Raw genomic sequence first — 72,089 nt, 5'->3', positions numbered from 1 at the left:
TTGAGGTTGAATCCTGACAAGACAGAAGTACTATTTCTGGGGGACAAGTGGTAGGCAGGTGTGGAGGATTCTCTGGTCCTGAATGGGGTAACTGTGCCCCTGAAGGACCAGGTATGCAGCCTGGGAGTCATTTTGGACTCACAGCTGTCCATGGAGGCACAGGTCAATTCTGTGCCCAAGGCAGCTGTCTACCAGCTCCATCTGGTACAATGGCTGAGACCCTATGAGCCTGCACACGGTTGCACCAATGTGGTACATGCTTTGGTTATCTCCCGCTTAGACTACTGCAATGTGCTCTACATGGGGCTACCTTTAAAGGTGACTTGGAAACTACAACTAATCCAGAATGCAGCTGCCAGACTGGTGACTGGGAGGGGCTGCCGAGATCATATAACACCGGTCCTAAGAGATCTACATTGGCTCCCAGTATGTTTCTGAGCGCAATTCAAAGTGTTGGCGCTGACCTTTAAATACAAACCATGACATATGTTTTGTCAAAACTGCATGGCTTCCTTAGATCCTGCAACCATCTGTGTAAGGGCACCAGTAAATAACCCAACATATAGACATATAGATCTTTAACTTGCACATTTCCACATAGATCAACTTTTGTAAATTTAAACTGAACCATGTATTCCTTTAAGAAAAAGACAATGTGTAAGAAGGAGGTGGAGGAGAGTGGGTGGTTAGTTATTTCTTTACTGCAGATTGACAGGCTGGCAGATTGAGAAAGAGAAAAAGGGCTTTTGTTCAGTTTCATATATAGTACAATACAGGCAGCTGACATTTTTCCCCCTCTGACACCCACAACCTAGATAATCACACTGCATATTTTAGTTACTGTATGCAATGCAGCAAGAGAAACTTTAAGAGAAAGCATAAACACATGAGAAAAGCTGTACACTTGATACTGATCAGCCAAGTAGTCAAACTATTAAACGATGAAACCAGCATTCATAAAAGACCAGTGGATCTTCTCTAAGGGTTCCAAAGAAGATACCCATCTAGAATGAGTATGAAAAAAGTGCTTGTGTGCATATAACATTACCTTTAATTTTTATTGTTATTTTCAAAAATATTGTGGCAACTTAAAAACAGGCAGATTTATTGTGACATAAACCTCTGTAGGCTAGAGGACACTTTGTCAATACACATCTTGTGTTTTCTACAGTTGGCAGCTACATGCATTAGAACATAAATATATACAGCACCTGCTCATTGGAATGCCCTACACATTAATATTAGGCAAGTACCTTTACTATACTGCTTTCGGCATCCGCTAAAAAACCTTTTTGTTATGGTAAGCCTACCCAGGCATAGAATTTTTGGTATATAATTTGATTATGTGGAATTGTTTTGAAATTGCTGGTTTTATTTACATTTAAAAGATTTGAATTAACTTGCTTTTCATGTTTCTTTTTAACAGTAATTTTTAATTTCTGTTTTAGATTGCTCTAAAGAAAGAAATGAAACAAGTTCTTTGTAAAGCACAGAGGAAGGCCTTTTGTCAGGTCATTTCAGAGAAGAATCCCTGTTATCTCCTGGCAGGGCTGGGGAAGTCCCTTGTCTGAAACCCTGTACAGCTCCTGTCAGTCAGTGTTGACAACCCTCAGCTTGATGAGCTAATAATGGCTTCCTATTTTTCCAAGTCTCAGATTGTTTCTGAGGTTCCTGAAGCACAGCGAACACCATCAAGTTCAAAGATAGGGTCTTATATAGTAGATTAGTATATATCTACCAGTTTTAGTGGGATGCGGGTGGCGCTATGGGTAAATCCTCAGCGCCTAGGGCTTGCCGATCGCAGGGTCGGCGGTTCGAATCTCCGCGGCGGGGTGAGCTCCCATCTGCGGTCCCAGCTCCTGCCCACCTAGCAGTTCGAAAGCACCCCTAAAGTGCAAGTAGATAAATAGGTACCGCTTTCTAGCGGGAAGGTAAACGGCATTTCCGTGTGCTGCGCTGGTGCTGGCTCGCCAGAGCAGCTTCGTCACTCTGGCCACGTGACCCGTAAGTGACTCCAGACAGCGCTGGCCCCCGGCCTCTTAAGTGAGATGGGCGCACAACCCTAGAGTCGGACATGACTGGCCTGTACGGGCAGAGGTACCTTTACCTTTACCAGTTTTCAGGTGTAAAGTTATAACTTTCCTATACTGCTGCTCTGTGTTTTATTTGCAGTTTTGTCCTCTGGAATTTCACGTTTGCTTACATTTTCTTTTAAAGAGCAAGGAGTACTCCAGAGAGCTCTTTTACATTGCTAATAAGCCATGAACACACTCGAGAAAGAAATGAGAGGGCTTTGTATACTTATTTGGAATACAAGCTGTAATTTAAGGGAATGCCTATTACTGGAAAATAATTAGGCTGGTCCCGTTGAGGCACTAGACATCCCCCTCCAGTGTGTGTTTACACTTTTTTAATGTCAGCTTTAGTCATCATCCTCTTGCTTGGCTGCTGCAGAAAATCAAGCAGAGCAAGGCTGAGTCTAGGCCTGCAGATTGTCCAAGTCTCAGCCCTGTGCTTACTTGAAGAACAATTCTCCCTCTCTCCTTGCTTCCATAGGGAGGCCTGGCTTCAATATGATACTCTGCAGATGGATCTTTGGACTCCAGCTCATCACTCATAACCACTGTAAATAGATGTCACTGTGCAGAGCTCATTTATAAAGGCGGATCTATGGCTTTGCTCCTAAAATCTGTACGTCAGGTTTATCCTGAGTAATGCTTTAGTTACTGGGGAATATCTTTAAGAATTACCCAGTGCTGTCAAGGGACCTACTTTTCTTTGGCCCTTATCTTTCTCTAGAAATCAGGGGACCACTTAATCACGATGAGCTATACGTTGCCTGTAATGGCCTCTTTGATTTACGTCCCGGTCCCTGCTCCTTATTTTGAACCCTCCAGCATTATTAGCTGGCAGAAGCAGGAAAAGACCCCGTGAAATGGGGAGACTTTGTGCTGAATTAGCTCTATAGCGGTGTGAATTATTCATGGCTCTGGGATGGCTCTACAGCTAAAGGACTGGTGAACCCCATGGCAATTGACAGTGATCGATCAGGAAGATGGGTAGCCACAATTAATCGGCCAAAGGTAGGTTGATGCACGCCTGGCTACTAGAAGTGGGTCCTGGAGGCAATACAGGATAAGGAGCTGGTGGAATGATGACTTCTGGGTAAATGAGATGAACTGGCAGGCAGACATTGAGTAAGGACAAAAACCAACAACAATCTTGGTGTGTTCATTTAGTAATAAACCACTTAAAATCACTGAGAGGTTTCCCCTCCCTTTTAGTGATTTGGGTATGATTGGGCATTACATAGATCTTTTTGTGCACATATGCAGATTTGTATTCTATTCTGTTCTGCTTGGTCCAGAGTGGCTAATGGTACTATTGAATGGCATATATAGATCCATGACTCTTACAGAGATGTTTGATGGGATTTGCTTGTCCTGCAGGTCTTTTCTTGGTAATTTGAGGCTGCAATTTCCTTGGTCAGTGCGTCCACGCAGCTTGAGAGTACATGACTGAGAGGTGAGACTGCCAAATCCAATGTTCCAGCAAAAAGATCCAGTTGTGCAAAACGTCTGGCAGGAACAGAGAAACTCCCAGTTTGACCTTATCATTCTGGTTACCTGTAGCTTGACTTTGCCAGAATGCAATCCACTTTTTTCTCTTTCCATATTTACACATGGATAACACAAAGTCCTCTTGAGGGTTGTGTTTATGTATGATACCCTTAATTTCTAAAACGAAAACTGCTGAGTGTGGGTTTTTGTGGGGTGTGTCTATAAACAAGGACTGATAAAAAAGAAAGCTGTAATCTGTACATTGGTCCAGAAGACTCAAGCCTTCCTGCCTCCTAGCAGTCTCATGTGACTTTAGGCGATTCCCTGCATTACCCTTTACTTAATATGGTTACTTAGTGTCTCATAGAAAGGAATCTCTCTGAATTATAAACCACAGTGAAGTTCCACCTGGAAGTCCTTCTCTGACAGTGGCTCCCACTGTTGGCTGATGCCCACTGGGACTGGGAGGATGGAAAACAATGAGGAACGTTCTTTCACCTCTGGTGGACCTGCCCTAGAGTGAAGGCTTTCTGGGAAATGATATATAATGAGTTGAAAAAGGTATTTAAGTATACCTTCCTTAAGAAACCAGAGGCCTTTCTTTTAGGCATTGTCGGCCAGGGGGTGTTAAAGAAGGACCGAACATTTTTTATGTATGCAACAACAGCAACAAGGATACTTGTCGCCAAACACTGGAAAACCCAAGATTTGCCCACACTGGAAGAGTGGCAGATGCAACTGATAGACTATATGGAGCTAGCAGAAATGACTGGCAGAATCCGAGACCTGGGAGAAGAGGCTGTGGAGGAGGACTGGAAGAAATATAAGGACTATTTACAAAAATATTGTAAATTGTAGGAATGTTAAGAAAGATGTAAGATTATAAATAATATGGCACCATTAAGTTAGTTGAAAGGAATACGAAGATAAGTGAAAATACAAGAAAAGATAAATTTTGGATAAATATTATGCTAAAATTAAGCTTCTAAGGTTTGGGTAAAAATATCTAAAATTAGGGACACAATATTGGAAAATTATAAAATAAGAATTGAAACAAGGTGATAAATTGCTGGGTAAAGTTTGATAAACTTGGAATGCAGGAACGAGAGATGTGAGGAAGTCCAAAGAAGCGAAGAAAATATGGCTACTGTAAAGTTATATGTTATTTTGTCTGTTTTTTTTCTATTGTATCAAGAAAATCTTTAGTAAATATCTTTTTTAAAAAAAGACAATGAAACAGACAGTAAGCAGAGCCAATGACAGCCAGAACTAATTCTAGTTTTGCCCTATCTTCCTCCCCAGCAGAGTTCTATGCAAGAGCAACACTAAAGAAGCTGGCAGGCAATTCCAGCCATTGGACTGGTTGTCAATACGAAAGCAGACACGGAGGCTGGCTAAGGGCAGGCTGATGATGGTGGGGTCTTAAACAACTATTGCCCAGTGGCAAATATCTTTTTTGTGTGTGCGCAAGGTGCTTGAGAAGTTGAGCTTTAGGTATGCTCAGAGGAACTGATTGTTTGCATCCATTCCAGTCCAGCTTCAGGTATGGCCATGACATTGAAACTGCCTTGGTTGTTGTCCTGGTTGATAACATTTGCCAGAAGAGATAGGGGGAGCATAAGCCTGCTCGTTCTCCTTGATACCTCGGCAGCTTTCAATACTGGTGACGGGAGACGGATACAATGTTTACTGGTTTCCTGTTCCTTTGTTCCAGCTGCTCTCTGCTTTCACAGAGAGAGCATGTATATTTATTTTCTGTCTGCATAGTTAGAAATAAAACTCTTTGCAATGTACCTCATATTTATTGTCCTTCCCTGCTGCTGGATACTCTGCATAATGAGGGAATGTGCCTGGAGCCTTATCAGAGGCTCAGGTTGTTAATCATCGTCAGAGGCGATTCTGAAGGACTCGACCGAAGGATGAGCTTTTCCAGCTTGGTCGTAGCGTAGGCTCCGACAGGGGTCAGCAAACTTTTTCAGCAGGGGGCAGGTCCACTGTCCCTCAGACCTTGTGGGGGATGGACTATATTTTGAAGGGGGAAAAAAGAACAAATTCCTATGCCCCACAAATAACCCAGAGATGAATTTTAAATAAAAGCACACATTCTACTCATGTAAAAACATGCTGATTCCCGGACAGACTGCAGGCCGGATTTAGAAGGCGATTGGGCCAGATCCGGCCCCCGGGCCTTAGTTTGCCTACCCATGATCTGGAGTAAAGTATCATCAATAGGCAGAGAACACCCAGCTTTGACCTGGGAGAGGTGATTGAGGGGTTAGTGCTTGGAGGTGGTGAAACGAAGAGGTGTTATAACACACAACTCGTGTGCCTCAGTCTCACATCCAGGAGGTGGGGAGATGGCTTCTCATGGTGGGTTTGCACTCCTCTGGAAGGAGAAGGTTCACAGCTTGGGGGTTGCTTCTGGATTCAGCACGGTCAGGTGGTCTCTGTGGCTAGGAATGCCTTTCTCTAGCTACAACTGGTTCACTAGCTATGCCCCTTTTTGGAAAGAGATGAGCAGGCCATTGTAGTCCATGCTCTGGTAACTTCCAGATTGGATCATTGCAATGCACCATGCTTAGGGCCAGTGCTTTTTCCCTAGGCAAACAGGTGCCTGTACTCACCAAGAAGTTGTTACAGTAAGTGTAGCACCTTTTAACAACAACAAAAAAGAGGTGCTGGCACCCTGAAAAAAAGCACTACTTTGGGCTACTCTTGAATATGACTCAGAAACTTCAATTGTTCCAAAATGTAGCAGCCAGATTGCTGGTCAGGGTTCCATTTAGCCTCTGTTTTAAAACAGCTGCATTTGTTCATTTCTGGGGCTGATTCAAAGTCTGCACATTAGGGTTTAAATATCTAAGTGACTGAGGCCCCAAATATCTGATACTCCTTCTATGTGGCCCCCTCCAGATATCATGAGACTCTAATTCCCACAAGCCCCAGCCAACATAGCCAGATGTTATGGATGATGGGATTTGTAGTCCAGCAACATCTGAAGGTTCACAGGTCTCTCCATCCTTGCTTTCCATGGAGAAAATGGGGAATAAATGAAGAACGTCCCTGTTGTGTTTCAGCAGGAGGCAAATGGCATATAGGAACCTTCTCCTGCCTCCCCCATGCTTTTAATGACACAAAGTTATCCCACATGGCCTTTTCATTGGCATCGCAGCCTTTGTTTCCAGTGGAAAAATACGATTACGCCATCACAGTCTGTCATTAGGGCTGAGCGTGTGTCAGGTTGCACTTAACCTTGATGCCCTCTTGAGTATACGTATTTTTAAAAAATCACTTTCAAGCATATGCTAATGGAAACGGCTCCTGGAGCTGAGTACAGTGTACAGTGTAAGTTCCTCCTGCTCACGAGTTCATAAAACCTAACTGAAATATTATTTGTATATACTTCTTCTGCTAATTTTGCTGCTAATGTCAAGCTGATGCATGCTTAACATTTCATGTATTGGGTGTTCATGATGGGTTATTTATTTAATGCCAGCAACTAATCCTCTTAAGTACAAATGAATGCACACTTAACTGCATGTGAAGGATGTGCCTGCGTATATAGTGGTTTTATTATGGCATGAGGTCAAGCCGATAATCTCCTGTTTTCCTCCCTGAATTAAAGCAGAACTGAATTTTCTTGTGCCCTTTGGGCAAACCGGGGGTGGGACTGCACAATTTCTGGAGTCTTAAAAAGCAGACTAGGGAGGAAAAATAGATGAGCTGGAGGAGACAGTACAAAGCAGAAGGAAACATTTAGAAAAAAACAACAGCGGAGGTGAGCTTTTCGTGTATAAAAGCCAAAGCAAGAAGACTGATGCACCTCAGCACTCTCAGTCAATCTACAAGAATGTTAATGTGACCTTTGCAACCTTTCCATTAGGTCATTTTTGCCTTCATGCAATAGAAGCCCAGCACTGCAATAGATAGCCTGCAACACACACACACACATAGCACAAAGAAAACCATAGATGCTGGCTGTGGTACATGTCACAGCCCTCATTATAGAGCCTTTTCATCCGGGTGGGTGGAGAGGAGAGGAGGACACACTCATTGCCTCAGGGACCGTCTCTCCCTGTATGTATGAGCCAACCCAGACCCTGCAACCTTAATCTGAGCCCTTCTTCATGTGCTTCCTATGTGAGAGGTCTGGAAGCCAGCAACACGAGAGTGGGCCTTTTATGGCTCCCCATTTGTGGAATGCTCTCACCAGGGAGACTCACTTGGCGCCTTCATTACATATCTTTAGGTGCCAGGCAAAAACTTTGCTCTTCTCCCAGGCAAATTAAACCATCTACGGCCTTTTAAACTGGGGGCGGGTTTGGCTTGTTGTTGTTTGTTGCTATACATGTTGCTATGTTATGTATTTTTGTGCTTTTATATTGTAAATTGCCCTGTGCTCTTTGGATGAAGGGTGCTCTAGGAATTTAATTAATTAATTAATTAATTAATTAATAATTGCAGTTGAGGTGGATGAAGAAGAGCAGGCAGAGAGAGAGAGAGATGGCAAAAAGCTGAAGAGGACTATGTAGGTCAACAATGTGTGCAGAATGTTCTTGTAGGAGGAATTTTCTTATGGCTGCAGCAGGATTTGTCATGTGCCACACCCGCTCTTGATAATACACCCACTCTTTCAGCAGGGCTGCTGTGAAAAAGCACATCCAGCAATATTTCCATCTCCAGACAAAAATTAAAAGAAAATGTTAGCATCTTATTTGAAATTCCAGAGTGCTTCCTGCATCCAGATCATGTTCAGTGAAGAATGGGGCATGTGATAAAAGGAGCTTCGTTTTTTGAAATGTTTGGCTCAAGCAGCCAAAAAGGCATTCTCTCTTTCGCCCGCTGACTCCAATTTATAATTCAAACTCAATTTAGGCAGAAGACATGTCATTCTTTTACAGCAGGCTTCCTCAAACTTGGCTGCCAGATGTTTTTGGCCCACAACTCCCATGATCCCTAGCTAGCAGGACCAGTGGTCAGGGATGATGGGAATTGTAGTCTCAAAACATCTGGAGGGCCGAGTTTGAGGAAGCCTGTTTTACAGGGACACACTGCCCAACTACTTTAGTAACTTAGAGCCAGCACAACTTCACCCTTGCGTTTGTGGAGCTTATGGATCCCAAAGGCTTGTACCATTCCATGCCAGGGCACACTTCACGCGGCTCCTAGTGGAAGAATGGATCGTGTTGTTAGAGCTGAATAGGGGGCACTTGTTCATCCTACCATAAAAGGAAACATGGGCATTTCAACATGCTCTGCTGCATATGGGGATGAGGGACAATCCAGGCATACTAGTGGATACCCATTTTCACTGTGGACACCACACATGCACTGTTTCAGAGTCCAGTCCTGATCAACTCAAATCCAAACTTCAAGCTAGGTGGAGACACACAGATGCTGCTGACCTGCATTTGCTCTGCCATGAAGTTGTGGAGTTTATGGGCAGGGGGAAGCAGTGGCGTAGCGTGGTTTGCCAGTGCCTGGGGCCGTGTGGAGGGTAGGTGGGTGGGTGGGAAATGGGCAGAGCATGCATGCACTGCCTAATGGTGTCTGCAGAAGAGTCGTTCCATTGTCTGGAGAGGTCACCTCCTGGTTTGCATGGAGAAGCCATTTTCAACAGAGACCAGCGACGGAAGCACGCAGCACTGGGTGCTGAAATTCTGCACCCAGGAAAACTGCCCCTGTGGTCTCCTCATGCTACGCCACTGAGGGAAGCAAGATGTGACATCCTCACATTTCCCCGAACTCTGCAAGCAGCAACCAATAAAGTAAAGCAGAGGAATACTCAGAACTGGTGTCAATACCTGACATCTTTATACAGTTGTTGGGTAGGCCACAGACTCTGGCAGCTGATCTGACCAAGTCCCTAAATGTGCCAACAGATTCTGATTTATTCTGGAATCAGGCAACAATGGGGTGCTTTTCTGTGTGGTCAATACACATGGATGGCACAATATAAATAATAATAACAATTATAATAGTAGTAGTAGCAGTAGTAATAATAATAATAAAAGTTACCCATCCCTAGTGTGCAAACATATTGAGAATCACTTTTCAGCAAGAAAACCAGGGAATGAAGAAATAGCCAGTTCTACCTGGGATGCTGTATAAACTACTTTCCCCATTATAAATATCAGCAGTAAATAAATTGCTGCTACAGACACACCCTTTCAGGAATGGGCAACCTGTGGCTCTCTACATGCTGTTTGACACAATTTTCATTATCCCTGACTCTTGGCTGTGCTGGGTTTGGTGGCAGCTGAAGTCCAGCACCATCTGAAGGAGCACAGGCTCCTCACCTCTGCTCTGTCCTTTGCCTATTAGGTTATTAAATGCCTACCTATATTTTATTCTAGAAAGAGTCCATTTGTTACAGATCTGTCTATCTCTCAACCAAGTATCTTTGCACAGGACTCGGGATTCTTTTAACTGAACAAGAGGATGGTCAGAAATGAAAATAGCCTTCTCCAGGAATTTTTGTTGGCATCCATCTATCTCAAAAGACAATGGAGTGCGCCTCTGGGGACAAAGTCAAACCAGGAATTGTGGGCGCATATATATGAGAGCATCAACCTTGAATGTATAGCAGTGAGGAGCATTCAGCTCTGAAACTAGGTCTTGGAAGTCAGCAGTGATGGAAGGCAGGAAGTGCAGAAAGGAAAGGGAGGATTCTGCTGGGTGCCCAATTCACACCATTGTGTTTTCTTCCCTCTTTACAATGGTGTGAGCTGGAACAGGTTGCAGTGGCCCTCATTTTGGATTTCCTGCTTTTTGTTGCTGCTGGTGTTGTGTTGCATCCTTAACACTGTCTTTGTTTGGAAAAAGTCAGTTTTCAGTCTAAAATAGGCAAGAAAAGAGGGTGTGCTGTGCCAGAAGCACATGCCCAGACTCTTTGGCTGGTTCCCACAGCTCAAGCGCTGGGGCTGCCGAGAGCAGAAAAGGCACTCATGCTATTAAGATGCAAAATGTGCACAGGAGACCCTCACTCTGTCTTAGAAATGCCTTGCCCTAATTGTCAAAGACCAAAAACGGTGGCTTCCATACAGACACTGCATGTTAATTGCTCTTTTGGCTGGAGGATTAGCGGTTTTAACTGGGCAGCAAGAGAAGGAAACCTGGAATGGGTCACATCCACACCGTATATTTTGCACATCTTTAAAGCACATGGTTTCCCTCTTGGGAACTGTACTTTATCTGCCACTGAGCTACAATTCCCAATACCCTGAGCAAACAACAGTTCCCAGGATTCTTCGGGTCACGTCAACCCGCTACAAATCCACCTAAGAATATCATGGAGGACTTTGTCAAAAGTCTTACTGAAATTAAGATACACTATGTCCACAGCATTCCCCTGATCCACCAAGCTTGTTACTCTATAAAATAAGAAATTAGCTTAGTCAGGCATGAATTGTTTTTGAGAAACCCATGCTGGGTCTTTGTAATCACAGCATCCTTTTCTAAGTGCTCATTGACTGTTAATTATCTGTTCTAGGACCTTTCCTAGTACTGATGTCAAGCTGACTGGCTAGTAGCTACCTGGGTCTCCCCCCCCCCCCCCATTTTTGAAGATAGGGAAAACATTTGCCCACCTCCAATCCACAGGGACCTCACCTGTTCTCCAAGAATTCTCAAAGATTTTAGACAGAGGTTCTAAGTTCCTCCCTTGGGTGTAGCTTATCAGGCCCTGGAGATTTGAATTTATTTAATGTAGCTAGGTATTCCCTTACTATCTCTTTTCCTATATTGGGCAGCAGCTCCCTCCTTGCATCATTTATTCTGTTATCACCAGGTTGGGCATTGCTTTCCCTTTGGGTGAAGACAGAGGCAAAATAGGTATTGAGCAGCTTCACCTTTTTCCCCCTGCCACCCAACAGCATTTCTCTGTCTTCTCCACATGAAGGACCTACCACTTGCTTGTTCTTCCTCTTGCTCCAAACATAGCCAAATAAACACACACACACACACACAGAGAGAGAGAGAGAGAGAGAGAGAGAGAGAGAACCTCTGTTGCAAGCTTGAACACTTTCACTCCTAGCTTGTTCACACGAGCAGGGCCTCATCATTCTCAGATTTGTTCCTGTTTGTTTCTGCACTTTGGGGGTTGCCAGGACAGGGATGTCTCTATCCTATGCAAAGCTGTTCACACCTTGGCTAAAGACAAATTAGGAACTGCTTAAAGGGCTCCAGTTGGTGTGAAGTTGGAATAAAAAACAATGTGCAGAACAGCAGTAGTTTGTACCAAGATACATACGCATTTGGGATAGCATTGTGTGACCACAGATTAAAAGCTCAGCACTGGAAATGCAGTTAATGGGAGTGTAAACAAAGCCACTGTCTCTCAATCTTACCCTACAGGGTTCTTGGGAAGATAAAAATAGGAAGGAGAAGAACCCTGTGTGTTACTTGGACCTCCTTGGAGGAGCGCTGGTATGTAAACATTTATCAATTAATAAAACTCAAAACTATTTGACTTCATAAATGAAAGGCAAGGCAAAGGAATTAATAATCTGAACTGGGCCTCACCCCTCACCTTTCAACACCAAAATGCATAGGCACACAACTGTATTCAATTTGCATCAGTATAAAGTTTCTCTCTTAAAACCAATCATACTCTTATTATTTTGTAAATAACGTTTTAATTTAAATATTGTCAGGATTAGCAAAACGACTGCTTTTCTCCTTTCCCCCCCTCATGGCAGTTTGCTAACAGAAATGCAGCCCCCCCTCCCCAAACTGGGATTAACAAGGAGGACAATGACAACAAACAAACAAACCCCTACGTCCTCTTTCACTGGCATTTTACAGACGGAGAGCTGGCTGCCCTCCAGGATCTGACACAATGTCTGGAGTCCCCAGAGCAGCTGGAATTCATTTTCTCCCTTCAAATCTATGCAATTTCATATGAAATTGCAGTTTGGCTGCATAGCCAAGTACTTCTGGGAGTGTACAGTGCAAGAACACACACACACACAGACACACACACACACACACACACACACACACCCTGCTGTTTCTTCCTCACTCCACACTTGCTGAGCAAGGAAGTTCCGACTGCCAGTCACCTCCCCCCACCCCAAACAACTGTACAAAATGGAATCATTCATGACTGTATAGAAACGGGCTGTGCCCAGAAATGTGTGCAAGTATAACCGAGAACACTGTGTCTCCATTACAAAACAAAAGATTGCCGAGATGGTGAATGTTCACAAATACTCCCAAGTCCTAGTAGTTTGCCCCCTGCTTTGGGGGCGCTTTTTTTTCTTCCTTTTTCTTAATAAAACCACCCTGTGCCGTTTGTCAAGCAGCCTTTTGGCTGAGCTTCAAAAATGCCTTTGAGGTTCTGCTCCCCGTCGAGTCCTTCCGTGCAAGGATTGCCATTCTCGAAACATTACATTGCAGTTAGGTGGCACATGGCTTCAAGGCTGGATTCTTCTTCCCGCTTCCTCCTTTTGAGTTTCAAATTAGGTTCAAGTTGGAATGGATTGAGAGAAAGATAGGAGAGACAGTCACAAAATCACACACTGCAGTTTGTGGGAGGTGGTTGCTCGGTCCCCACGCCACTTGGTCTTCCTCTTCTTCTTCTGACTTTTCTCTGGGACCTGTTGCCTGGACAGGAAAGAAAAGAAACAGGCTTTCAGGACAGAAGGATTTCTTTCACACAAAGTAACATGTGTTTGGATCTGCGCCATTGGCATAGCAATTGGGTGTGGGGATCAGTGAATTGTAAGTTTCTTTGAGTTTACAGTTCATCAAAAAGACTCATTGGTCCTAATGATGATGATGATGATGATAAGAAGAAGAAGAAGAAGAAGTGGTGAATGTAGAAAAAGATAAGCAACTCACACATCCCTCCTGCTTCCCTGATCTCTCTTGAAGAAGGGTACATACAGATCATATATTTAAAGAATACTTCCAACTCTCCAGCCTAAGAATCCTGGGAATGGTAGTTTGCTAAAGATGCTGGGAGCTGTAGTTCTGTGAGATGTAAACTACAGCTCCCAGGGATTCTTTGTTTGAAGGGCAGAATGTCCCTTGAATGCACTTTAGATGTATGGTGTGGTCACAGCAGAAGCTTTCCCCCCTCTTTAAAAAAAATGGTAGACAGGGTTTCGCTACGCATACCTGTATGTGTGTGTACATTGAGTTAGGTCTTGAGCTTTCTGGGCTGGAGTCAATTAACAGGGTGTGCAAACAGTAGGGCTCCCACTAGTCCAATAGCACTTTCCTCCTCCTCCAAATCCACTCTGAAGGGTCAGGAGTGTGGGTAATTGCAGTCAAACATAACTATGCGTAAGTGCAGTTAACATAGAGGAGCCTCTTCCTAGACACAACTACTAGGTCATGCCCCCTTACCTCCATGAAGGAGGAAGTAAAGCTGCTTCTCTTCCTTTACTCTCTTTCTCTCTCTGTGCCATGTAATCAGTCAACATTCAGACCACATGTTTGAATCTATAGTGTGTATTTTGCACCCAAGAGCAATCTACCAATGTTCTTCTTGCTGCAGCATGGAACAATGCTTGAATCAGACCCTTGGATTTAGTAAGTAAAGTTTTTAAACTTACTTAACAAGGTGTGGTGTGTTCATTGCTAAAGTGGTAGAGAGAGGGGGCAAGCATTTTAAGGAAGACTAAGTGGGATATGCAAAAGGGTTTGATGACCTATATTCCACACTATGTCGAGGGTTAATTCTAATAGTGTTTTTAACTATGCTGGGGGCTCTGGGGCCCTCTGTTTTGAATCTAGATGCCCAGCCGATTCTTTTTGTTAATTACCCACACGTGGGTCAGATCTATTTTCCACCTCCACAAGGAGAACCCCCAGAACTGCACAGCGGGGGGGATCTTTCCATCTGGCAAGCAGAAATACTTGAGCTGATGGAATGATCATAAGAGTGCGATGCTGAATTCTTTCCTCTGTCTCCAGCATTCCGAGGCCCTTGGAGCGAAGCAGACTTCCCTCCCTAACAGCTGGTACAGAGTTGTGCCCTGAAGGGAGAGCAGATTTTAATCATTATGCTAAGTACTCTACTAATTAGAGCCTGACTGAACTGGGGACCTTGCTGTGGCTAAATTCGCTCGGTGTAAAAAGTGGGCATGGCTTGCTCTGTGCACTTGGTCTCTTGAAAAAGAAAAATTGTCATAGCATCTGCTTAATCTTTTGTATTTGAGCACCACCTTCTGACCCCAGCTATTTCGCTCTCCTTCTCCCAAGGAACAGAGATGGATTTCCTAGAGTGAAAAAAAGAAGAGGATGGTGGATCAATCTCTTCTTCCCCTTCACTGTTTCTCCACTAGATCGCACAACCTTCTGAAGTGGCTTTGGATTTTTATTTTTATTTTAAAGTTGGTAGAAAGAGGCACATGACCTGTATGCAATAGTGACTGATGTCCAACAGAGGAGCTACCCTCTCAACAGCTTACTTGAACAGAACTCGGGTGGGGCAGAGCAGTGGTTTGGGTGGGGCTGCATGGACATACCAACAGAGCCAATCTGGGATTCGTGGCCTGCAGCTCTCCATTCAGGTAAGCTGCAGCTATGCTGGGGTCAGGAGTTATGGGGTTGCCATAGTTATGTTGCACCACCCTTCCTGCTATTCTTTCAAAACCTGTTGTGAGCAGAGGTGTCAGAAACATGCAAGATACCAAGGAGAACAGGAACTCGCTCACACTACTTTCATTTCCCTCAAAAACTATTTTCTGTCTCTAGTCTTGAACTTTGACAGCCGAGAAAATTCATGTCATAGAAAAGGTGTGTTCTTAAAATAAAGGAGCTGGTAGTTTCATCTAGTGGCTGCAAGCCCACAGCATCTAATGTGGTGAGTTGAGAGATGGGCTCCTCTACCCAGCCTTGGTCTCAAGAACAAGAGACTTTGGCCCCAGGATGGGGAACCTGCAAGTCACTGAATGTTGCTCTCCTCATCCTTGAACATTGGGCTGGAGTTGATGGAAGTTCAACAGCCTCTGGAGGGCTACAGGTTTCTTTGCTTCACCCATTCCAAGGATGCCCTCTGTCGCTGATCTGTAGCCCCCTCCATTTCCAGCTCAAGGTAGACCTTTGCCATTTCCTCCCATAGGACTTGGTACAAATCAGTGAATGCAGAAAGGTGCCAACGTAAGTATTTTCTGTATAGAATTTTGTTGAAAGGGCAGAACAAAATGTCACTATGGTGTGGCATGGCTGTGGCTCTGGTTCTGAAGTGTGTGTCATGTCGTTTAGGTGTAACACCAAGAGCAGCAGCATTTCTCAAGCTTTTCCCTTCCACTGAATCCTCCTTCTCTCTCACATCCCTTCTCTGCCAGCCAGGAAAAGCCGGAAGAGTCTTGCAATGACTGAAAAGCTTGTATGCTGGAGAAGCAGAGTCTATGCTGCCTCCTCTGTGCAAAACTGGGGCTGGTGGGCATATAAAGCCTCCATTCTAGCAGAGCTTCCTAGAGAACACAACTGCAAGGCAAGGCTGGGTTCTCTTTCCTGGCTGAATGGGTCAGTGTGGCATAATGGACATATACAAATGCCAGATGTCCCATTCCAGTTAAAGGTCTACAGTTAATGAAGACGGGAAGGCAGCACAGAAATCCATTTTGAGATGGATTAATGAAGGGATGCCCAACAGGTCGATCACAGTCTACTGGTAGATCCCCATGAGGTTTTGGTTGGTCGTGGTTGATCGCCGGGTCCCTTTCCTTAGCGTAAAATAGAATTCTGCAGAAGTGAAGACGGAGTTTACTCAGCGAGGCTGTTTGTTTCCCCAGCGATCTGTTGGTGAGTGGCTGTCCCCCTTTCTCCCTAAAAAAAGCTCAACATCTTTGCCCTGAACCCTCCAAAAGGGGGTAGATCACTGCCAGTTTTTAATTCTGTAGTAGATCACCGTCTCTTGGGAGTTTGCCACCCCTGGATTAATGGATAGGAAGACAGCTGAGGGAAAGGATCTTACTTTATAGCTAATGCTACATGGATGGATGGGGAATGGGTCATGCACAACATAGGGTGCAAAGTGACTTGGCCAGCTCAGAGCTGAGGACACTGCAAAACATAGCATTAAAAAGAAAAGGTTGCCCTTTTAAACTGCTCTGCTGGGCAGCTAGGGAGACTGCCAGCTTCAGGGATATTCAAAGAAAGAGAGAGGCTTACAAATCAGCATTGCTTCACAGAAAGCAAAGAAATAAACAAAGAACAGCAGCTCTCCTTATTACGTAAGTTTGCAACCGACCTTTCTATTTAAAACATACTTATTAGGAAGCATGTCCTATTGGACCTAATGGAACTTACTTCTTTGTCAACGTGTTTTCCCCTCACTGGATAAAATCAGCTACCTGTCTTTAAGGACACAGCAGAGCATGTTAGTGACAGGTGCCACATCATCCCTATGAAATTCCAATTGAATGTGCAGAATTTCTTATGAGTCACAATGAAAATGAGGAAGATAATATTTATAGCATTTTATTTTCAGTGCAGAATGGAATTAATGGTCACTCACATTCTGATTCCATGAATCTGCACAACGTCATTCACATATGGGCTGGGAGGCTCCCAGTCCTTTTTTGCAGAAATATTGGCTGTATACACACTATACCTTTAAAGCTCATTTGAAGCACATTCTCTCTCCCCCCCCCCCCCCACGAATTATGGGCCCTGTAGTTTACTGAGTTGCAACTCCAAGCAAACCAGAATGACAAGAATTCTTCGAGGCGGGGAGGACATGTGCTTTGAATAGTGTGTACGCAACCCTTATGATGCCCAAGTTAAGCAAGTTTATGTTGTGCTGCTATAAAAATGGTTTGGCTTGTAACTGGTTAACTGCATGAGAAGAAAAGAATTGCAGTTTACTCTCAAGGCCTGAGAAATAAAATGTATAGGTGATCTTGGGTTGCCAGTGTGCAAAGAAACTGTCTGACACATAGTCACCTCTTTAGTAACTGTGTCTTGTGAGTTTGGTGTGTGTGTGTGTGTGTGTGTGTGTGTGTGTAAGAGAACCCTAACCAGAAGGAAGACTTTTAGGTTAAAGCCCTCTGGAAAGCCTGTGAACAAAAGGGGTATTAGTAAAAACAAACAAATGGAAAAAGGACAAAGAAATAGATTTCTTTAGAAGTAACTCCTATTTTGAAGATAATTTCAAAGTATCGTTAAACACCTAACTTGCAGACAAGCCTGTTATATGACATTCTAAACAAGTTTTAATAAATTGTTTGAATTTTAAATTAAAATTTAAAATTCTGGAGGGTAGGACTCCAACCAATGGCTTCAAGTTGCAAGAAAGGAGATTCAGACTAAACATTCGGAAAAACTTTCTGATGGTAAGAGCTGTTCAGCAGTGGAACAGACTCCCACGAGAGGTGGTGGACTCTCCTTCCTTGGAGGTTTTTAAGCAGAGGTTGGATGGCCACCTGTTAGGGATGCTTTAGCTGAGATTCCTGCATTGCAGGGGGTTGGACTAGATGACCATTGGGGTCCCTCCCAACTCTAAAATTCTATGATTCTAAGTCTCCCAGTCTGTTAGGGTGCTCCCAGACTGTTACTAATTTTGGGTAGGATTCAAGCACACAGCAGAAATTCCTGTTGCAAAGTTATAGTTGACTGAGAAGTCTTGTGCAACACGCCTGCTTCCCCAGAATGTCAGACTTTTGGCAATAAAGAAAGTGTCGGGAAAACGGAGTGGAAATTGTGGGATAATACTTGCTTTGACGCAATGTCACCTAATCTCCCTGCTAGCAAATCAAGCTGATTGCTCAATAAGCAGGTCCTCTGGAAGTGCCCTCAGCTACTGTGTGTGGGTGTGCAGTGATATGTGAACAGGGGAGTATTTAGAATTTATTTAATGGTGGCAGCAGAATTCAAAGGAATAAGGTAAGCAGGTACCATCATTGTATAAGGGTTAAGTAGTGTGGATTCTACCTGTAAAAATACAAAGGTGGAATGGTAAAACAGGAAGGCTTTCAGTTCTGTATCAGACACATTAACACACACAGCATTGTGGCAAAATGGGGCAGAACTGTCACAGGTATTTTCATACAAGGGAATCAAAAGCGATGCTTGCTTCGGGTTTACTATATGAATGTAAATCTGGCATTCTCACTCACAAGTTAGGAATGGATGAATCTGTCCATTTCGGTCTCTCTTGGTTTACCATTATTCCAGTCTTAGATTCAATCTTAATTTCTTCAGCAGTTTGCCATTTTTTTTAAAGATCCTCATGAAAATGCATCATAGATCCATTCTCCACCAGATCAACTCCAACAGCAGTGATGCCCTAGAACTAAGGCCCGAGGACCGGATCAGGCCCAATTGCCTTCAGGATCTGGCTTGCAGACTGTCCGTGGGGATTCTGTTTGGGCTGCGCCATTCCCCCCCTGCGCCATTCGCCCCCCTCCCTCACACACACCACGGTGGCGCCTCCTCCCTCCCTCCTCCTGGCTTTTCCCCACCCTGCCTAGAGGAGGAAGGGAGCTGGGTTGAGCTGGCTGGGCACCATTTTAAGCAGCCCCTCTGCAGAGCCAGCCCTTGCGCGCCACTCAACTTCCAGCCGCCGCCCTGGTGCTCCTGTGGGCAGTCCAGAGCTCTCCCCGCTGGCTGTGTGGCGGTGATCTGGCCTCCGCTGCTGGCGGGAAAGCTCTGGACTGTGGGAAGGCCTCTGGAGACCATCCCGCAGTTCAGAACTCACTCCGCTGCTGCTGCGGCTGCTGCAATTCGGCCTCCGCTGCTAGCGGGAGGGCTCCCATCCCACCCCCAAAGTGCGGAAGAGGTGCCAGCAGCAGGAGACCCCCCCATCCAAACAATGACGATCATCAGTGCAGGTAAGAAAAAATAATAATTTTAATTTCTATCAACTACAATACTGTTTGGCCTGCCGTGTGCTCTTGCATGGAATGTGTCCTTTTAAAATGCACCTGTGGGTTATTTGTGGGGCCTGCCTAGTGTGCATAGTAATTCATTCATTCCCACCCCCCCAATATAGTCCAGCCCCCCACAAAGTCTGAGGGACAGTGGACTGGCCCCCTGCTGAAAATTTTGCCGACCCCTAGAAGGCAATTAGCAAATGGAAAACCAGAGCAACCAGATGCTTCGCCATCTTTATGATGAAGATTCTTTGGGCAGAACCAGATGTTGCCCAATTTGCCACAGTGCCGTGAGTGCGCCTGTCCTTGACGCAAGATTTAAACCACGGGGGCTGCACCAGCTCAGCTCCGAGGGATTCTTCTCAGTGCCAGCTTTACTAATGAGGAAAATGATTTGAAAACAACATGGCACAATTCCAGCTTGCATCTGTCCTCCCAAAGCGACTTCTCCTCACCACCCACTCCCTATTTCTGCTGCCAAAGGAGATGATCTAGGATGAGTGGGTAGTGGCACCTGCTTTCCTGAGAAACAGGCATAAATCAGCAAAAGATATGACTGCAAGGAAGAAGGAAGCGCCACGTATTTCTCCTTTTCTCTACACTGCTTGGAAAAATGGCCATGATAATGGCAGCGTTTCTGCAGGCCTATATCCTCAGCTCAACTAAGGCAGGGGGAGGGGAGAGGCATCACACAAGAGGCATCTCTTGTACATGAAATCTAGTAAAAGTGACCATTTCCATGGAAGCACATTTTCCAGGTGGAGTTATTTTTCAGCAGATTCATACTCATGCCAGTTCAGTGGGGCTTATACTCAGGTAAGCATTATAGTATTGCAGTTTTAGTAGGCAGGTTGTGTAGAAATTCAGCAAACAAACCCCCTTGAAGAAAATCTGCAGCCAAACTGGAAATATAATCCCAGTTTAGACAGGACAGATTGATGGTTCATCCATTCCACCACAGTGGGTTCTCAACTTGAACTGGCAGTGCTTTTTCCACTCGATGGGCAAGTAAAACAACGCGGCAGCTAAATAAATGGACAAAGACATCCAGTGCTTTTGGACTTTTGCCAAAATAAGATATAGAGGAAAACCAGACACTGTAATTCAAGTAAGAGTAATGGAAACTTCCAAGCTAAGTGGCAAAGTTGAGAAGAGAGGCACGTTAAGGCCATATTTTAGACTTTTGTTTACATAAAAGCCAACTGGACTTTCCTAATTTTCTATGTGGCAGAATATGGGTTCATGTTACATTGGGCCACTGTTGCATATGAGATTCATATGAGATTTAAAGGAGGTATTTCCAGTTATGAGGAGTCTCTTCTATTCCAGAGAACATTCTCAGGGGCTGTACTACGTAGCTGGTTTCTCATTCCCCCAGCTAAGCACCCATACCCAGTCCGAGGGCTTTCAGGCTAGACTGGAGCTAAGCACCTCTCGTCTTAGAAATGGATAATTACCCTGAGCTAGTGGTTCTAAGCAGGGTTCTCAGAAAACCTGGAGCTCATTTGAAACTTCTCTAGGGTTTCAGCATAAGAGAGTCCTCTTCCTTGAAAGGCACCTTGCCCACCATTACTGATCAGGGTGCAGCTGTAGAAGAATGTTCCAGGAGCAAAGTAAGTTTGATTGGAGGCTTAAGATGATTGGATAATACCCAATGAACACTAAGCATGGATCTTAGGACCTGCCCCAAATTACCTAGCAAAGAATTTTCCCCTCCCAGTTTTCAAAGAGAAGAAAGTTTGAAAGTCACCGCCATAGACCATCTCAGAAGGCATCAACCTTCAAGGATCAGGTGATACAATGGCCTGAGCTGGAAGGGGCATGTTGAGCTTAGATGACATCATGTCATCAGAACTCAAGGCTGACCAAGCTCACATGGGCCATTTGAGTTGATCATGTGGACCATCTGTGATAGAACAAATGGTTCCACAACTGATCTGGGATAAGTATTATGCTACCAAGATGGTCATTTGTGTGCTGAAATATATATGTAAACCTTGCATTATATTAAAACTGGCAGTCAGATATGAACTAGCTCTTGCTTCTAGCATGTGGATGATAGATTCATTAAACCCTTGCAAACCATGTCAGTATTTGGCCAACTCAACAGGATGATGGCTCACCTGATTACTCGAACAAGATCATGGAAGGCTTTGTCAACATTCAATGGGGGATCCTTTGCACTGGTTTCTATATATGGAATCTGGAAAATAAAGGCCCAGTAACTCTTAAATATGTATATTATTGGGGAAATGGTTTTATGTAAAGATTCTCGAGAAAGAAAACATTTGATTACACAGTAGGGATTCCATTATAACAAAGAAGGAAGGTGGCTTGTACCAAATATAGAGTTTCATTTTTATTTCCCCAATCTGCCTGAAGACAGTTTGAATAACTAGAAGCTCAGAAAGATTAAAGAGCTGTTCACAAATAGAGCTTGTCACACTGATACTTGATAATGAGGACAAGAAGAGGGTGGGTTATATGTTCCAGGGTTTCTTCTGCTACATTTTGTACACTATTCCATGGCAGAAAATGACTTGACAAAGGTGCTCTCTAGTGGCATAGTTGCACTATAACCTTGCATCAGTTTTATACCAGTTTAACTGACATAGTCTCATGTAAAGAAACTTGGGAATGGGTAGTTTGGAGAGAGCTTTGCCATCCCTCTCAAAATTACAGTTCCCAGAGTTTCCTGGGGAGAAGGAATGGTTGTCTGCAAAATACATATGTACTTACAAGGAGATCCATATTATTATTACTACTTCATTTTTAAACCACACTTCATCCTGTAACATCCCAGTGTGGGTCACAACATAATCAAATAAAATACAGTAGCACATAGCAGAACAGAAGACCATGGAAAAGGGATATTCAAAAGCATTCATATGAAATATAGAAATTTGCTGCTGATGTAGCCCAAGCAATGATAGTAAATTTTTAGAATACATACAATGTCTTTATAGTGCAGTGGTACCTCTGGTTATGAACTTAATTCGTTCCGGAGGTCCGTTCTTAACCTGAAACCATTCTTAACCTGAGGTACCACTTTAGCTAATGGGGCCTCCTGCTGCTGCCGAGCTGCTGGCAAGCGATTTCCTGAGGTAAAGTTTTTAACCCGAGGTACTACTTCTGGGTTAGAGGAGTCTGTAACCTGAGGCATTTGTAACCCGAGGTACAACTGTACCTTATTTTTTTTAAGCCACCTTGTGGAAATTTTTGAAGACACCATAGAAATTTCTGAAATAAATATATTCATATATTCCAGAAAAGACAGATACTTGGTGGGTTTGGTGTACAAATGGGCACATGTGCATGCAAACAGTCAACCTAGTCATACAAAATATAGTGGGTTTTTTGCCCACTATAACCTATGTACTTCCAATAGGCCATAGGCTCTTACAGGTCACTGAATGGTCAAAGAAAACATCATGGAAAGAAACCAAAATACTTACATTGTGCTTTGCTGCCATTTCCTTTCCTTGCTCCCGGGTGATTTTCCGCAAATGCATTAAGTCTACTTTGTTGGCCACCAGAATCATTGGAAAAGATTCCCTGGAAGAAGTGAATCAAGAGAGAACATCAGTACAAAAACTCCCTGCTTCTTGGGGGTCACATTATTTCTAGTACCTGAAGAAGACAGAAACCACAAACGAAAGCACTTGCTGCTTAACTGAAGAACAGAGCTTGATTCAAATCATGAATGAATGCCATGGTGATCTACCAAGGCTTTTCTTTTGCTGGTGCATTAAATAGCAAATGTTAATAGCAAATGTACTTGCAGTGGACACCTAAAACCAGTCTAGAAATCTGAGCTTTGGCCTGGTTCACACATGCAAGGACACTGCTTAATTACTCTTCTTGGTCATTGTCAGCAACTAGGAGCTGAATGTATGGACTGACTGCTCAAGTTATAAATGTTATTTATTGATGATGTTTATATACCGCTTAATTATTAAAATTTCTAAGTGGTACACATAAAAGCAATCCACAGAAAATAGGACAAGTCAGTGGATTGGATGCTGGGACGACAATTTACATTCAAGGAGGAAATAGTTTCCATTCTTCCTCCCTGCATTTGCAGTCACCCGTAACCCCCCAAAAGCTTATCTGGAGGGTGAGTAGGCACTCCTGAACTATGTGGGATGAGGCATGTCCCTGCTGGGAGACTGGGGAATTTGGATTCAAAGGCAACTTAAGGAAACTCACTGAAGGGAACATTTCTCTCCCTTGCTCCCTCCAGCAGCTCTGCCACACCCCCAAATGTATCTGTGTTCAATGTAACAGGTGAACAAGCATACTTTACACACAGGCTGGCAGCATAAAACTGAGGATGTCCCTTTCAAAGATTTTATAACTGGGTATGACATCTTATTGTTACAAGAGACCCGGGCTAGAGAAAATCTGGTTTTGAATGACTACATCAGAAACACCAATGCTGTTCATTAAAAAATCTCCATAGGGCAACATGCAGATATTTTAAATATTCTGGCAACATGCAGATATTTTAAATATAACTAATGGGTTAAAGGATGGGTCATAAAAATATAAAGTCATAAAAAATGTAGGAGGTAAGGATGCAAATCAATTCAATGTCCACTCAGTCGAGAGCCATACAAAAAAGTTAAGTCTCTCGAGGGAGGGCTCCGACATTTTTACTCCTCAAAAGAATCCATGGGAGTTCAGAGTACTTGCTGCTCAAATGCACTCACCTGTCTTTGACTCGGAGGATGAGCTGGTGGAACCTGTCCACATGCTCGAAGCTGGCTTTATCTGTGACTGAGTAGACTATGAGGAATCCATCCCCCGTTCTCATGTACTGCTCCCTCATTGCGCTGAATTCTTCTTGGCCTGCCGTGTCCAGAACTAGGGACGGCAAGGGAAAAGAGAAAGTAGAAGATGCTCAGTTGGCCTGCACCCAAATTGTGTGTCCATCCTGACTCTCCTGCCCTAAACATATCTGCTTGAGAGCTAAGCCTCCTTTGTACACGTTGCCAGGTCTATGCTGGAGGAAGGTGGGGCTGTGCATGGCTAGCCCTGCCCCACCTCCAGCCCTATCTACATCTGCACACTGACCAAGAAAGGTAAAAAGAGTTTAAGGGTGCATGCATGTAGGTGCTCCTTATGGCTATGCCCAGCTCAACATTTGGATGTTGGGAGGGTGCAGCCAGGGTAGCGGGGTCCAGCTCTCCTCTACATATGTTCAGTGCATGTGTGAAGTCACACACAAAGAGGGTGGCAGATGTGCTTAGGATGGCAGCTGAAGTCTCCCAGATTATTAGTTTTAGCAATGATGAACACCCCATTGTAACCCAAGAATAGACTGAAAGGGGGCTTGAGCCTTGCAACAGTTAAGATCCCCTCTGACAATCTCCTTCTCCCTTTGCATTACGGATGTACAGCCGTACCTTGGAAGTTGAACGGAATCCGTTCCGGAAGTCCGTTCTACTTCCAAAACATTCGAAAACCAAATTGCAGCTTATGATTGGCTGCATGAAGCTCCTGCAGCCAATCAGAAGCTGCAGAAGCCCCGTCATACATTCGGGTTCCCAAAGAACGTTTGCAAACCGGAATAATCACTTCCGGGTTTGCGCATTCGGAAGCCAAAACGTCCGAATTCCAGGGCGTTCGACCACCAAAATACGACTGTATATATTAAAACTCAAACCTCAGCATTTGAGGACCAAGCTAGACAGGGCATTCTGTCACATCGTATGTTGTGTAACTGCATTTTGTTAAACACATAGGCAGCAAAGGAGTCCCTGGACCATGGAATAATCCATAGAGTCCAAGCCTAGGGCAGCTTCACATGGTACAGTTTTGGCAGATGCACTAGTATATTTCTGAAAAATAAACTATGCTCAAACACCTGTAGTGAAGAGCAGAGCAGAGGCCACTTCTACCTACCTCCATCCTGGGAACCAACAGAAGTTTGGCTCTTTCATGTTCTTATAGAAGTATTTAGCTACTCCTGTTAGAAACAGGATACTGGTCTAGAGAACTCAATGGGCCTGTAGTTGTTGTTGCTTTTTAAAACATCAGTCCCACTGTACGCTTGGTGAAATAAATGTTGCTGTTACGATTATGACGTCTTTGTATTCTTTACCCTGCCCCCTCTGAAACATTAGCTTCTCTCCTTGGCTAGGAGGAGGGAAGGCGAACCCTGCTCCATATATTTGCAGTCTGCGTGGGTCCAATTCTGAGGCACCCTTTGGGGGGGGGGGAATGGTTGAGAACATTCTTTCCTTCTTATAAAAGTTATTTTCCATAACTCTTTGTTGCCAGACGGAGAAAGGCATGACCTCAAGGCTACTCCTGAATGACTGTTCTAAAGCCATTAAGCAAAAGCAAAGCAAAAGCCCAGGAAGGGGGGGAAAAAAAAGGAATTATGCTATAATTGCTTTCTTTTAATATCGTGCCCTTGTTTCTCCGGCAGACCTTGTGAGTGGATTTAAGTGCCGAGGGATGGCACGTGGTAGTCTTCTCATGGAACAATGACAATCTCTGAATGGATACAAGTGGAGTTGTTTGAAACTGCCTCGTGTCAAGCTAGCGGGTTACTTGGAAAGCTAGCACACTAGAGAAGGTACTAAGCTTGGCCTTTATCCTGAAATGCTTTGCAAATGCAGGGAGATTTTGATATGTTAGAACTTGACCCAGTGGCGTAGCATGGGTTGTCAGCACCCGGGGCAAGGCAAGTAATTTGCGCCCCCTAACCCCTGGCTTTAGCACTCGAATGTGAGCGCGCCCCCCCCAGATGTTGCGGCCGGCCCCCCTGCACCCCTCCACGCTACGCCATTGGGGCTGGGGGCGAGTGAAGGAACCAAGGACCCCCCCTTAAGGCTCAGCAGGAATTTATTAAATTTATTATTTGCGGAGCCCCCGCGGGCCGAGGCAGCCGAAGCCCCCTCCCCTCGGGCGCCTCCCCGCCCTCTCCTCTCCTTGGGCGCTCCGAGGCGCTCCAGATCCGGGCTTGGCGAGCGCCTCTCCTCCCCCCAGCCTGGTCCGGGGGCTTCCAGCCGCGCTCCGTCCTCGCCCGCCGTCCCCCCGCGGCTGAGGCTTGCACTGAGAGCCGGAGCCAGCGGCGCCCCCTTCCGCCGGGAGACCCTCGCCCGCCCGCCGGCCGGCTTCCTCTCGGAGGGTTTGGCTCCTCCCTCCCAGTCGGCAGAAGCAGCCGCCGCCTGTGGCTGGGCCGAGGGGATGGCGGCGGCGGGGGTGTGTGGAGGCTGCCCGTGCCCGGCCAGGCGTTGGTGGCGGTGTCGGCGCTGCTGCAGCGGCTGCTCCTCCTGCGAGCAGTGAGTGGAGCGCTGCCGCAGTGGCGGCGGCGGCGCGCGCACGCGCGCTAGGGCGCAAAGCTGGCGGTGGCGGCGGGGAGCCCGGCGGAGGAAGGAACTTGTCCCTTCCCTCTGGACTTGCGCCCCCCCAGATGTTGCGCCCGGTGCGGCCGGCACCCCTGGCACCCCCCACGCTACGCCACTGACTTGACCCGCCCCCTGAAGCTTCAAATGGAACAGTTAGAATCATATTACTGCAGAGCTGGAAGGGACCATGAGGGTCATCTAGTCCAACCCACTGCAATGCAGGAATCTCAACACTTAAGGGTGTACCACATTTTCTCCTTAATATCTAAAGTAAGGTTACCAGACGTCCCCGTTTCCTGGGGATAGTCTCCGGATTTACAAACCAGTCCCCATACAAAATCCATTGAAGTTGAAAAGTGTCCCCAGATTCATTGAAAAAGATCTGGTAACCTTAAAGAGGTTCTTATGCCTCAGAGCATGTACAGAATGCATTTGCCTCCACTACAAACTATGAAGCCACAGCCAGCCTCTGTATATTTGGGATTAGGGAGCACAGAGGCTCCAGGTCAAAGACTGTGGCCTCCAGGCAAGTTTACACCTCTGTTTTTCAAAGTTAACTCGACTAGATATACAGTTCAACAAGTTGCGCTAAGGTGATTGTTCCGTCAGTGCAAGCTTGCCAGACAAAATGACCTCCCTTTTCCCCCCACTGTATACTGTTCTAGGAGTTTTCTCAATTCTCCCAATACGATTTGGGGAGGATGAGGGGAAGAGCGAGAAAAGTCCTGATGCGCGAGCAGAACTCATTGTGCTTGCTTCTGCCAGGACAACTACTTAGTTGAATTGCTTGGTGAAAAGTAAAGGCAGATTCAGGCCCCTAGATATTAGCTCTTCCCCCCTTAAAAATTAAAAAAAGCAATATGTAAGGTATATGCTTACACTATCTATTTAGAGCCCCTCAGATATGATTTTTATTGTGCATTCATTATGATTTGTGCTCGTGATGGTATTGGGGTGGTTATATATGTTCTTGCTTTCAATACTTTCTGTGGCTACAAAATTTCAAAGTGGAAATACTGTTCCATTTCTAATTAGTGTATATCCCCATAATAGCCTACTGAAATCCCACAATTTTTCTTTGTACCACAAATGTCTTGGTTTACTTTTCGTCCCTCAAGACAGCAATAATGACGCAGTGTTGGGGAAGCATCTTAGAACAAATAATAGAGCAAAATGATGTGTGGACGGTCCAGTGTAAATCCATCCATTTATACTGTACTTTTGTACTGTTTTATTGTTGTTAGCCGCCGTGAGCCTGGCTTCGGCTGGGGAGGGCGGGATATAAATAAAATTTATTATTATTATTATTATTATTATTATTATTATTATTATTATTATTGCACTATTGTTGTGTCAAAGACATGTTATGGAATACACTCATGCACAAAAAACCAATTTGGAAGGCTTTGCAATTTCTGTATCATAAAATATCAGAGCAGCATGCAATACTTCTGAATCGCTGCTATGCTAATTTGTGATCTGTTGCTCTGATTCTGCATTTGCCATGATGTGATGGCATACCACATGATACCAGAAATCCTTAGAAGATTTACAACTTGTGAGGGTGGTGTGAAACAGCCAATACTTTCCCCCCTTCAAAGACAGAGAGAAAGGGATCTAATTTTGGCGAGAGGGGAGGGATTGATTCTAATACAAAAAAAGCAAACATCAGGATTTCAAAACTATCCCTCTCCTCTGTAAGGGAAGAAATAATTTCACTTCTGATGAAGCATGGATTTGGAGTGCTAAGAAGAGATGTCACAACTAGGAACCTGTTCACTGACCCTGGTGCAAAAAGGGCTGGCAGAAGAGAGGCAAAAACCTTAACCGTTTAGCTTGTTTAGAAGTCAGATTTTAAAACAAAACAAGAAACCCAGGCACCAGCTTCTCAGTGACAGCGACTATGCAAGCATGAATGCTTTCAGAATGATCGCTGGCCCTTCAACCTTCTGGTTAGATTATTCCCAAGCTGTTTTTATGATCTTTGCAGAAGCCAGGCAGACGAACCAGTGTGATCTTGGTGTGAAGCTAGAGCACATCTGGAGGTAGGCCAAGCCAAACACAGTAAGAAACGCTGACAGGACTTATGGGAAGAATTTAGGCAACCAGCTTACACGTACTTGTTTAGGGGAAGGCTAAATTGACCCAAGTGGAATTCACTTCTGAGCCAACAGAAGCATACATACTTGTGCAGTTAGTACCAGAGCATAAATGCATAAGATTGTAATTCTAAATATCCTGGATGACTATGGCGTTGTGGGCATAGTGCCTTGTCTTAACCAGAGTTGCTCAAGTCTCAGGGATTTTGATGGAATTTGTTTCCAATCAAGTAGGCTTACAATGCCAGCCAGAAATCAAAAGACTGTGAAGGTACCTCCCAAGCATCCTTTAAAACAAAATAAAAACCACACCTCTTCCTTCCCATTATTTTACCTACCAGTACCAAGGTAGTACTGTACTTGGTCGGTAGTTTGAAGGAGGGATGCAAAGTACAGGCTGCAACTTTAGATTTGCACAGTTGAAGTTGATAAAATGGATTTGTCACCCTGGTGCAACAAATCCTACCCTGCAGTCCCCTTTTAAAACAAACAAACAAACCCCCCCAAAAAAACTTTTTGCAGTTACGAAAGTGAAAAGTGTGGAACACATGAAGGATTAATGGGAAGACATATAAAACACCTTGCAAGCAAGTCAGGATGAATGCTCATTGTCATCTAACATCCTTGCACACAAATCACAATGAATGCTCAATAAAAATTGGCCTGAGCCTAACTTCTGTTTAAGCTTTGTGCCAGCAAATCAGGATGGAGGCTCAATGAACAGGTTGCCTGCGGGGGGGTGGGGGCCAGTGTTCAGGTTCTTGGGAGCCAATATGCTCAGGAGACTACTGCTCGCCTGTCTTGTTAAAGCATTTTTCTTTGGCTTCAGATTTGGAGCACCAGCACCAGACTGGCCTCTAGCAAAATAAATAATAATAATACTCCGTAAGCATCAGATTCAGCAGCAAATAGACAGAAGATGTTGGGTGGTTGCAGCAGCATTGGGAGAAAACAGGAGACTAAAACAAGTTGTTTGATCCAAACTGCTCAAAACAAAGGTGGAATTAATTTAGTGTAGCAAGATTAATTCTTGGATTCCAGCCGTGTGTGCATAAGCATTGCATGTATACAAATGCAATGAGTTTGTAAGCAACTGGACAAGCTGCCCCAGGAGAGAAATGATGAAAATAGCTACGTGCAGAGAAAGTGGTAGCGGTTATCAAAAAACATCCCTTGCATAATAATTCACAAGTTTATGAATAGTGCCTGCCTTGGTTACCTTTATTTTCCTACATTGTTCTCTAGTAAAAGTAAAAGTTCAAGAGGGGGTCGGATTTCTTTTCAGACCCATAAGAGTGCTTTTCAAGTGCACATGTCATCTGAAGCAAAAACAGCAATGACAACAACAATGCAAAATGTGAATCTGTAGCTGAGTCGATTTCAGAAATGGCTTCAGTTTGTTTGTGTAAATTCGGGAACACCTTGAAGGGCTGGTGCAATGGATTGATAAAGAGGGTGTTTGAGGAGACGTGGGTTCAAATCTTCACTTAGCCACAAAGCTCATGGAGTAACCTAGAACAAGCCACATTCTCTCTTTCTCTCTTCGCCTCACCTGTTCCATAGCATAGTTGTGAGAATTGAATCCCCTCTCAGGTCCTTGAAGAAAAACCAGGAGGAACTCAGCATGGCAAACAAATAAATACCATCAATCTCACCTTCATACCTTGGAGCCAGTACTGAGAGAAATACGGTAGAGTGCTAATATACTGAAATTCACTCCTGGAACAACAGGTAGGAGAGAACTTCTGAGTTTCTTTATTTGAACTAGGGGAGGGTGTAGCACAGAAGTCTCACTGCTTCCAGCCGGGAAGGCAGAGCATAGCCATCATGACTAGTAGCCATTGATAGCCTTCTCCTCCATGAATTTGTCCAATACTTTTTTAAAGTCATCAAAGTTGGTGGCCACCACTGCACCTTGTGGCAGTGAGTTCCACAGTTTAACTACACATTATACTTGTCTCTAGCAAAATCTACTTCTATCCAAGTGTTTCATTCTTTTTGTGTGTGTTCTTGGCTTGACTTCTGTCTGGTGCCTTTTTGTCTGTTGTATTGTTTTCTCTCTCTCTCTCTCTCTCTCTCAGTGGTTTTTGTATTTTCTCTGTAGCACGCTGCCCAGCAAGATAAACATATTTTTGAATACCTGGGCAAAACACTCCATTAAAGACCCAAACACCTGTGTGTTCTGGCCATGACTCCCAAACCAAAACTTCAGTGATTTAAATCATTATCATTAAAATAACTTTCATTTGGCGAAGAAAGACCAAGGCAGGTTGATAAATATACTCTGCATGGAATAAAGGGCAAATCGGAATAGCTCCACTTGATTCTTGCACCTCATTTATCTACACTGAGATATAACATATGCAATCAGTAAGATATATGGAATTTATGCACACACAAAAGTTGAGCAGCATCAGATGAAAGCCCATCAATTCAAAATAGGTGGCTCACCATCTAGAATGGCCCACTGCCCATCTATCTCCGTATGCTTCAGGTAAGAGTCTTCAATAGTTGGATCATAGTCTGGCACAAAGATCTTCTGGAAAAACTGAATGGTGAGGGCACTCTTCCCCACACCCCCATCTCCGACCACCACCAACTTGTACGTGGGAAGGTTTTCACTTGGAACAGCACTTGTAGCCATGGTACCGATAGGTTAGAACTGGAAAAGAGAGAGAATTCTTGTGTCACAACAAAACAGCATGCAAGCTTTCGAGTTCTCCAAAACTCTTTGTCAAGATGATGGTAAACAAAGAAACTTGGGGGGTGAATATTGAAAAAAGGTAGCTGGTAGTAAAGCTATGGACCTGGCTCTCATAAGAGCCTAATACGAAACACAGAAGGAGGTAGCAGTCATGCAGATGAGACTCTGCAGGTACTATGAAGGAATCAAGGAAGCCATATGTCTCCCGAAGGATGGCGTAAAAGTCAGAGATGAGAAAATGGCCACGACATGTTTCTCCTTTCCAAAAGGCCATGGTGCAACTCACTCCCACCTATCATTCTACAAAGCCTCATTTATATGTCTGCTACCTCCTTCCATGTTATGTCTTAAGACTCTGGCAAGATGATCTTCAGGTCTGAGTAGGTACATGTTGTAGTAACCTGCCTGATAAAGCACTGGTGTTAATAGGGTTGTATTGTATCATCCAGTCCAAGTTAGCGATCTCACAGCCTTATTCTAGGCCAGGAGTAGTCCATGCGGTTCTCTCCAGAAGTTCTTTGACCACAACTCCCATAATCCCTGGCCACTGGACATGTCGACTTCACCTGATTGGAGTTGTAGTCCAAGGACATCTGGAAGACACCAGATTAGCCACTTCCATTCTAGGCTAAATGATGTTTCCAGATCCTTTTCAATGCAGCATCATGTACTGTTGTAATCCAACTTGGAGGTACCAGGACTTGGATACACAACTGAAGCCAGGAAAGGTCATAGTTGGCACCCCATCCTAAGCTGCTAAGAGAGTTCTCCATTCCAGAGAGACCACATGTGTCTCATTGTCATCTGCAAACTACAAACCTGATCCTTATAAGGGAAGTATCATCCCACAATCTCCTTCAGAACAGCTGGAACCCCACTCACTCGGGGCAGGATGAACCTCCCACAAAGATCTCTGTCTTTTCTGACTTGGACCTCAGCTTACTTGCCTTCACCCATTACCATATCCAGGATTTTGCACTACCCCTAAATTTTCAGCGTCTAACCCAGGTTTGGATTAGCTTGGCTTCATTTGCAAGACAAACCTGATTCAAGGTCCGTAAGTGGGGGAGACAGGAGACAAAAGATGGTGGGAGACCTCAATTATTCTTTTCCCTTCTGGTCAAAGTCAATACATAGTCCACGCCTTTTAGAAGAGAGCATGAAGCTCAGAACCAAAACATCTCATCTTGCCAAAAAAAGAAATAAATATCGGGGGGGGGGGGGAGCCTTTCTGAGTATGTATAAACTCCTCGGCTGAGAAACTGCTCATGACAATGATTTACAGTATCCATGGTAACCTATGTGACGTTGAAATTGCCTAATCCTGTTATGAAACCTGCGAGGGGGGGGGGACACTTAGATACAACAACAGCAGCTGGAGCTGCCTCGGTGTTCCTCCTCCTCTCTTCCAGATGGTTCTCTCAAAATCTGTAGCTTTCATATTTAGCAACAGATACAGGACGCTATTGCTGTTTAATTGTGGCTATGAAGCTGATAATAAAAAGAGAGAGAAACGTCCAGTGTTACAGACTAGGAGCCAAATCCCTCAACAATACAACAGTAGTGGGTCTGCGCATGGCTTTCCCTAGGGACATGGAGCTCACCCAGTGCACCCAATCATTGCGAACCTGTATCTCCCAACCTGCTCTCTGTCCCAGCCCAACTGCACAGGAGATGGAAATGATAAATTATCACCAGTGAGCCCTTTAGAGCAACCTTGTTTGTTCATGACACATGTCCCCAGATGTACTAAGCCTCTGAACATCGGGGTTAAACCAATCAGGAGAAGCCATCACCTTCCTGCCCCTGTTTCGGAATTGCCAGGGTCCCTGGGGATGGTCTCCTTCCTAAATCAGACCTACGTTCATCTAGTCCGCAATTCTGTAGTCTCCAGTGTATTCTGGTTGGTTCTTACATACCATCCATTGCCCATTTCCCTAGCTCAAGGCAACTTTGCTTGGAACCCTAGGAAATCTTGTTGCTTCAGCTCAGGTTGGGAACTTATACAGCAGCAGGAAGCTCCAGAGGAGATCAGGAGAACTCAGAGATGGAAGTAAAACTGGTGAGGGTCAGTCATGACTTGATGGCTGAACAGGTGTCTCTCCCCATAACAGCCTACCCCTTATAGCTGGTATGGCAGAGGGAGGCCTTTCTTGTTATCGCACCATTGAGGGAGATTCGCCTGGTGGTGACACAGGGTAGGGTCTTCTCTGTGGTGGTGCCCCATTGTGGATTGTTCTCCTGGAAGCAGTTCTGGTACCAGAGCTTACAGCATATTGGCACCAGGAAAAGACCTGCTTGTTTGCCTGGGCATTTATGGGACATTAGCTGCAGCTGCCACTGGGAGCATTTTTATTAGTTGCTGGGATGAAACCTGCCTTCCAGTTTAACAAAAGATTTATTTCAGTTCAAAAGTGGCTTCTATTTTTTGGTCTCGTTCTAATGGTACTTTAGAATTCACTGGGTATGAGGTTTTTTTTTATTATGCCTTATTGCATGGTGGCATGCATGCTCTCCACTTGAGGTTTTTTTTTGTACTTCAGCAGCCTTCTTGATCTCAAAAATCACCATGGGAGGAGTTACTTTGTGGCATCTTCTCCTGAGCTTTAATGGAAGTGTGGAAAGCCAAGGAGGATGGCTACCAAACGCCTAAGATTGGTGCACTCACTAATACTGTTTAACGGAAGTCTTTCCTTTTGCATTTTACGTACCCCCCAAAAATGTTCCACCTGCATTTCTTTAAAAGTAAAAAACCCAACATCTTCATTTTAAAACAACCAACAAAAAGCTGTCAGGTGTACCATCCAGCTGAGGTCTTCAGGGAAGGTGAGCACTTAAGAATGCTGCAGAGTACAGACCCCTGGAGAGATAATTTGCAGAACAAAACAGGACTCACAGACCTCCCTCAGCCACCTTGAAAGTAGGGTCAGCTCAACACAGCTCTGCATCCCATCCATGAGAATGTCATTTTCTCTCCACCCTTTGAGAATTTTCAGATTAAATCTTTTTTCTCATTAATAGATGGGGATTTATTATTATTATTTAAAAAGGACAATTTTTGGCACACCGCTAGTTTTTATGAATGAATGTTAGTGGGTTTTTAAAAAATAAAATAAAAAAATGTTCTTAATTGTTAAGAATGGATTTTTTTTAATGGTATTGAAACTCTCCCTGGGATCATACAACAAAAGTCAGGCTAAACTATATGTTTAATAAATAAATAACAACAAATAATGGCGAGGGGCAAGGTTCCTCAAAAGATGGAGCTTGCTCTCTCTCTCTCATTGTCAATCTGCCCTTGCAATGAGCATCTGCAGCAGACTGGTGGGCAAAGAGGAGGCCAAGTGATGGACTATCAATATTGGTTTTTGCTTCCCTGGATGTTTCAGCCTTATTAATGAAGGGTTTCAGACCCAGGGATGAATGCTGGAGTGAATGAGAAAACTGTTCATTAGACCTAGAGGCACAGTCTCTATCTACTTCTATAGTTATTGCCAGCAGCTCAACACATGTCTAGGATAAAGAAATCAGTGGAACTACAGGGATGGTATCAGTGATAAATGGGAAATAAGAAAATGGACACTTTAGAGTTGCCTTTCAGAATAAGAATGGACAATGACACCCATTTGTTAACTAAGTATGTGTCCTAGATGCACCCCAGAACTTGCTGTGTAATCCATAGTGGTTTCAAGGTAAGTACATAAAGGTACCCATGTGGAAAATGTACCTGGAGGACAAGGTTTGAAAACCATTGCTAAGTGCAGTGGAAAATTTTGTTCAGGCTGCATTTAAATGAACCAACCAAATTCAAATGTCTTAGACTAATACATTGGTGGAACGCAACAATCCTTTGGATTCCTCTGAACTTTGAGATGCAGATCTTGGCTCAAAGAGGTGGCAAAGTACATTAAAACACATATTTTAGGATTACATCTGTTTCAAATTGTGTACATCAAGAGAAAAAAAATAAGTTTTTAAGATTGTGAGGAATATATATTTAACTGTAAGTTTTCACTTTTTAAAAAAAGTAATCACAAATGACAGCAAAAATGGGACAGAATGGACATGTGAACATGTGTAAAACTGACATGGTCTGTTCGTTCCTAACTATGGCTTGAATGACTATTCAAGTTCGGCTGGTTTATTTTTTAAAAAACCTATGGCTTATATCCAAAGCAGTGCCAAGTCTCCCATTCCATTAGTGTAAGAATTTACACTTGTGCACCCAAACCTCCCCCCTCTCCTCTTCCTAAATCTGTTCTTTTGCTTTCCCCAAAGCCCTGGGTGCATATGAGGGAAAGGGTGTGGGGCGAGAACTCTAATGAGCATGTGTTTATCCTTCCACTTTTGAAACAAGGGCAATGACTCCTGCCCCACTCTCTCACTGCCGCCATTTCTAAAATTCTCACAAGTCAACTTGGTGGCTGAAATGAGAACACTTCTGTACATTTTCCTGTGAAGAGTGAATGACCCTTCAAGGCTGATTCATACGGTGCTGGCAATTCTTAACCTCATTTTATGGTTGCCAGCTGTTCTCTCCCTGCTACCTCCCAAATCTCACATAAGGGAACCAGAGCTCCTCACCTGATGCCCTTTCCATCTATGCTGAAAGAGCAGCATTTGCTTGCTTCGCCATCTATGTGGAGTGCGTTTAAGAAGAAACAGTCCTGGAATTGCACAAAGGAACAGCCAAAGGCCTTTGCTCCTTGATGAACATTTAACAGTTATTTCGGGAAACACAAAATTATAGCTTCGGCGATAAAACCCACGTCACCATAAATTACTGTGGTAGGCAGAATCAGAGTGTCACGGCGCTGCAAACTTTCCAAGAAGACAGGCAGCTAAAGGGCTGAGTGGAGAGTGCAATTTCACACACCCCTCCTGCTTACAGGTTAATTAGCAAAACTAAAAAGTGTCTGTAGATTTCCCAGGAGACCTGCAGTGTGAAAACAGAAGAGGCTCCTGGGATTGCACTTGCAAAAGCTTGTGGGATGGCTAGACGCCATTTTCATGCTCTTCTTTGCCCTTTTTCATGCCACTTCCAGTTTTGCGGTGATGTGTGCAGTCGCATGTAAAAAGGTAAAGGTAAAGGACCCCTGACAGTTAAGTCCAGCGGCAAACGACTCTGGGGCTGCGGCACTCATCTCTCTTTACTGGCCGAGGGAGCTGATGTTTGTCCGCAGACTAAGCCGCTTTTGGCGAAACCAGAGCAGTGCACAGAAACGTCGTTTACCTTCCCGCCTGAATGGTACCTATTTATCTACTTGCACTTTAACATGCTTTCGAACAGCTAGGTTGGCAGGAGCAGGGACCGAAAGACGGGAGCTCACCCCATCACGGGGATTCGAACCACTGACCTTCTGATCGGCAAGCCCTAGGCTCAGTGGTTTAGACCACAGTGCCACCCGCGTCCCGCAGTTGCATGTACACATGAATAAATGGGTAATTGCCTGTAGGCGTTTATATTCCCTCCACACTGCGCCCACTTTTAGATGGTAACTTTCAAAAGCCAGCCCTGCCTTATTTCAGGGCCCACCTGTTGAGTCTGGTCCTAGACCTCTGCCCCAAAGTCCTTCCCTGAGGGCCCCACTGTTCCCTGCATGCAGTTCCAGAACTCAGACCATTGCAGCACATTGCTTTTCTTATTAAGCGCTTTTTAAATCCCCTTACATCTCAATGAGAGGGTGAAATTTGCACTTAGACCTCCCCCAGCAGAAATAAATGACACATAAAAGGGCTTAACTTTGGCTGCACTGTGCTCTATTCTTTCTTCCTTTATTATTAGTATTTTTTTAAAAAAATATTATTCTCCATTTTGCTCATGGAGAAAATTATTATTGTTCCTTTTTTAAACAATAAAAAATACCACCTTCAATGAAAGTACTTAATGCAAAGGAAGCGATTCTCATTTCAGTAGTAATCACCGACACAGTGGATTTGAATGAACTAGGCAGGAGAAAGAAATCAGATACTCGAGAAGTCCATATGCCTGCCTATGTAGACGTAACAGAAAGAAAGCTAATCCACACAAGGAGGAAATTGCTTGGAATTCCAAAATACCCCTGCCCTTCCTTTTAGCACAATCCCTGGAAATGGGCAAGTTCCCTCTTGGAAATCAAAGCTTTCTAGTAAACGAATTAGTAATCCCTCCTGTTCGCCACCCTTGGCTGTTCCAGATCAAACTTCCTCAAAACACCAGGAAATCAAGGGGAAACGTTTTAATTGCCTTTGATCACTGTTACAACTGTCTCTATTTTGGATATTTCTTTTGGATGCTTCACAAAAAAGAAGACTTGATATGTGTTGTATGTCTATTGATCTTTATGGGAGGAAGGTGTAAAGCTGCAATATTTTAAAAAGAGCTCATGCAGCAAGACCTGGTGTCACAACCAAAATGACAGGCATGCAAAGCAGCAAACTGAGCAGCGGCTAAGCGCTTCTCCCATACAATTCAAGCATCCATTATTTCATATATTTTTTAATGCCACACAAAGGCTTATTAATTAACTTGTCATGTATTCACTGAAAAACACACAACTTCCCTTCCCCATGCAAACTTCTTCCAGGATGGGGAAATTTCTTAATGATGTCACAGACACCAGCCAATCAGTGCCATGCACAGACAACTTCTTATTCCACTTTGCTGAACTCATCCCCCCACCCCAGGCTGTACCTGCGAAGGGAAAATGTATTTTTGAATTTATTTTATTTATTATTGCTGAGTACAGGCCTTTCCCTGCTGTGCTAGCTTTACTGAACGCAGGAAGTTTTTGATGTGAAGCGGGGAAGGTGATTCAGAAATGTAAACTCCCTCCCCACCTCCTCCAAGCTACCCTTTCATTCTACAGGAATGGCTCCAGGATCCCACGGCTAGACTGGTAGCTGAACTCAGGCTCTCAAATGTGCATCTATTAACACTTTCATTAGCCCTTTGTGGTTTGGCAGGAGATCTGCATTATGGATTTTAACATAGTAGGTGAGCACATTTAGACACTACTTTGGGACAAGGCGCAATCATTTTTAATGCCACAAAGCTCTGAAATTCTGTACTCTGCTTGGAAGGTTTCAAAGCCTAGCAACAGCTCCAGGCTTGATCACTTACATAAACTGTAACTGAGAAAGGTGCCTTCAGCTCTGAGAGCAGTAATTCTTATTTAAGCTCAAGATTCCCTGTTTCCATCTGTTCTCAGACTCTCAAGGGCATCTCACACTTGTTGCAAAGGAAGTTTCAATCCATTTTAGCCTTAGTCGACTACAAGCAAACAAAAACAGCAAATCACCAAGTTGTCAGAAAGGCCTATATGGACTTGTCTGCACACAATATAGTTTTGGAACTACGCAGAAAAGGCCAGTCTAGGATCACAAATCCTGTTGGAAGCTTGTTGGTACATGCTCTAGTGCCACACGGGTGCAAGGCAAGAGTTCTCCATCTCCAAGATGCAGGTGGAGGAAAAGCAGCTGAAGCTGACAATTTGAGGGCAGGAAAATGGCTGCGGGTGAATGTGTTCCACCGCCACCATTGTCACCTTCTTGTGAAATTGCAATCTAAGCAGCTGCATTTCGTAAAACAAAAGCCACCTGTAAACACAGATAACAGAACTACTGATTGCTTGTTGTTCTATCAGTAGGTGTTGGAGCACAGGGCTGCACACACACAACATTATATTCAACTTTCAGTGTACACTGCCATCTTGATTTTGTTGCTTCGCACACACATACAATCTAGACCTACTGCATATTTTACGTCCCCAAAAAGAGCTTTCCCCCCCCACAAATTAGTTTCAACCCAGAAATAAAATATCAATGCAGGTTGATTCTACATTACAATCCATTGTGTCTGAAGGAGTGGATGTGCTTCCAGCACCGGGGGGGGGGGGTGCACCCCCACAGCCATGTTGTGGGTGGGTGCAAATACCAAGGGAGAAATTCAACATCATGCTGTTGATTGTTCTGTCTGGACATGCATGTTAGCTTGCCAGATCCCCAACTCTGACAGTTTTCCTGACCCCCACATAGTCAATTTCTGATGGGCATGGAGGAGGAAAGGTGAAATTGCACCATGGAGGGCTTCCACTGATGGGACTCATGAGCTGAATCCTGCCACAATTACTTTCCTCCTTCTTCATTCACCTGGGGGATGTGCAGGGACAAAAAAGGCATGGATAACCTAATTACCATATTTTCCCATGTATAAGACGCCCCCTATTTTTGGGGACTCCAAATTAAGAAAATACCCCTTAGCACTACCCATGTATAAGATGAGCCCCAATTTAAAACCTAATTTTTTTGGTAAAAAAATCTTATACACGGAAAAATATGGTATGTGGTGGGTTTTCACATAAGTGTCATGTAGCCGCAGCCACCACTGTGGTAGAAAGGATCTAGACTCAAAGCAGCATGTTGAGGATGAGCATGGAAGATTCCGTATAGAGGAAAAACTTATTTGCATGACAAGTTCATGCACACTGCCAGTGGATATACTCTGTAACAGTAAGTTGTTATTGTTATGAATGCAAGGTCCCTCTGCCAATTGACAAGAGGGGTTGGTTCACAAAAGAAAAGTGGCTTGAGGCTGCTTACATGCCCTCAGAGAGTCGCATTAAATATTAAGAACCATCATTTAAAGGGGAAGCAGAGACTGCTGTACTAAAGGCAGGCCTCTGCAACTTGTGACCCACAAGAGCTCAATAAACCTTTGCTTTCTGTTTTGCTGTCGATCTGGGGCTGCAAAAATGTGTGTGTGTTCCTGAGCAGACAAGCATCAACAGCTTCTGGGGCTAAAAGAGGACTGGACCACCATTTGGCAGAGAGACGAGGGGCAGCAGCAAGGCGTTGATGCTTTGCATGTCACGCAGACTGCCCTACATCTCTCCAAAGCTGGATGGGGAAGGATGACAGCCAGGTCACCACCTTGACAGCCAGGCTGACAGCCAGAGCACCTGCCTTGTACACAGAAAAATCCCAGGTTCAGTCCCCTACATCTGGGCTGGGAATGTCCCCTGTCTGAAATGCTGGGGAGTTGTTGCCAGTCAGTATGGATGGTACTGAGTTAGATCGGTGGTCTGATTTGGTCTAAAGCAGCATACCCAACTCCTAAGCAAACCTACTATCCTCAGGTGTGCTACTTGCTAATCCTACCAGTGTGGAAAACAAACTCAACTCCTAGTCCAGTCAGCTTCTAAACTTGGAATGGGTGTGTTCATCCACTTCAGGCATCCAAATGTTTTGGGCCAACCAAAACAATACTCTTCCCATCAAAAGGTCCTAATCTTTGGTTCCTTTAGGACCAGCATGTGGAACTGTTTCAACAATTGTGCAAACATGAAGGTGTATAAAGGACATCTCCTCCCACTCTAAAACTGCATATATTCATTTTTTTGTGCTTCAACAGACTTCTAAACTTCAAGAACACAGCTAAGATCTGCCTCCAGAGGTTTATTTTCTCCCGGCCTTAATGGATGTCGACAGTGTAATGTATTTTACCTTGACCACCAACCCAAGAAGGCCCACTCTTGACATTTTCTTGACAAGCTCCTCGATAGAAAATCCTCTCTGCTGAAAAAAAAGTACAAAAGGAAACAGAGACGCGTGCCACTGCTTTTAAAACAGAGTTCCTTTAAAACAAACACATGAAATTATACAAAACCTCCTTGGGGGATGATTAAGAAAGGAATTGCTCTTGGCCTACCACAACATGTTTTCATTTAGCCACTAGTCACATTCAGCAGTTTTTGTACCTCCAAGTATTCACTGTCAAACCAAGTGAACAACATTATCTACACATTTATTTTAACCAATGGAAATAAAAACACAATTTTATATTTGTGGAAGAACTCCAGTCCCTGGAGGCTGATTGTGAAAATTATATAGTAAACAAGGGAAGGAAAAGAAAAGGATCCAAAGTTACTAGGGGTGGAGGAGAAATTCAAAAAGTTGAACTTTCCAACACAATAAGCAAACTGAAACGGACATCCCTTCTCCAAAGTTTGAAATGCACTTCTCCAGTCAAGTAATGTGTACAAAACTGTGTATAGAACGGTAGAGCATGCATAAACACACATATATTGGTGGAAAGAATATACGGAAATGCATTGTATTAGTGGAAATTGTTTTGTAAAATTGCATATATTAGGCAAAACTGCATGCAAAAATGTGTATGTCAGGAATGAATTCTCAACAAAATGCTGATGAATTTTCATAAGGACTTTTGAAAAATCACCAACTGATTTGGAAACGTGGAGAACTGAACTTAAGGTTGGAAAAACTGGGAGAAATGGAAATTGACACCTGTGCCCATCCCTAACTTAAACCCAAGGTACAGTAAAAGGCATTTCATAACACAACATGGACCTTTAGTGACTAAGGAGGAAACTGCATTTCCCTGTAATAAAAGATACACCATTTACGTATATATTTTGAAGACGAAAGGGTGGAAAGGGGAATTACTTGTGCAAGTACTTTTCAACCCTTCTTGTAACATGACAGTTACAAGAGGTGTAATGACAGGGTAGTGTAGCGATTACAGCAAAGAGACTTGGGACACCAGGGTTCAAGTCCCCACTCTGTCACAAGGTGACACTGGGCCAGATGCTATCCCAGTTTATCCTACCTCATAGGTTGTTGTATGGATTAAATGGATGGGTGCTGGAGGAAAAACCATGGATGATGATGATGGTATATATATCACCCTAAGCTCCTTGGAGGAATGTTGGGCTCTAAGTGTAGTAACCCAATTAAAAACAGCTCAGTTTTATTTAATTCAATCTTATTAGTTCATTTAATTCCTTTCATCTTTATTGGATTGGAAGTTAAGCTGTTATTTTGCTGGCATGTAAAAGACACATTTGGCACACAGGAACTAGGAAGCAGTATGCACTGTGTATACATCTTACAAATATGGACTCATCAATATGAGGGAAATGACCCACAAAACAAAGAGAACCCAAGTGAACACAACCACACTGTGAGTGGCAAGTGTTTGGCAAAGCCATAAGAGTTGGTAGAACAACTTGGAAAAACAAAGGCAAATGTGTGATTTTTCTCAAAGCCATGCACTATGGAAGATTTAGCTTGCTTTTGATCTGGAGGAAAGCCCAAAAAATTCAGTGCTGATGGGTGCAGCTATCATACAGGTTCTAGCGTTCAACTCCATCTCAACCATTTAAAGGCATTATTCCCACATTAAGTTTTGTGATGTAGTAATATCTCCTGGGGACCTTAACCCACATAAGAAATGAACATCTGAACATTCTAAAGTAACATCCTAGCGAATTCCTAAAGAAAATGGGGGTTTAAATATTCCTCGGAAATTTGGGACAATAGCTTGTTGATAGTCACGGCAAAAGATTTTAGCAACCAGAGCTGTCCCTTGAGTAGTGTGCAATTTATATCCCTGCTGAAATTGAGATGGAGTGGGGAGGTCTGACTGAAACAACCGGCACATGCAGTTTTTTAAAATATGGAATGGGATAGGGTTGCTCTGCCACATGTTTGTAAAACATCCCCATTTTGCTTTCATTATCCAATCTCTTAAAAAATAGGTCAATAATGGTCTGGCAGGCGCATTAGCTAGGGAACAAAAGCAGACAGAAACTGCTCTGTTATTTAATAATTCAAATCCCAAATGCTTAATTAAAAACAGTTTTGCTAGATGGGGAAAAAAGTGAGTAAGAAACCACATCTTCCTTCATGGGCTCCGCTGACTGGCATCAAAGAGTTGCCTCCCTCTTTTTACAACACAACACAGAGCATGATTTGGGGAGAGGGAATGTGGGGGGCCTCTCAGGGAAAATAAGAGTGTAATAAAATACTCCTCACTTGGTATTCTTGTGGCACCTTTCTGCAACCTTAGTTTATACTTCAGACAACACGGTGCCAAGTTAAATTCACAGCCAGAATAGCATAAGCTGTAAAGACCCTTCAGTAGAATAATTCTAGGATGATGATTAATGTAAATTCCTTCTCCACCAGCCCACATCCTATTTTTCCTGTGGAGAATATAAATTTGAACAGGATTACTGCTGCTTTGTTGCCTATTTGCACCATTCTTTCAGGTAGCTTGGAAAACGGCCAGTGTCTGGGGTCTGCCTTCTACGCAATATGCTGCTCATTAATAAGTTTGGCTTATTGACAGTAGACAACAGCACCTAAAATTATATACTATATAGACATTCATGGAACAGTCTCTCAAGAGTGAACAGAGTGCACATTTCACAGAAGAGTTGTGTGGCCAATAGCCCATAAGAGGTTTCCTGGGGGATCAGATGGAAGGTCTATGCAGCCCAGATGTCTCTGGGAAGACCACAGATGGGAAATGAGGGCAAAAGCACTCTCCTCCTTTCCAGAAACTGCTTTTGACTGTTTATGAGTTGTGTTCTACTGCATTGTTTTCTTATTCTGTAGCCTACTCTGGGAAGTTCTGGTGAAGGGTATGAGTTGGAGGGTTGGCTGAAAAAAAGAGAAGGTGCTGGTATTCTTAGCTTGATAAAAGTGCCATGAATGCTAGAACTAAACAGCTACCACAGGCAGGAAACACACACTCACACACAAGAGGATGAACATCAACAAAAAGAAAACACTGAGTTTGGAAGGATGAGTTTGGGAAGACAACTGGCTGGACGCTGTGAGACTAGGATACTGGCTTGATCCAGTAGGGCTCTTCTAATATTCTAGGTTAGATTACTGAAATGTGTTATATGTAGGGCTGCCTCTGAAGATGGTTCAGAAACTTCAACTAGGGCAGAATTCAGGAGCCAGGTTGCTCACCGGGTCAAGACAGTTTGAGCATATTACATCAATCCTGGCCCAACTGCAGTGGCTGCCAATTAGCTTCCGGGGCCAATTCAAAGTGCTGGTTTTGACCTATAAATCCTTAAATGGCTCAGGACTGCAATACCTCAAGGACCACCTCTCCCCATATGAACCTACTCAGGCCCTGAGATCGTCCTCGGAGGCCCTTCTTTGTGTGCCTCCTCCACGTGAAGTCCAGAGGCTGGCAGTGGCTCTCCATTTGTGGAACGCTCTCCTCAGAGAAGTTCAGCTATAGATTATAGATCTTTAGGCACAAGGAAAAAATGTTCCTCTTCAACTAGACCTTTGGATGATTAGCATCCAATGCCCTTTTAAATACGTTGTGAGGGAGGGGAATTATTGGTTTGCTTTTATTTTTCCTATTTATTTTGTGTGTTTTATATTGCAATTTTATGTTGCGAACCGCCCTGAGATCGGCGGATGAAGGGCAGTATACAAATTTAATGAATAATAACAATAATGCGTTTTCAATACTGGGAGGAGACGATGCACACCAAGTCGAAGTTCTTTCCTCCGGTCATGTAAGGCTTAGAGGATGCTCGACTCGGGAAGACAGACAAGAACATTATTGTATCTCCTAAACAAGAACAGCAAGAAGAAACTTCCAAGTCCATCTAGTGACTAATTTAGCAGTACTTTCTGCGCCCCTCCCCATTCTAGCATCCATGGGTGCACTTGGACCTCTTGAAAGAAGCACAAAAAAGTTTTTGAACTGGCCTTCCACCAGGTACCATTTCTGAGCTGAATCTGGCAGTGACATTATAACACAGCCTTTTGGAATAGCTATAGTATAGATTAGAGCTAAGTATTGCAAGAAATGAAAGGGGATGGTTGTTTTAATTGGAATGGGGGTGGGGGGAAGAGAAGAGGCATTTTAAAGTCAGATCTATTTTCCACAGAGAAAAAAAAATCTCCACTTTTTTCTATTTCTTTTTTTAAAACAGCCTGGAACATGAACATATTTGAAATGCAGACTCCCACATAAGTATGCCATCTGTGAAGAATTTGCAGCAAATCCCACCCCCATCCTGCCACAGTTTGATGGGGAGGGCAGGGAGAAATTGTATTACAATGTTGTATTGAGTTACACCGCAACTATTAGGTTTTTTTTTAAAAAAAACAACAACTACCCAGACCTCTCAGGGTTTCAAACCTGGATATCAGGGAATGTTGAACAGTTCAGCTGCAGCTGAACTCTCTGGGCATCCCAAGGCAGGAAAAGGAAAGGAGGTTGCAGATTCATGCTGCATGTTGCTGCATATGGCGCACCTTGCTCAAATCTGGGAGCCACATCCTTACGGACACGGGAGCATGTCCAGAGGAAGACCACGGCAGTGTTCTGGAAACAGCTGAATGAGGAATGGTTGAAAGAGTTGGGTGTGCTTAGCTGGGAGATGTGACAAGAGTTTTCAAATATCTGATCTGCTGTAACGGAGAAGATGGAACAGACTTAAGATGTTGTAGAGAGCAGGACTGCACTGGCTACCAATTAGTTTCCGTGCCCAATTCAAGTACTGGTTTTGACCTATAAGGTCTTAAACGGCTCAGGACCACAATACCTCAAGGACCGTCTCTTTCTATATGAACCTACTCGGACCCTGAGATCATCTTCTGAGGCCCTCCTTGATGTGCCTCCTCCTTGAGAGGTCCGGAGGGTGGCAACACAAGAACGGGCCTTCTCTGCTGTGGCTCCCCATCTGTGGAATGCTCTCCCCAGGGAAGTTCACCTGACACCTTCATTGTATACCTTTCGGCGCTAGGCAAAAACATTCCTTTTTAACCAGGCCTTGGGTTGATCTGGTTGACATCCTATTCCTTTTTAAAATGTGTTTTTTTGGGGGGGGGATGTTATTGGGTTGTTGTTTTGATTAAATATATTGTGGGTTTTATGTTGATCTTTTCTGTGAACTGTCCTGAGACCTCCGGGTATAAGCAGAATATAAATAAAATAATAATAATAATACTAAGAAAACAGACTTCATCTAAACATCAGGAGAAAATTTCTAATGGTAAAAACTGTTAGAGAGTGGGACAGACTGCTCAGTGAGTGGCAGGCTCCACATTAAAAGGTAAAGGTAAAGGTACCCCTGCCCGTACGGGCCAGTCTTGACAGACTCTGGGGTTGTGCGCCCATCTCACTCAAGAGGCCAGGGGCCAGCGCTGTCCGGAGACACTTCCGGGTCACGTGGCCAGCGTGACAAAGCTGCATCTGGCGAGCCAGAGCCGCACACGGAAACGCCATTTACCTTCCCACTGGTAAGCGGTCCCTATTTATCTACTTGCACCCGGAGGTGCTTTCGAACTGCTAGGTTGGCAGGCGCTGGGACCAAGCAGCGGGAGCGCACCCCGCCGTGGGGATTCGAACCGCCGACCTTTCGATTGGCAAGTCCTAGGCACTGAGGCTTTAACCCACAGCGCCACATTACTGGAGTACTAAAGCAAAGGCAGACAACCATCTGCTAGGGAAGCTCTGATTCCATCTTGCAATGCAGATCCTGCATTGTGTGAGGGGTGGATTTGGACTAGATGACCACCGAGGTCCCTTCCAACTCAATGATTCTAAGGAGCTGAATAGGGGAAAACAGAGCTTGCTGGAACAGGCCAGTGGCCCATCAAGTCCAGAATCCTATTCTCACAGTGGCTGATGAGATGTCTGTGAGAAGCCTGCAATCTGCACAACAGCACTCTGCCCACCTGAGATTCCCAGCAACTGGTATTCAGAGACATAATACCTCTGACAGTGCAGGTAAAACATAGCTATCATGGCGAGTAGCTGCTGGTAATATCAGAGGTAGCATCTCTGCCAGTCATATTTAGGAACACAATGTGGCCAGCTCAGAAGGCCTCAACTGTCATGCTGCCTTCCACAAAACAGGTAAGACTCCAAGTAGGGTTGCCATATGTCTGGGAATTTCTGGACATGTCCTCTTTTGGGGGCCCTACATGCCCATTTGGAGGAAATTTTACATTTTAAAGCAAATGCCCTGGACTTTGGGTTTCCATTTTTTTGTTTGTGTGTGCATGAGTGGTTTGGGTTCAGGCTCTGGCAACTGGGGCTCTGGCAGTGATTGCCCTAAAAAAGCTCAGCAACTTTTTGTGTCCGCATTTTTACCTCTTGAAATATGGTCCTGGATATGATGGTCTTTCTGCAAGAGTCCGTAGCAGATACTCCAGAAGGAAGACACAGAACATGTTTTGCGTGATTGATCTCCCCCCCCCTCTCCCATTGCCTGCCAGATTTCCATAGCAAGTCTAAACTGCCGCAACAAATGCTGTCCCAAAACCCATCCCGCTTTTGCCCGCTCTCTTATCTCCTGCTTTTGCACAAGTTCTGTTTCAAATTGGGACTCAGTCCCTCATGTTCTTTACTTTCTCAGCATTTCACAGGAGTCCGACCTCTTTGATCTTTAAAGCAATAGTTCTGAGTGGTATTTCCTTAACCTTTCAAGTTCCTTCTCAAGCTTGTGGATAATATGATCCCCTTGTAGCCTTGAAAGTGAATTACTTATCAGATTTGCCTTACACACACACACACACACACACACACACACACACACACACACGTATATGTGTGTGTGTGTTATTATAGCACAGACTAGAAAAACACTTTCGTCTACCCTTCTACTCTTATTATTTCCACAGCTCATACCAATCTTCAGAAATCAAGTAGAAATACATTGGATTCCAAAACTCTGCATAAGGAAAACTCAGCTGTTCTTTTTTTCTTTTCCTTTTTTCACATTTAGATTTCCACAGAGTTGTGTCACACCGAAATGTCACAAATGACTGTTTTAAGTAACTGAAAGGGCATTCACGCTGAGGCAGCTTGTCATTTTTACACAGCTTTGGAAGAGCAGGAATCATCTACCCTTCTCAAGCAACTTCAGTCTGCAAACCTGTGTAAGCCCCACTGAACACCATTGTGGAGCAGATTCTGCACTTTGCTGGCATGACATATTACTATCAGTGTTGCTGCAGGGATCTCAGATATGGGAAATACTTGTGTCTGAAATGTTGGAAAGCTGGATTTGTTATACCGGACTGTGGGAAGTATGTGTCTGGCTGGTATGTGGAGACTTCTGCCTTGGGATGGAGAGTTGGCCAGATAACATCTTGGGTTCCTTCTAGCTTTGCAATATACCTATGGTCCATCCAGTCTATGACCAACTCAGAGGAAGACTAGAGGAAGACTAGAGTCTAAGAAGCTGCTTTTTATATGTTGCCATATAAGTGAAAGACAAACAGGATGGTGCTGGACCAGTTTGGGATTTGGGTCTGATCCAGCAGTGAACTCCTCAATTACAGACAGGATTTGAATTTTGAAAAATGAATCAATTAAGGGCTTTATTGTATTTGGTGCTATGGTATGGTATTTTAAGATGTAGTAAGGTAAAGGGACCCCTGACCATTAGGTCCAGTCGTGACCGACTCTGGGGTTGCGGCGCTCATTTCGCTTTATTGGCTGAGGGAGCCGGCATACAGCTTCCGGGTCATGTGGCCAGCATGACTAAGCCGCTGCTGGCGAACCAGAGCAGTGCACGGAAACGCCATTTACCTTCCCGCCAGAGCAGAACCTATTTATCTACTTGCACTTTAATGTGCTTTCAAACTGCTAGGTTGGCAGCAGCAGGGACCGAGCAATGGGAACTCACCCTGTCGTGGGGATTCAAACCACCGACCTTCTGATCGGCAAGCCCTAGGCTCTGTGGTTTAACCCACAGTGCCACCCGCATCCCTAAAGATGCAGTAGTCCCTTCCTGTTTTCACAGATGCCCCAAATGGAAAACAGCAAGCAGCACCTGAGAACAATAGCATGATTTCCAGCAACTGGTGTTCAGAAGGATTTCACCTCCAGCCGTGGAAGCAGAGCACAGTCTCCAGAATGGCTAGCAGCCACTGACAGACTTATCCTCCACGATTTTGTCTCTTCTTTTATATATATATATATATAAAACCATCCAAACTGGAGGTCATCACTGCCTCCTGTGAAAGTGAGTTCCATATTTTATCTACAACACTGGAGAACTCAAAATAATGAGTTGATCATATTATTAATGGATGCCCCCTTTGATATATGGTTTGTGATGGATGCTTTAAACTGAATTCTTCTTCTTGCATTGCATATATAGATGGAAAATAATTATGCACATACACACATACTTGCCTGCCTCAATTCTATTTGCAAGAACTCAGGTAGGGGGTGATCACATGGCTGAGCACCTCATTCCCCACCCTAGCCCCACATTCAGCCATCAACACACTCAATAATGACTTATTTGTTCCACACGGAATAGCACGAAGTTTCCGAGGCACACACAGAGCAGTTCTTGCTCCATGCAGTCCTAGCCTCCTGTTGCTGCGTCTTCTGCTAGGAAGCACACGCGAGGCGCTGTGCCAGTTACGAGCGTGATTCATCATCTCCATGCTCTCCACTTACATCACGATGCACCGCTGCCAATTAAAAGCACAAGCCTGCGTATGGCCGGGGCTGGCGTCCGGCTGCTTGGGCAGACGGAACCCATCAGGTTTGATTTTTTTCATGTCTCTCTGGTGTCTCTTTGGCAGCCCCACCCTCACGCTGTTAACATTTCTCAGGCCGATAAAGGCAGAGAATGCAAAAAGCAAAACCCCTTTGCTGTTTCAGATTGCCGATCAGTTGTTCATCCATCCCCTTTCGCTTTCTTGGGATGTTCCACCCAGTTTAAGAATCAATCTCTCCCTCTCTCTCCCTCCCTCTCTCTCTCTCATAAGGAAAAAGGGGGAAAGGCGTTTTATTTTATGCAATGTTCACTTCCTCTGTAAAACTGTGAGTAAGTGAAATCAGCCCGCAAGTCTGCTAGTAAACAGAAATTGGGTTTCACATCCTTCCTGGACAAATAAAGTCGTGAGTGTGTGTGCGGTCACCAAAGCTATTCTTGATATGATCAGAATGACAAGATCTCACTCTGCAACAGATTACACGGAAGTTCAATCAGAGTCATTATTACTTAAGGTCAAACTACATGTAGCTTGCCTTTGCATCATTTATAGCCTGCACACAGAGCAGATTGGGATGCATGGCACTGAGGTGGGGAGCTTTAACCCTTTGCCCCTCTCTCCCTGTCCTGAAATCCCAAATACAGCCCTCCCTTATGCCTCCTACTTGCAATGAGAGGAAAACTGTGCAGAGTTATCCCTCTTTGGCAAAAGGGACATAGGCTAGCAGGCAGAGGAGGACTTGGAGCGTAAGCAGAATTGAGGGGCGAAGCTTGTCTTGATGGGCTAGGGCCTACCTTGATCAGGCAGGGGTGATCAAATCACATAGTCAAGAAACCCAGTCCATAGCTATAGAGCTTTGTTCCAACTAAGCAAGCATAGGGTTGCTTTGTGAACCTAGTAATACAAGACTCCCATCTTCTTTCTATAGGCTGCGTGATAACCTCTGACCTTGCTGTTAAGAGTATGAGTCAGTGGGTCGGGACCCAGATCTGAGGGAGTGAACTTCCTTCTGTTCCTGTCCATTTTTACAGTTATAATAAATGCAGCTCCACCAGCAAAAGTCACACCAATCCAAAGCTGAAGACACTACCCTCTTTGTCTAGACATAGCAAAACCGACAACTCTTGTGTGCTTTAGCAGAATTGAAAAATAAAATATCCACAGCTAGGAGACAGGCAAATTAGTAACATCCAAAGAATCTGAGGGCAAGATTCACCTAACCAGCCACATCAGCAAAAGCCCTGTGCACATCAGCAAAAGCCCTCTACTTGCATCATGGGGCTTTCCTCCCCCTGCAATTGGCCCTGGGGGCAGCGGTTGGGAGAAGCCCAGAAGAGCACATTGGAGGAGGGGGGGGCATTGTTCTGTCTGGCAAGCTGGAATGCTTCTGCAGGCATGAACGATTGGAACAGCGTGAAGTTGAATTCTACCTTCAGTATTTAGAACACCCACAAAGTATATATTTCATAAGCTCCTATCTGTATTTTCCAAAATTTAAGAATAGTTGGCAGGCCACCCCTTCAGCAGGCAGAGTGTTCTGGGGGCCAATTCTGATGAGATGCTCTTTCTCCATAGGTCAGCAGGCAGGAAAAAAGAGGAAACATCAATCCTATACTAACATACGTGAAGTAGCTGCTGAATCATTTTCAAGGGCAGCCCCACGTACAGTGCATTGCAGTAATCTAACCAAGAGATTATCAGAGTGTGGATTACTATAGCCACGCTCTGTCCAAGAATGGCCATAGCTGGCAAACCACTGGGCACCCAGGGTCAAAGCAGGATCTAAAGTGCTCCTGAACTACGTGTGTGTGTGTGTGTGTGTGTGTGTGTAACCATGTTTAGAGCTGGGCTACCTAATTCCCAGACGAGAGAAGCACCTACCCACAGCATCTCCATCTTGTTGAGATTCAGCTTCAGCTTATAGGCCCTCATCCACTCCATTACAATGGTCTGGTACCTCCCTGGTCTCAACTCCGGGCTGATGAATGTGACCCCCTATAATAGGGGGTGGCAACTTTTTGTGCGTGTACCCATGGTAACTATTCATTAGTTGCCTGACTCATTAGTCCCAAGCAGAAGCTGCAGTTGTAGAGCACACCTTATTCCATACTGAGAGTATTTCACTGCCGTGGGCAAATTGGACTTCTTTGCCAGTTAACTTTTCCCTTGCTAATTTCTCTTAATTGCATCCATCCTAAAACCCAGCCCCACACAAATGGATTTTTGCAGCCATTTAAAATGTCCATCGATTTCCAGCAAATGTTATGGGAAGATTCAGTTTCAGGGTCAGGACCTTTCATGTTGTATTGAATATATTTAGGGTATAAATGCTTCTTTTTGATGCTGACAGAGTCCCCCTAACACTACACATGCATCTTTTAAAATTATTATTATCAAGGGACTGATTCCTAATAGGGAAATATGTTTCATTAATGCATTTTTAAAAATTAAAATATTTCTATACCACTTTCACAGCAATTCAGAGTTGTTCATAGTGAATGTCTTTAAAAAACTGAATTAAAACTGAAAATACAACATCACTACATAATTTCTTAAAGAACTATAGAAAACAGTTTTTTAAAAAATTAAAAAATCCAGAGCTAAATGGATGAGGAGGGTCTTACACCACCTCCAAACAGATGGGAAGAATTCACAGAAAGGCAGGATGGAAATATTTAGAGCAAAGAGTTGTCGTAACTTCAGGGAAGAAGATCCATAGTTTGTAAGCATCCAACAAGATCTGGAGGTTCACAGGGTCCCCACCCCTGCGGGAGGATATCAGGAGGAGACCTCATTTGGCAAATGGGCTCATATCTTAATCTGAAACATTTTGTCCAACTGGTTTGGTGGGGCAGTACAATAGATATTAGAAGATTACAAACTTGATTACAGCTTTTGGCATAGCACAATGAACAATAAAAGGTGGCAACATGCAGAATGCAAGCTGCCAAAAAGGAAAACATAAAAGCACACACCATACAATACTATGAAGGCATAAATGCCTGTGAAAACAAGAAAGCTAATAGCTATATAAGTCATGAATCTCACTAGGAGGTCTTGCTTAAGAATAACCTATCATGCAAGAATGTTCCAATGATAAAGGTGGGGGCGGGGACAGTAATAGGAACACAGGAAGCTTGGAACAGAAAGACTCAAGTGAGGCATATAGTCCTATTTAACTTTTAGGGAGATCAGGGCAGCCCATGGAAGGTTATCCTCATTCATCCGCCCAGCAACCCAGTGAGTTGGTTAGGCTAGGACACAGTAAATGGGCCAAGGCTGTCCAAGGAGTTTAGTGCAGCCTTTCACGACCACCAGGTATTTTGGACTACAACTCCCATCAGTCCCAGGAAGCATGGCCAATGATTAAGGATGATGGGAGTTGTAGTCCAAAACATTGGGAGGACCCAGGTTAGTGAAATACTGTATGGCTTAGTGGCTGAATCAGCAGTTGAACCCAGTCAAGCACTCTATTCACTACAACACGCTTGACTTGATTGTCACACACTGCATTCACAATGGATTCCTTCATGCATCTCTTGTCTTTGGGGAAAATGAACCATCTATTTAGTTGTATCAATCGACTCTTCACCAAGACTTGATACTCTTGTGTGCATCTGTGAAGCATTTTGGCTGTGAGTCCTGGAAGACCTGCTCCTTGCCTTGCAGGCCTTTTCCCACCTGGCCTTGGATGGCAGAGCCCTGAGTGACTCCAATGACAAAACCAGAGGCTGTTGCACTCTTCTTGGTTTTTTTGTATCTTTATTTTAGATCTTGTTGTGATTTATGTGGAAATTGTTCAGTTTGGCTGCGTATTTTTGATGTTTTGTTTATTGATTATGACTGCTTTTGTTATGTTGCAGTTATTATTATTATTTTCATGTTGTAAGCCACCCTGAACATGGATAAACTGTGGAAATGTGGCATACAAACAGCTTGATATATGTATCTTCTGATCCTCCAGTGTGTTAAAGTCTTTGCGTTTTATTTATTGAAAATACTTATACCCACATTCCTCTCAATGGATACTAAGTTAACAAATAAGGCAACCATACAACAGAGTAACTAAATGTAGCTACAGCAAATTAAGGCAGCTAAAATCCGCCAATCGCAGAGCAGGTTAAACAATCCGGACTGAATACTCAGAGCAAACAAGTATGTCTTAAAACCTTGGACTAAATCAGTGTTGGCTCAAGTTGCTCCACTTAGTGGAGGGCATTTCACATCACTGCAGAGAAATCTCTCCGCAACCACAAAATAATACTTTTACTTTCTTGTGAAAGTGATGTAGACTCCTAGACAAAAAACAACAACACAAAAAACCCAGCCACAAACAGGCAATGCATTTAAAATTATGAATAAGCCTTGGTTTAAAAGGTCATTTACTTATACTATGCCATTCTTCCAAATCCATTCCTTCATTTTACAATAGTAGCTTGAGAAAGATTAAACTAAAACAAGGGAAAGCAACATGGTGCCCTCCAGATGTTGCTGATGACAACTTCTATCATTCCCAACTATTGGCCATGCTAGCTGATGAGAGTGGAGCTCACACCTGGAGGGTATCAGTGTCTACTGTGGAACTAAGGATAGTGACCGGTCCAAGAACTGTCTCCTAGTTTAATGAGGTGGCTATAGTTCCTCCCATCCATCTCCTCTCTAGTCTTTTCACCAGCCCTCCTTCCCTGTCTGCACAAAAGGAAACATGCTTGCAAACATTCCATATCTCTTCTATATTCCACCATGCATCAGAGACATTCACGCAAGGCACAAATATGAGTTTCAAAAGTGCCTTTTAGTCCTGTGATAAAATGGGCTAGCAATAATTTGCATTCTGAACTGATCCAACTGAGAATATGGAAGCAGTGCAGAAACATGGCATGTGGTGCATGGGGGTGCAGGGAGGGCAACTGCCCCCCTAAATCATGTAAATAAATAAAAAAATTGTCTTGCAGATAACTCGATTCTGCCCCCCCCCCCCCAAATCCTGGCTATGTCCGTGATGTGGCGTATGTAGTCAAACAGTTTCCCCTCTTACAGGCTCAAGTTTGCAGCTCCACTTGCAATGTGGCTGAAGCGTTGTTGTGACAAAGGGGTGACGGTTTCCATGCACACCAGTGCAGGAGACGAAAATGCATAGAATAGGTATAACACATTGTGCTAATTCCCCCTGCCCCCCACGTACAAGTCATATTTGTGCAGGAAAATCACGTGTAAAGAAGCTCTAAATGTTGCAAGCTGGATGTGTGGCAATGCTGTCACATGGCTACATGCCAAAGAGGCAAGTCACATGCAACTTTTTGAGAGAAGCAGTTCATCACAAGGTTATTTTACCTCATCCATTTCACATTTCGACCCTCAGAGGGATAACCATATTAGTCTATTACTTTGTGCATGACACAAAAAAGTAGCTCCTTAAAAAGGCTGAAAAGTTTACTGTGACAAAAGCTTCTGAGGATGAGAGTCGATTCCATCTGATGCACTGAAAAACTATTCTTTTCTTGTTTTGACATTGTCAAGCACAGATACACCCTCTGAACTATTAATAATGATCAGTATCAGTTTCTTTCTTAAGGCTGCAATCCTATGCATACTTTCCTGAAAATAAGACTGACAGGGGCTTGCTTTAAGAGCAGAAGAACAGAGGCTTCGGCTGTAAACTCCTACAAGAAATTGGGCAGAGATGGGGTAATCCACTTTCCAACTATTCATATTTCACTTAGCCAAGTCCACAGTGCCAGATTCTGGACAAACCCAACACTACACAACACAGAATCAATCTGTTACTTATATGAATTGGCTTAACTACTGACTGGGTTTTTCTGCATGAAATCTGTTTCATACCTAGCTAGAGACCAGATTTTCAGTCAGGACATTAGATTCTGTATGCTAGTTGTTCTTTGTGTACACAAAAAAAGCTTCGTTGAGGCTGCAACCCTAGAACCACTTACTTGGGAGCAAGTCCCATTGAACAAAGTGAGACTTATTTCTGAGTAAATGTGCATGCTACTGTGGTATAAGCTTGCTATTCATTCATTTCCTTCATCTTCCCCTGCTGTGAAGCAGCTTTTTGTTTTTGTTTCCAGCTCTTTATTATGTACCTTTCAGGCCAATAGCTTCAGTTCTGAGGCTTTCGGTTTTTGAGCCAATGATCTTTTAGAAAAGAGAGGTGTATGCATTTCCCCTTTTTAAAAAAAGTATATTCTTGAAAGGAATCTCCAAAAGCAGCCAGAGAAGAGTCCAAGCATAAAGGTCAGGCATGTGAAATATACTATGATCAACTGAGGCTGCAGTTCTGTATAAATTTAGCTTGGAAACAAACCGCACTTAGTACAATGGGACATGCTTCTGAGTAAACACAGAACCGACGGGGGGGGGAGCATTCCTAAGTATGCTGCATAAATTATTATTGCTCACAAATAACTGTACTGCTAAACTGTTACCAAAAAAGAGGCTTCTTCCTATATCGCCCAACAAATTAGGTCATCCGAACAGAACTATATTTAATCATTTAAAGAGCAGAAAATAGTTTGCAGGAAAGAGGCGCACTACACAGGCAAAGTTCTTCACTGGCACCTCTTCGAAGGGGTAGAATTATAACTCTGGCCAGGCTAGTTAATATGAAGAGAGATCTACATTTCTGGAAATGAGAGATCTGCAAGTTAAAGGTTATGCAGCGTTTGACAATCGCAAGCTTTGATAGAAGAACTCTGCTCAAGATTCACATGCATCGCCTCTCGGTGGGCGAAAACAAAACAAAAAAGATTGCGCTTTATGCAGCCCAGAAGTCACTCACCGTCAGCACCCGGCTTGGCCCAAGCCGCGCCCGTCCAGGACAAGCCGCTCTCTGGCTCCAGTTGGCGCTTCTTTCTCTTCAAAGTAAATCCATCCCTTTGGAAAAGCACTCCGAGGAGATGGTCATGAAACCGCCCCCTCCCCGTCAGTCACGCCTTCTCCTGCCCCCTCCCCATTCGCGTCCAATCAGCCCAGCTCTAGCCTCTTAAAGCTACAGCGACCTCCCTGTGGGGTTCTTTAAAGGCCGACCGGGACGATTACAAATAGAATGGGCTCAAACGCGCGCGGGAAGGCGGCGGGGAGGGAAGAAAGCGATTGGCAGGATTTATTTTTCTGAACGGGTTTGTTTAAGACTGACAGAGACGGAGACAGTCTTTTTGGCATCGGGGTCAGCAAGAGCGGCCCCCCCCTTCTTCAGGAAAATGGTGCGGTCCTGCCCCAGTTCCCTCCATGAATTGGCTTTTAAGGTGGACTTACAAGGTGCAGGCGTTTGGGGGGCGCCGGCGGCACCTTAAGGGGGCATTAGACGCGCTGCTCCTTCAGACGCGCTGGCTGTTTGCAAGTGGGCTTGCTGGAGGGATCGTCCAGCAACGACTGAGAAGAGAGGGGCGGCGGTTTTATTCCGCAAATAAAGCCAAGCTAGCGCTTCCCTAGCCATCATCGGTGCCAAAGAGCGGCACGCGCCGCTCCCAGCTCGGCGCATTCCAGATCCCTGCCCTGTGTACGCGCTGCTATTTGATCCAGGCCACCCTTCGCTCCATCTTTCCCCCCCTCCTTAATAGGAGGAAAAGATCCATTTCGCCCACCTACGCTTCTTGCCTTTAGTGCATCGTTGTTGCGGGCTAATATTGCGCGCCAGGACTCCAGAAGAGCCGTGCCGGGTCCCACCTAGTCCGTGTAGCATCCTGTTCTAACACCTGGCCGGCCAGATGCCGCTGGGAAGCCCACGATCTCAGCGCAGCATCCCATGCCACACTTGGCTGGGCCCAGCACCTGGTATTCAGAAGTATTCTGCCTCTGCCTCTGAGAGTGGAGGGGGGACATAGCCCTTGCACTAAAAAAACAAGAAAGCCAGAGATACTGCTATGTGCTGAAAGCAGTGCTGGATTTATGTATAAGCTAAACAAGCTATAGCTTAGGGTCCCACTCTCTTGGGGCTCCCCCCCCAAAAAATAGAGGGGAAAAAACACCTGGATGTACATTTCCAAAATATAAGATAAAAAACAAATAAAACTTACATACGGCAACAGTGTTTTGTATTGTGTAGGCTCCTATGATGTACATATTTTGTTATGTGCAAATGGCTTTAGATACCTATTAGGTCCATAAATTACCATATAGCATATGTTCAACACAAAAAACAGCGACAATTTGTTGTTGACAAAGGACAGCTGGACATACAAAGGGCCCCATTATCTTAGGGCCTCATCAAACCTAAATCCGGCCCTGGCTGAAAGCAACAGAAACAATAAACTGAGAAGGTACCTGGTTTAAATACCGTTTCTGCCATGTTATCATAGGTGGCCTAACTAGGCCAGGAATTCTCTGCCTCAGCGACCCCCCCCCCCCCAAAGCATTAATACTACTAGATCTATCACAGTTCATTAGTGGCTTCTAGTTATGATGGCTATGTAGTATCTCCAGAACCATTATCAGTTGCTGGGGGTCACAAGATGGAGAAGGCAGTTGTGCTCATGTCCTCCTTGTTGGCTAGTTAAAACCAGGGTTAAGATTGCATCGTTCATCTAGATTTACAATTTCTAGTTACTGGTGTTTTTTTTAAAAAAAACAACAACAGATTTTCCATGGAAAAAGTAAATCCAGCTTTAAATGAGAAAATATTGTCATAGGATCAAGGAACTGCTGAACTGGTTAAGCTAGTTTCTTCGTCAAATTGATTGCCAGTTAAATACTCCTATCTCTGTAACTGGAGGTATGGCCATGTTGTGATAGAGATTAACAGGAGATGCTCCCAGGAGGAGTGGGGTGGACCTTTTCCTATCTCACCTGGATGGATGCCTTACCACCCTAGGAAGGAGAGCCATAGCCAGGAGGGTTAGCATATGTGGGTGAGTTTTGCTGATGCTGGGAGATCAAAGCTGACTTTCTTTGTGGGCTGAATCCAAAGCTATGGTTAGTGGAGCACCCCAGGAACTTAATGGAGACGTGAGATCTATTGGAGTGTTAATGCAGTCTGTCTCTCTCTCTCACACACATAAAATTTTTATTTTTGGGGGTTTCAAGAGCACGTGCATTGTCTATTTTCAGGTCATAGTATCTTTTCTACAAATCAGTTATGTCCTATGTGAGACATTGATGTTGTATACAATATAAGGTTGGGGGAGAAGAGAGGTGGGTGGCAAACTTGCATTCTTTTACATAATGTATGTGTGAGGTTTTGTGTCAGTGTCACTTGGGTAGATTCTCTTTCTATTCATTCATTATATTTCCTTGGCAGTGAGAGAGGTGTGTGGGGGGGGGGCAGAGCATGGTTGGTTGTCTTTAGTTGGCTGCAGTGAGACTTGTTTGCATGGAGTGGGGAGGGAGAGATTGTTGGGTCAAGTTAGTCTTTGGAACGTGAGATGTCATGTGCTAACAGAGCTGTACTCATTTAAATGCAAAAATCCTGTGCTTGTTCTATCCAAAATTAACTTTCCAAAACATGTTGTGGACCACAACATGGGAACCTCCCAACGGGATGCTTTTCCTTGGCTGCGTAACTTGTGCCTTTGGCATCAGGATGACTAGACGTTGCGCCAACTCACTTTCCTGCCACTTGGCATATCTGCACAGCAGGGAATATCTGGGAACTTGTAGTTCTCTGCGGGTGTGCAGGAGGGATGGTGACAGAGAATTCTCAACACCATCATTAAGGAACACAATCTTGGAATTGTTTGAGGGAAGCCATGGCAGTTACGATGGTACAACATGATGTACATTTGCAGTGTAAATATACCTTCAGGGCTCCAATGCGTGTACCCATTGTTGACTTATACACCAACTTGCAGCCATAGCAAAGGTGCTTTCACATACAAAAACCAAAAACACTGTCCTTCTCAGCATGTCATGAATGGGATCCAGGCAATGGTACCAGTTTTCAATAATTTATTAGTTCTATCTGTTCAAGAGGAGTTCTCATCCATGCACACATGTTTGGCAGGGATAGCAAAAAAACCCCACACATTTGCTCCGAGCCTCTTTCTCTGCTTACTCTGAGAGACAAGTTGGCATCATGATTACAGGGCTCTCTGGCCCTATCAGGATGCTTTTGTAAGACTACTGCCTTGATTGACGCCAATCCATGCCTTGCTGATTCGTAACTTGCAAGGAAAGTAGCTCATCTTCTCAGAGGCAAAGTCCTGTTTATTTGAGATAGCTAAACTGCTGAAAGCTATTGATGGCTAACATCCATTTAAACATTCACTCATTCAGTTCATGATTACATTAAAAATAGTAAGAAGAATGGAAGGAAAACGTATCTGAACTTTGGTGCAAAATAATATCTGATTTATCATGATGTGCGACAGGCAGCTGGTTGCCCATGTGCATGACAATCCCTATTTTGGAAAACTTCAGTCTAGCCATGTCAGAAGTGGGAATTCTTTGTTAATGGTGGAATAATGCAACATCCCATGTTTGTCCTTACAACAAACCTGGGAGGAGGTAGGTTAGGTGAACAGATTGTGACTGGCCCAAGTGAACTTAACAGCTAAGTGGGGATTTGAACCCAGGGTTTCCTACTCCAAGTCTGACCCTCTAACCGTTGCGTTACCCTGGCCGTTAACAGAAGTGGAAGCTGACTTCTTCCAGTTTCTTGCTTCATATTTAGACTTTTCTAAATGTCCTGCCCCGTTGATTGGATTTCTTTCAGCTTTGCGTATAATCTGTCTGGGAGCATTTCTGGATGAGTCAACACAGGGTTCACTTGGTGTCCTGTTCTTCCTATTCACCTTGATGTGTGCAGTATTTCAGCCCATGGTTGTGCTGGGGGAGGAATGGGAGCTTCTGCTGACCCCCGCACCACTTCTTCTACACATGCCCCTCTGTACTTGCATGGGGAGGGATCAGATCTGCCCAGATCTGGTGGTTGGCTTAGGATTATTAACGCCGATGTAACGCTGCATTAGGGGACATGGGTGGCGCTGTGGGTTAAACCACAGACCTAGGGCTTGCCGATCAGAAGGTTGGCAGTTTGAATCCCCAGGATGGGATGAGCTCCCATTGCTCGGTCCCCGCTCCTGCCAACATAGCAATTTGAAAGCACATCAAAGTGAAAGTAGATAAATAGGCACTGCTCCGGCGGGAAGGTAAACGGCATTTCCGTGCGCTGCTCTGGTTCTCCAGAAGCGGCTTAGTCATGCTGGCCACATGACCCGGAAGCTGTACGCCGGGTCCCTCGGCCAGTAAAGCGAGATGAGCGCCGCAACCCCAGAGTCGTCCACGACTGAACCTAATGATCAGGGGTCCCTTTACCTTTAGCTCTGCATTACAGTCAGGATTTTTACGCAGTGCTTGTCTTTGGATGGCTTTGCACAAATACTTCTGGTTTTCTTTTCTCTGCATCACATTAGCAGTCACACACACAGAGAGATGCCCATGTGAAAAGGGGATGTCGTGATTCATTTTAGAAAAAATGCCTCCGCAAACAGTCCCAGGGGGAAACGAACAGCGAACATGCTTTTTGCCTTTGCGATTGAGCCTGGCACGTTGCTGAACAACCAGATGTGGCATTTGACCGTGGCCTACGCAGTGTTATACGTGGAATAGAAATATTAAGGCGAGCACGAACGCTCCTTTTGTGTTGCCATCGAGAGTCGTGAAAGCCAGCAGAGAAGAAGTCAGCGACACCTAGTGGCCGTCAGATGTAACAGAAAATGCCTCGTACAAGCAGCAGTGGTATGAAGAATAAAATAGAGTTCAAGCAATGTTGGAACGTTGTGGGCAGCACATGCCCTTAATGTAGATTATGGGATGGGCAGGAGCATCAGCAGCCCTTGGTGTGGAAATAGGGGGGTTCTGGCACTGTGGTCCAAACCACAGAGCCTAGGGCTTACCGATCCAAAGGTTGGCGGTTTGAATCCCCGTGACGAGGTGAGCTCCCATTGCTCGGTCCCTGCTCCTGCCAACTTAACAGTTCGAAAGCACGCCAAAGTGCAAGTAGATAAATAGGTACCACTATGGTGGGAAGGTAAACAGCGTTTCCGTGCGCTGCTCTGGTTTACCAGAAGCGGCTTAGTCGTGCTGGCCACATGACCTGGAAGCTGTACGCCGGCTCCCTCGGCCAATAAAGGGAGACCCCAGAGTCGTCTGCAACTGGACCTAATTGTCAGGGGTCCCTTTACCTTTTAAGGTCAGAAAAGTGTTTTCAAGTGAAATGGTGGATGATAGACAAACAGGCTCATTTTCTTCTACCTGAAACACATTGATGATGAAGGGCCCATTGGGAAGACAGATTTCATCTTTGGAAGATGATTTTCTTGCATACTAGACATGATGGCTGTGTTCTGCCTCCATTGTTAGAAGCAGTAACGCTTCTGAACACTAGCTGCTGTGGACCACAAGAGGGGAGAGTGCTCTTCTGCTCGGATGCTGCTTGCTGGTTTCCCACAGGCATCTGGTTGGCTGCTGTGTGAACAGGATTCTGGACTAGGTGGGCCATTAGCCTGATCCAGAAGGTTCTTCTCAGGTCCATACAGAGTCTGTCGGTCACCTAGATAGGCTCCTTGTAGAAGAGGAGAACCAACTGTCTTGTGGCAGCATAAACACGGACAATTTTATTGTGGCAAAAGCCTTCGAGGTCTAGAGTCAGTGCATGAAGAAGCATTTCTCAGAATGCACGGGTGTAAGGGACAACAAGTATAGAGGCCGGAGTTAAATGACAATGAAACACACCAAGAACAGAACGTGACAATTCCATTAGAACTTGAATGCATGCAAAACAAACTTAAAACACCATTGACCATAATAGTCTTCTGGAGCAGCTGTCCTACTTGTATGGCCATCTCCGGGGAGGGGGGTGTTGCTTGGGTGATGCTGTTTGGTCTTGTAGATCCCCCAAGGTGGGGTGCCACATAAATCAGTTTTATCCCCCATGCTGTTGAACATCTACATGAAACCACTGAGATGAGTTATCTGGGGATATGGAGTACAACAATATAAAGATAAAATACAGCTCCATTTCTCCTTTGCATCCGTGGCAGTGGATGTGCCAGACCAGTGTCAGGTCTTGGCAGTGGACTGGCAGTGAACCAATAAACTGAAGCTCAGTCCAGGAAACTGAGGCACTGTTAGTGGGTGATTCCCTAGACTGGATAGGTGGTGTTCAGCTTGTTCTGCATTGGGCTACTGTGGAAAAGGTGAAGATTGTCAGGGAGCAATATATAAACCCATTCTGTTTCTGACCTTACATGTACCCCCCACCCTAGTGGGTGGGTGGCTTCAGCTTCTAGCCAGCCAAATATGTGATGGTTTAAAAACATATGAGATGCATCCCAAGAGGTTCTTAATAGCGATAATACATTTGATTTGCTTCAGTCTTCTGCCATTAAGCTCTGAAAGCCCTAGTTAGATTGACACGTGCTATATCGTGGTGGGGGAATCATATTAGTCTGCGATGTGAGTAGCAAGACAAAGGAGATGTGGGAATTAATCATCCAGAGAGAACAAAAGCAATAATATCTAATGTAGCCCACTGATGAAATTTCCATGCAGTTTGCTTGCACTCTGTTCAGCAAACCCCATGGGCTGAGAAAGAATCTTGTAAGATGATGCAAGACACATTTGAACAATATCTCAGTGAATAATGCCATACAAAAACCATAATGTTTAATTTGTTTTTGCTAGCTATAGAAATTGGCTGCCTCTAAAGTTAAGGGGTTTTTTTGGTTTTTGCAAACCATTAGCTTCTAGTTTTAGGAATTGACAAACACAGCATGGGAGCAAAAGCACAGCCTCAATTGGATCCATGATTTGGGGGATAATTTATGGACAAGGGTTGTAGTTCAGTGGTGGTGCAATTGCTTTGCATACAGAAAGCCCAAGGTACAATCCCCAGCATGTTCAAGGAGGGCTGGGGGGAAAGTATCTGAACCCCTATGCTGCCAGTCAGTGGAGACAATACTGAGGCCAATAGACCAATAGTCTGACTTGGTAGAAGGCAGCCTCTGAGTTCCCTTTTTGACTAAGCGAAATCTTACTGGTGAATCTGAATAGGGTTTTAGGTGTTTGCTATATCTGCCACACTGCCCAATGACATATGTTCTCTGGGCTGATCACAAAGAAGTAGAAGAAAGAATAGATTTCAATATTAAAATATAATATAAATTGCAGCAGAAAGCAATGCAAACATTTGTGGATTTTTCCAGTAGAGGAATAAATAAAACAGTTAATAATGTGGACGTACAAATACAGTAAAAACAGAAGGTCTCTATATCTGGCACTGGAAAGGCAAGTTTGCTGCAACACTTTTTACAAAGTAAAAACAACAGCGTTGACAAAAACGTTCCCCTTCAGGCACGTAATTTAGAAATAAAGTAAGCCACAACCTCTGGAAAACTTTGGGGATTTCTTTTTGCCACATTCCCCCAAAGCAACAACAATTTCCCTCCATATTTTTCAGAGAGGGGTAAATGATTTCATGGGCATGCCAAGCGATTTTCATGACACCACTAATCTCCATCTAGGTACTGCTGCAGCTGGCATATCAGCCCAAGCTGATTAAAAAGGTGCTTCAAGTCATGGAGGCCACTTGAGCGGCAGCTCTGCAGATGGCTCAGTTTGTAGAGCATGAGACTCTTAGTCTCAGGGTTGTGGGTTCCAGCCCCACATGGAGCAAAAGATCCCTGCACTGCATGGGATTGGACTAGATGACCCCCCGTGGTCCCTTCCAACTCTGCAATTCTATGACGACAACACCTGGTTGAATAAGCACCTTCAGACTGTCAACTTGATCCAGTAGCACAAGCCCATCCAGAAAGAGTGGAACACCATTCATTTGGGTGGATAAACCACCGTCTTGTCTAGATTGAATATCAGTTTGTTCACCCCCCATCTATTACTGTGCACAAACACTGATTTGGACATCAGCAGCTTCCCCTGTATCTGATGAAATAAGAGAAAAAGGTGGGTGCCACCCAAATACTGATGACATCTCAGACAGAATGCCCCATATGATCTCTGCCAGCGGCTTCGTGTAGATGCTACATAGCAAAGGGAAGAGAAGAGAATCCTGTGGGGAAAACATCTTTCATGGTAACATAATGTATTGTTTATACAGTGGTACCTCGGGATGCAAACGGGATCCGTTCCGGAGCCCCGTTCGCATCCTGAATGGAACGTAAGACACGATGGTGCGTCTGCGCTTGCGCGGGTAGCGTTTTGCTGCTTCCGCGCATGTGCGTGACGTCATTTTGAGCATCTGTGCGAGTGGCGAAACCTGGAAGTAACGTGCTCCATTACTTACAGGTTGCCGCGGAGCGCAACCCGAAAGGACTCAACCTGAAGCACATTCAACCCGAGGTATGACTGTATTGTAAATATAATATCTCTGTGATTTGTTCATTCTCAGAATAACCAGTTTTCATGGGATTCCAGATTGCAAGCCGATTCACACGCCACCCTGGTATGTAGACTGAAGATTTGGTGGTGGGTGGGAAGGGGTCTTGGGCCCATATTCTAATGTACGTTTTGTATTATTTGTAAACTGCTTAGAGCAGGGGTCAGCAACCTTTTTCAGCAGGGGGCCGGTCCACCGTCCCTCAGACCGTGTGGTGGGCTGGATTATATTTTTTGGGGGGGAAAGTGAACGAATTCCTACATCCCACAAATAACCCAGAGATGCATTTTAAATAAAAGGACACATTCTACTCATGTAAAGACACACTGATTCCTGGACCATCCACGGGCCGGATTGAGAAAGTGATTGGGTCGCATCCGGCCTCCAGGCCTCAGGTTGCCTACCCCTGGCTTAGAGATTTAATTTACAATTAAGCAGTATACAAGTTTTGTTAACTAAATGAATAAATAGGCCCTCTGATGCCTATAAAACATATTGTGAAGCTGAGTGTGTTCCGAAGGTCTTCGCCCATGGATCATGCTGTCTCTTTTTCATTAGATACTTCGACTAGCCACCTGACTAAAGCTATGTTAGTTTGTAGGTTTTGGCTCTGTGTCTTGGGACTTGGTTATGATCCCCATTGTTCAGTGATCTTGAATAATGGGCAAATGCTGCCCTTATGAGGCTTTCCCTCTCCATCACCCACCTAGTAAGAAAGGAAAGGAGAGGTCGATTATTGGAAATGACAACCTGTTTTAGAAGAAGAAGAGTTTGGATTTGATATCCCGCCTTTCACTCCCTTTAAGGAGTCTCAAAGCGGCTAACATTCTCCTTTCCCTTCCTCCCCCACAACAAACACTCTGTGAGGTGAGTGGGGCTGAGAGACTTCAGAGAAGTGTGACTGGCCCAAGGTCACCCAGCAGCTGCATGTGGAGGAGCGGAGACGCAAACCCGGGTCCCCAGATTACGAGACTACCGCTCTTAACCACTACACCACACTGGCTCTCTTTCTTTTAGAATTTCATAGTACAGATTGGGCCACTTCTAACCACTTGCTTTTGAATTTTAGTTTTCTGTATGCAAATGGCTAGCCCAGTTGTGATCGGGTTCCCTATGGTAGGACCCACCCATCTTTGAAACAATTATTCCGATATTAGTACTTCCACTAGCATACAGTGGAAGATATTGACTTTCATTTCACAGCATGTGGAATAAGAGTAACCAAGATAACCGACCTCGGCGGCCCCCGCTTTTGGCCTTAACAACATACGAATCTCTCCTTGACTGTTGTGGATGGTTGAAGAGATGGAATGCAATGGGCCTGAATCTCCCATATCTGCTCAAGAGAGTGGTGAGGCCGCTTGACAGCTTCTCTGTAGCTGGAACAAGGCCATTATGAAGCTCTGCCAGATTGAATGAGGCTGAGTGAGTTTTAGAATGGCAGGAGAGAAGGCAGACCAGATGACCTCCCCCATTCTAGCTTCTGGCAAGTTGTGACACAAGACAGAACTTGGAAGATCCACAGGCTGAAAATGCCCATTGGCTGAGTGCAGGGAGGAGAGGCCTGTCCATTTCCTCCCCAGCAGGCAAAGGACCTGTCAAGATGCATCTGTGGGTTACTCTTGGCAAGCCATCTCCCCAGTTTATGCTCCAGTGACCGAAATTAGCTTTCTAAAACCAATATGCAAAGGTACAGTCAAGTGAGAATAGCTGGTTTAGTTAAAAATGAGCAACACCTGCTCAAAATTTACAACTCAGTCAAAAGCGAAGGCAGACATAACTTGACACTACTTATCCCCGTCCCCCAACTGGTTTGATGTAGTAGAGTTTCTGCTCAAATCCTCTCCAGCCTAGTGCCTTCCAGTAATGGCTGGAACCCTAACCATGACCAATAGCCATGGATAATGGGAGATGAAATCCAAAACACGAGGTTGATGCATCAGGTCTGAGAAGGTTGCCGTACACATTCTGGATGGTTTCAACAGCTACTTCAACTTGAGACAAGATGGAGGACTGAATGGGGTGGACAGACATAAGCCTACTGAATTCTCCCAGGATTCTCTGCACCCTGAGTGGACTGTATCATGTCCTGAGTATCTCCCATCCATCATACACAGTAGTGTAGTGTTGGATTAAGACCTAGGAGACCAGGGTTCTAGTCTCTACTCAGCCATGAAGCTCACTGGGTAACCTTGGGTCAGTTGCTGTTCCTCAGCATATCCTACCTCACAGGGTTGTTGTGAGGATAAAATAGGGAGATGGAGGACCATGGATACCCCCTTGAGTTCCTTAGAGGAAAGGTGAGATATAATATAATAATAATAAATAATAATTTATTATACCCTGCCCATCTGGCTGGGTTTCCCCAGCCACTCTGGGCAGCTTCCAGCTGAATATTAAAAACGATACAGCATCAGACATTAAAAACTTCCCTAAATGTAACAAATAAATAAATAAATACATGCTACAAAACATACATAGTGATGATGCACACACAACATAGGCATATCATAATTCATTCCAATGATTATAGTCCCCAGCCATTATATTTACTAGCCAGTAGAGGAAACAAATGGAGGTGATTTTTTTAAACTGGCATGGAAATGTCAGGAAAAGGGTGCAGTGATTTTCTTCTCCTTTCTGACATTTTCTGCAGCTTTCCAAAAGACTAATGTTTTGATCCTCACAGTTCAAGTGAAAGCACTGACCTTGTCACATTAGCTTGGCTCATCTTCTCTGGAATATGGAGAGTGCTGGGAGTCAAAAGCCATGTTGGTTAAATAAATTGTCATCGTGTTTGCCTTTTGTTACAGAATGTTTGCCTGCTGGAGTGAAAGCACCCAGAAATCAGGTGTTTGTTTTTTTTTGGAGGGGGGGCAGTGGACTATCAAGTGCAAAGTTAAGACAGGAGGCTCACAAGTTCTGCTTTGCATGGTGAGGCAGCTCCTTTACACAAGCTAGTTAGATGGATGGAAGGGAAATGTTTCTTTGCTGATGCCAAGGTGGCTGATCACAAGATGCAGACACTGACTGAGTCAGGTGAAGGAACGGAATGAGCATAGTACAGTATCAAGAGGCGATGAGGCTGGTAGGAGGAAGAAGTTATTGGGAGAAACTTGTTGCAAGGAGATTCTGCATGCTGCAACAACCAGGTATGAAGTCTACAAATAGGAGTCACAGGATTGGGTGCTAAAAGCAAAGTAGCCAGTGTTCCCCTGCTTTCAACAGCAGCTAATGTGTGTGACCCTGTATAACTGGAATGATGTAATAAATCAATATTTTGGTGTGGCAGCAGCTACACTATGGAACTCCCTGCCTATTGACATCAGGAGAGAATTAAAAACATTCCTGTTTGCCCAGGCATCCAGTGGCTGAATGTTCTGGTGTGGCAACCTTGAAATTATTAGTTTGAGAGTAGGGAATTGCTTTTAGGATTCTCAAATTGTTGCTTTTAGAAGTTTAATTGGAGACTGGTATGCCTGGATTACTGAAGGATCATGTGACATGGCTGTCAACTTTTCCCTTTTCTTGCGAGGAATCCTATTCAGAATAAGGGAATTTCCCTTTAAAAAAGGGAAACGTTGACAGCTATGTCATGTGACCATTTCCATGACTAGTGCAAGAACAGATAGCCCCCCCACAGTGCTTCGCCTTTCCCATATGACTGACCACTTTATGAGTGCTTCCAAACTGTTGCTATTTTCAGGTGATATTCAGTAACATGCAGGCAAATTCAGGATGCTTAGTTAAAGGTGATATGATGCTCTTATGCAACAAACCTGTTTCAGTTTGAACGGCAAAATCACACTTTTTACAATAAGGAAAGTGATGAGGAAATGTTCTGGAAAGTATGGCATAACAATTGCTTGCAAAAATTTATCATTTGCCTGATAACAAATGTTGGAAATGCAAAGAAAATGAAGATACATTCTTTCACCTTTGGTGGATGTGCCCAAGGATTAAGGCTTTCTGGGAAAGGATCTACAATGAAATGAAAAAAGTATTTAAATATACCTTCCTGAAGAAACCAGAGGCCTTTCTCCTGGGCATGGTCGGCCAATTGGTGCCAAAGAAGGATAGAACTTTCTTTATGTATGCCACAACAGCAGCAAGAATACTTATTGCAAAGTACTGGAAGACACAAGACCTACCCACTCTGGAAGAATGGCAGATGAAGGTGATGGACTATATGGGACTGGCAGAAATGACTGGCAGAATCCAAGACCAGGGAAAAGAGTCGGCGGAAGAAGATTGGAAGAAATTCAAAGACTATTTACAGAAATCTTGTAAAATTAATGAATGTTAGAATGATGTTGGACAGAAATTAAGTGGTTTCCAGCTGTAAAGCTTAAGAGAATATGAAAAAAAAGGTTTAGAAATAAGTAAAAACTAATGGTGAGGATTTGCTGAACTAACAATCTGAATTGGAATACAAAAAAGGGAGGTATGAGGAGGTCTGGGAAATAGATTAAAGGAAAATAAGTAACCGAAATTCTATGTATTTTTAATTATTTTTATTTTTGTATTTTTGTTTTTTTTCTTTTTGTTTTTTATTGTATTATTATTGAAAATCTTAATAAATATTCTATAAAAAAACCAATTGCTTGGCATCATCTAACCTTCCCACAAAGTTTGTGCAAACAAATTGGGATGGATGCTCAATAAACAAGTCATCTGGAACCGGGGGGGGGGGGAGTGCGTCTTCATAGGCTGATTTGAAGGGCACCTTTCTGTTGCATCCTCCTCATATCACCCTCCCAGCATCCCCCAGAAACACCCAGGGCCATCGCCGCAGCAGCTGCCCCATGGTACATCCCTGTCTGGAATGCTTCCTGTCAGGAAGAAGTTTGTGCATTGTCCAGCAACCAAGAACTTGCAAATTCTGCTAAGGTTACAGTTACCCAAACTTTGCAGGTAAATGTCTAGATCAAAAAACCAAGAAAAGATTGCGGTCCCAGAGCAGCCAAGTTAACTAGTTGTTTTTCTAGTGGCATTTGCCTTACTCCTCCAAAACTGTGCCCCCCCACTCCCTCAGTGAGTCCCTGCGAATGTCCACTATTTCTATAAACTCCCACAATAAAGACCAGCAGGTTTTAAAGCTAGAGTTATGCAAGATACTTATTGAATGGTGGGGTCTTCTTTATGGAACGTTTTTAGGAAAATATGTTTTCTGGGGGGAAGTTGCAGGGCAGAGGCCAAACTTCTTGGACCCATGCTTTTCAGGCACGGAACAAGGGGAAGTGTGAACGACCCTTAATATTTAGTGGTTTGTGTTGCTTTTTCTGAGTGCCCAAATTCTCAACGTTTCTATTTGGATCATTGTGCAGAAGGAAATATAATATTTTGATCCTTCTAGCGGGAAACAAATTCACTTAATGTTAATTTCCAGCCTCAAGCATCTGATTACAGATAATTTCCCCAAACAGTTTCTCCTAGAGTGGCACCCTTGTTATTTCCCCCTCTTTTCCAGGAAGAAAAATCACCACATGACTACTTTTCTTGATTACAAAATCAATGCAATCCATAGTGAAGGGGCAATATTGAACGAGAGGCGAATAATGAAAGGAAACCCTGATGTGAACCCATCAGGAGTCTGACATCCCCTCTTGCAGAGCTTTCAAAATAATTATATTAGCCATACATTATTTAGATGTACGACTCTTTCTTGATTTCCAGATTAAATACAAAGCCCAGCGCTGTACTTGCAAGCTAGTGCCACGTTTATATATCTCCACCCCCATTCTTCTTCTTCTGGAAGAAGTTACGCTTTGAAGATGTGACTGTTTTTGCACTGCCAGATTGTCTGTGCACACATTACAGTAAGCAGTAAAGTGAAGTGGCACACTGACACCATCTTAACACTGACTGTAACACCTATATATACTCAGTGTTGCTATAGTAATATAATGCTTTGTTAGAAGGGGAGAGGAAGGGAACATGAAAGCCAGAACCAATACCTGACAAACACATGCAGAAATCATACAGGTTGCAGGCATGTTGCAGCATGCACACATTGAATCAATGGTGTTGCAGTTTGAATGTTGGACTCGATGGATTCTCTCCTCCCCCAGTAGCTTCCAGGATCAAAGAAGAAACAATGAAGTTTGTATTTATGGTTTTATTCAGCAATTGTGGAGCAAGGCAACGAATCTAGTTCTGGACGCCATGGTGACGTTGCTCACTCTGATCCCCTCCCTTTCATTCCCCAGCAACACCCTGCGTCCCTGCAGGAGGTCTCAGGAGTCAAACGTTGTTACGCTCTTTGCTCTTGAATTCTAAGTGACTGGTGAGAGGGAGTTCCCAGACTCTCCAAGGATGTGTCTGCTCTCAGTTCTCCAACTCCTCCTCCCAATACCTCATAAATTGGCAGTTCAGCATCTTCTTGTAATTCTACCCTGTCTCCTTCTCTTCTTGCAGCTATTGGGGGTGGGGTAATTCTTCCCCTCCCCCTCTGAAGGAAGCAGAGGGGGAGAGGAGGGGGCAATTCCCAGCCCTCCTCTTCAGTCCAGTCCCTGACAGTGGGGGATTGGGGAAAATCCCACACGGTATCAATTAAATTCAGCCCTCAGCCCTTGTGATCCTGCCCCCACACAATAGGGAATGGGACTAGCTTTGGGAGTGTGTGATCCTGGCACAATGCAGATATGCACCCCATGCCAGCTCGCCGGACACGCACAATTCTCCCCACTTTTTGGCAAGGAAGGATTACATACATTGGACAAATCACACTAGCTAACATAGTGTAATGTCATGCACATGAGCTCATGAAACTTGGCTGCAATCTAACTAAAGATTCTATTGCACAGGCCCATCGTCACCCTGGGTAAACAGCATCATCTGTATTAGCAAACTCTTAATTGTTGCATTGGTCCCACAGATCAGGGACAGAAAGCAGCAA

General features: G+C 44.2%; 1 protein-coding gene across 3 annotated transcripts; it reads right to left on the bottom strand.

The window, feature by feature from the left end:
- Positions 1-12,840: 12,840 nt before the first annotated feature.
- Positions 12,841-56,793, bottom strand: MRAS (muscle RAS oncogene homolog). Of its 3 annotated transcripts, none has more exons than XM_083755982.1 (6): positions 56,639-56,793; positions 31,302-31,512; positions 24,103-24,256; positions 22,846-22,945; positions 21,514-21,593; positions 12,841-13,166 (listed from the first exon to the last, which is right to left on the bottom strand). In XM_083755982.1, exons 2-6 carry the CDS (start codon positions 31,492-31,494, stop codon positions 13,067-13,069), a joined length of 627 nt encoding a protein of 208 aa, XP_083612108.1. In that variant the 5' UTR covers positions 31,495-31,512; positions 56,639-56,793; the 3' UTR covers positions 12,841-13,066. The 3 variants fall into 3 exon arrangements, with proteins under 3 accessions (XP_083612108.1, XP_083612109.1, XP_083612110.1); XM_083755983.1 differs by lacking the exon at positions 56,639-56,793 and adding an exon at positions 41,038-41,061; XM_083755984.1 differs by lacking the exon at positions 31,302-31,512 and having other exon boundaries at positions 56,639-56,761.
- Positions 56,794-72,089: the final 15,296 nt, after the last annotated feature.

This window comes from Podarcis gaigeae (genome assembly GCF_964106915.1).
Source record: "Podarcis gaigeae genome assembly, chromosome: 1".
In the NCBI taxonomy this organism is placed as follows: Eukaryota; Metazoa; Chordata; class Lepidosauria; order Squamata; family Lacertidae; genus Podarcis; species Podarcis gaigeae.
The sequence above is the reverse complement of the archived record's forward strand: the minus strand, read 5'-3'. Positions and strand labels throughout refer to the sequence as shown.

Excerpts from the sequence above, each read along its gene's own strand:
- MRAS (XM_083755982.1), bottom strand. The coding sequence starts at position 31,494 with ATGGCTACAAGTGCTGTTCCAAGTGAAAACCTTCCCACGTACAAGTTG. Across the intron at positions 24,257-31,301 it reads GCAGTGGGCCATTCTAGATG|TTCTGGACACGGCAGGCCAA; the intron begins GTGAGCCACCTA and ends TGCCGTCCCTAG. Across the intron at positions 22,946-24,102 it reads ATCCTCCGAGTCAAAGACAG|GGAATCTTTTCCAATGATTC; the intron begins GTGAGTGCATTT and ends CACTTCTTCCAG.